A 72,089-nucleotide genomic window follows, 5' to 3' on the forward strand; every position below is an offset into this window, starting at 1 on the left:
GGAGTTAGAAAAGGGGGGGAGGGCTTAGAGCATCATTTCCATATGAAGATTCGAGAAGAATTTAGTGTTAAATACACTGCTAGCCCCGGCACCTCGCAAAACCACGTATTGATACGGGTGTTTTAGCTTTGGTCGATACGTGGTATTTAGAATAGCTCGTGCTATTGATTTGTAAATGTAATCTTTTTTGATGTGCTCTGTATGCACTGTTGTAACAATAACTCTTGAGGAATTAGAAACCTCTAAAAGGTGTACTAATTTTTTCTCGTCAGTGTAGAATGACATCGTAAACAAAATTGAACGAAAAATCAGATGGAATATTCTTAAGTATGATAGGAGGCGATTAGTGTTTAACGTTCCGTCGACAGCGGGGTCATTACAGACGGAGCACAAGCTCGGATTAGGGAACTATGAGGAAGGAAATCGGCCGTACCCTTTCAAAGGAACCATTCCGCATTTGCCTGAAGTGATCTAGGGAAATCACGGAAAACCTAAATCAGGATGGTCGGACGCGGGATTGAACCATCGTCCTTTCGAATGCGAGCCCAGTGTGCTAACCACTGCGCCACCTCTTTCGGCCTTAAGTGTTAGAGAAACTCCAACGAAGAGAAGCGCTTTTCGTCTTGATATCATTTGATAGGCGCGGAACTGTTACGACTAAGCTGAACAAACTTCAATGGCAGACGCTATAAAAGAGGCATTGTGTCTCATGGAAAGCCTTTTTATGGAAATTCCGAGAGAGTATGTTCCGGGTAGATTCGAGCAACATATTACTTTCTCCCACCCACGTCTCACAAAATGACTATAACGAGAAAATTAGAGGTATTACAGTTAATACGGAGATTTGGTAACATTCTTCCCATCCGCCATTCGCGAACGGAACATTGAGCAATTAGTAATACCAGAAGTACTCTCCGCCACACACCGTCAGTTGGCTTGCGAAGCACTGATGATGTATCCTCATACATAAGACGACTCATACTGGCTGAAGCTCTTGCGGAGTAACAGTGCAGAACAGCAGTAAGGTTATACTTTAATGGTTGGATTTTATCCAGTTCTTCGGATTCCTGTTGTTATTTTGACACAAGAATATTATACCATATGGTCAAAGACCAGACACATAATGAATAAGCCAACATGGTCGAGTAAACACAATCACTGGCTCCCTTAGTTTGGAAAGCAACCATAAACACTACTGCCGCCTTCTGGTAAGCACAAGAGGTCTGCAACTACTTAGTGCCGGCTGCTCGTATTACGCAATTCACTTATGTATAACAATTTTCCTCAAGCCACCTACAACTGATTTAAATAAGAAAACGCTGGACCAGTTAGGGCTTTTTTCTCGTGCATAGCACGACGCATTTCGAGAATTCGTTCCCATTGCCAAGTACAAATGTTACGTTTGTGTGCCTTTTGTTCTGCTTCTCTTGTCCTGCAGTCGTCTTTTTGTGGTTTTACTGGAATCGGAAGAATAAATCTTGTGACGTTTTGTGTGCTAATGTTAGTAAATTATGTATTTGGTCTGTCTGCTTACTAGCACTGTGCATCCTAAGTTGTGCAAAGAGCTACACATACGCAAACCATTACTCTCATTATTTGTTTATGTGAAGTTGAAATATGGCACAAAGTACTACGACAGGCCGGCCGGTCTAGGCGCTACAGTCTGGAACCGCGCGACCGCTTAGGTTAGATAGGTTTAAGTAGTTCTACGTTCTAGGGGACTGATGACCTTAGAAGTTAACTCCCATAGTGGTCAGAGCCATTTGAACCATTTTATTACGACAGTATGCCTTTCCAAAGAGTATGGGTATAGTCTACAGTGTTTCATACTTCGTGGATTACGTTATTTACATTAAGTTGTCATTATAACTATCCTAACACTACCGACTATTTAAAATGTCGCTTACGCTTTATATTTCTATTTCATACTGTTTTGTTGGAAATATAGAGTAGAACGTATAAAAGAATGAACAAACTTATGGATTTTCTATAGTTATTATATATAGCAGAAATTAATCCATTCACTATATTATTTGTCATTAAGAGTTTTTTTCTTCTTGCTTTTTATGGTGTACAAAAATTTGCATCTGCTCCATCAAATACATCGTATGTAATCGCTGGACGTGATGGAGTATCTTAAAATCTTCTATGTATGTGAATGAGTATCCAGTGTTATTTATAAGTGTTCCTATGCCTGAATTTGTGAATTGGTTATTAGTGTAGCATTCGTGGGGTTCGGTGTATCTGGTATTAATGATTCTGCCTGTCTGATCGATGTAGTAGCTTGAGCAAGTTTTTCGTGTGATTTTGTTTATTCGTGGGTCTCACAACGTATATTTTTATTGTTTAAGGTGTGAATTATTGCCTTTTGTAGTTTGCGCAGAAAGATCCTTTCATTTTATCTAAGTAGATTTGCTATTTTTTATTAGTATTCATACTAATAGCAGCTGGACAAACATAAATTCTGCTGATGTTGTACGGTTATAAAAAAAAATCTATACTTTCCACGTAGATGATCGGTCCCAGAGAACAGCGTTAGACATAATGTAACGTTGCAACCCACCCAGTGTTTACAATGTGCTTAACGCATTTCGCTTGACAAGCCATATTTCATCCGCTCAGTGAAACAAGAAACGCTTGCTACAGAAGAAGTAAATCTTTCACCGGTTAGCAGAGATTCAATTTCAATACATCTGAAAAAAAATCCAAACGCTTTCTACTGGTGCATCGTCACTATAATAGCATCGGTGCAGTAACTGTTCACGGTTCACTGAACTATCCTTTTAGGTGCAGGTCTCGTAGTCCACTGATTGATTCTGAAGTTGAGCCGTTCTACTTTTATCGGGTCGATCGGTCCCCACGCACCTTTAGAGCGGACATTCACTTTTCACATCAATGTGGGCTCCGCAGTTTCCACATCGGTTGATCACGGCAGTTCCACTTGTCCTCTCACGATACCCTTTCACCACAACAGCATGCGAACAGTTCTCAAACTGCGCTGCCTCAGACAAACATTGCTGTCCTTATCCAGCACCCAATAATCATCGGATTTTGCAACTCAGACATATTAACCCTTTTACAAGCGAGAGGATCAAATGATTCTGTGTTCACACTGTACCGTGTGGTGTTCCGTAATGTTCAATTTTAGAGCCTTCTCTTATCCTTGCATGAATTACAGACCTTTAACATTGTCGGATGCTAAGCCTGTTTTGTTTGCATATGATACAAGCACTGAAATAAGAGAAAAATCTTGTTTTATATGAGAAACATTTATTAATGAAATATTCATGAACATTAATAAATAGTCCCTAACCAAGTCTTTGTCACCATACTTTGAAAAGACGCATTATATGCAATTCAGAACGTGTAAAGGGTTCTCTCCAGTATATTTCCAAGAACAGACAGATCAGTTTGACAGTATTAAATTCCTGGAATTACGACTTGATAATTGCGAGGAGCATACGGCAGAACTGCCGAAGCGCTTAAGCAAATCCTTATATTGACAGACAGTGATATTAGAAGGAAAACGCTAGTGTACTTTATTTATGTTCGTTCCATATATGGGATCATATTTTCGGTTAATTCCTCAAGTCACCCTAAAGTACAAAAGCGTGTAATACGAACTGTTCGTGCTGTGAACTCAAGAACGTGTTGCAGACGCCTGTTCAAAGAATTCGGGATACCAATTGCTGCTCCCATCGTATTTTTTCCTTAATGAAATTTGTCGTAAGCAATGGCCAGCCATTGTGGCCGAGCGGTTCTAGGCGCTTCAGCCCGGAACTGTGCTACTGCTACGTCGCAGGTACGAATCCTGCCTCGGGCACGGATGTGTGTGATGTCCTTAGGTTAGTTAGGTTTAAGTGGTTCTACGTCTAGGGGACTGATGACCTCATATGTTAAGTCCCTTAGTGCTTAGAGCCATTTGAACAATTTTTCGTTAACAATATCCCTGTTCTTAAGACCAACAGCTCTGTTCATGGAATCAATACCATAAATAATAATAACCTCGACGAACACATTAACTCACTTAGTTTGATCCAGAAAGGTGTCCCTATTCAGGGACATACGTTTTCAACAATTTGGCAGAAAACATAAAAAGATTATAGCTGCTGAATAAAATTCAGTTTAAGATAAGATGTAATCGGTGGCCTTCATCTTCTATTCCGTTGACGAATTTCTAGGTAGAACCAACTGATGTGTATATTATTAATAATATCGAATAACGTGAATGTTCCGTAAAATATGACTTCTGCACATTTTCAGTGTAATAATATCTTCGACGTTAAGGAGTGTTATAAACTGATTTTCTCTTTGAAGACGTGTGGGTACAATACATAAAGAATTATCGTATACACTTCATTTACATGTTTTACGAGACGTTTAATGTAATATTTACAAGTTTAATATTATTTCGTAAATGAAAACAAATTTAGGATTTATTGACATATTCCACATTCATGAGTATCAGTGCACCGCGAATCACTTGAAGGGCCATTAGCATATCTCTTCTTTTTGTAAAGACTTGTTATGTGTTCTTGGTTTCTGATACGATTTACATTCTTTAAGTTCTTCTCCTAATAGATCAATGGAACAAAAAGCACATGTAATCAAATGTTACACTCTGTTTACACACCATCATAATCCAGCAGGCGACCCCTCATCACAATCTTGAAACGGGGATGCCTTGTTGCCACAACCACTGTCCCCTTCATTTCTTGATAATATTCACGTCCATTAGATGTACTGTTTCTTTCTTGGTCTCTACTTGACCGTCTTTCCCAAAATTTTTCATTGTAATATGTTTGTTAAGACTTATTGTGTCCAAATAAATACGCTAAAAGTTTTGTTTTCCTGTATGGGATGATTATGTAACTAATCTTTTTCGAAGCAACTTCATTGCTTGCTCTTTCTATTTGGCCGGTCCTTGTTAGCTTTCTCCTCTGCCACATTTGCACCGCGACTCATTTAATTCTGTTTCTTTCCTCAAAAATGCCGAGTTTACAGCTACACGGGAGGGCACTGCAGATGTCTATTACACAAAATATTTTTTTCTTTTCTTGTCTGTACAGAACTTCTTGTTTTTTATTAGCTGACATCTTCCACTGGAAACACGTTTTGGCGTTGCAATTCATTTCATGATTTCAGTGCAGCAGCTGTTGTCTTCGATAAGAAAGGAATCTAAATAACAAACTTTTTTTGTTTTTGTTATTTTTTCGTTTTAAGGTTGACGTCAGGTACACTCCACAATTCTGATTTGCTCGGTCACAATTTTCTTTATTCTTTCTATTAATTTTTAATTTAGTCTTTTTCATAAATGTTGCAAATTTAGATAGTGTGATATGAATACTATTTTCTTATCTGAAATCCAGTCAGCCTCATACAGTGAGAATTTCGTTCCTTTAACTTCAAACGTTATGTCTTTGAAGATGCTAATAGCTTTTTGATGAAAAGTTTAAACAAATGTTGTGATAACAAGCGTGCTTGTCTTACCCCTTTCCTAATTTTACTTTTATTCCTCTTCAACAATACCTATCCCCACACAGTAGTTGTTGTATTTATTTAATTTTCTTCATATTTCTTCGCACGCTACGTATTCATATGTCAAGAACTTTAAGAGTTCCTTCCAGCTGATTCCTTTTCTAGATCAAAAAGTCTACATATGTATACCAGTTTTATTTCAAACTCTTCTCTAACAAGCTTTTGAATGCTATGTTGACTTCCCTTGCCCATATATCTTGTCTAAGCAAACTGATACCCTTCCTTTCTAAATTTATCTTGGATTTTAGTTTATTTTATTTTATTTTTACTTATGGACGTAAATATTTCTGCTGCACTTGGAACTAGGCTCATTGGCGTACGCTATCTGACAAAGAATTTTTTGATCCGAAGCATTTATCTTTTTACATGCATCAGTTTCCAAATTACCAGCGTACTTTCATAGACTGATAAAGTAGCAGGTAAACTGTGGGCTTCGAATAAGACAAGGATGATTACAAGAAGGACGCTGTATAAGATGAGACAAAAAGAGAAAGGCCGTGCCCTAAAAAAAACAAAAAAACAAAAAAAAACAAAAAAAAACAACACAAATTGGCATCCCGAATTTATGTAGAAATCTGTGAAAGAAACAGCGTTCCTTCCCATTTAGACATTCATTAAGACATCGTCTGCAGACAACTGCTCACAGTCGTACATCCAAGTGAAATGCTGATGCACACTCCTATTTTACGTCGTGTAAATTATGAAGTTGTCGAAACTGTGATAGTGTTTCGCTATAACATATGTATCATTTGCATAACACACGTAAATTTCAATTTTTCATACCAATACTTCTCCTATTACATATTCCTCTGTGTCTCTCTGGTGTTCTGCTAAGGCTATGTACTAAGCGCTGATCTAAATAAATTACTGCTGTTACATGTAAACAACTCAATGTTATATTATTAAAATCACAGGCATCTGTAGGCAAGTTAGGAAAATGAGGGTGGTGCCAAGTTAACTTTGGTGTGACGGGAGGGGCGAGAGGGGGTATAGAGCCAGTAACAAACTGTAATTCAAATGTTCTTGTCTTCGAGTGTTGTTGTTCTGATCTTCAATCCGAAGAATGGTTTAATGCAGCTCATTCCGCTAGTGTATCTTTTGCATACCTCTTCACCTCTGCATAACTACCTCAGTCTACATACGTCTGAACTTGCTTGCTGTATTCAAGTCTTGGTCTTCGACTAAAATTTTTACCTTCGCCTCCACTTTCTTCCATTACCAAACAGAAAATTCCTTGATGCATCAGTATTTGTCCTATCTATCATCCCTTGTTTTAGTCAAGTTGTACCATAAATTTCTTGTTCCCCCTCGATGCAGTATCTCCTCATTTGTTATTCGACTTAACCATTTAATCTTCAGGATTCTTCTGCAGTACCACATTTCAAAAGCTTCTATTCCATTTTTGCCTGAACGGTTTATCGTCCACGTTTTGCTTCTGTACAAGGCTACACTGCAGAGCGATATCTTCAGGAAAGTCTTCCTAACACTTAAACTTATATTCGATGTTAACAAATTCCTCTTTCTCAGAAATGCTTTTCTTTGTGTAGCCAGTATACATCATATAGCCTCTATACTTCGGCCATCATCAGCTGTTTAGATGTCCAAATAGTACAACACGTCTACTACTTTTAGTGCCTCATTTCCTAGCAAAATTGCCTCAGCACTTCCAGGTTTAATTTGACTCCGTTCCATTACGCTCGTTCTACACTGATGTTCGTCTTTGCATTCTATCCACTCCACTCAGCAGCTCTTCCGAGTCCTTATCCGTCTCTGACAAAATTAAAATTTCTTTAGCAAACCGAAAACTTTTTATTTCTTCGCCCTGAACTTCAATTCCCTCTCCAAATTCCTACGGCTGGCGCCGCTTCGCTTCCCGTGTTCCAGTTCCTCCGATTACGCCAGTCTCCTCGCAGTCCTCGGGCATCCATTTGCGTCCCGGACATATCGACCGCAGCTGCTCCTAGTTCGCCCACGCTTTCTTCTTTCCGCTGCGGACCGCTGCCACACTTTAGTTATCCATCGACTGTCGTCTATGCTTTCTAGATATCCATACCATTTTAGACTCCTCGTATGTATGGTGTCTGTTATTGATTTACCGAGACCCATAGTTTTTCTTACGTTACGATATTGCAGTGCCTGCTTTTGTAAGAAATACGGTGCAATGTATTTTCGTCCATGCATGCATGTCCGAAGGAACAGACACTGCAGCGGCTACAGCCGCTATGAAACAGAAGAAATGTATTCGCAGTTGCGAATACGGGCAAGCTCCAGCTGGAATGGTTAAGGCGACCGCTCGCAATAAGCGGGAAATCCGGGTTCGAGGCCCGACCCGGCACAAATTTTCAGTGCTGCCATTCCATTCTATGGTTGGAGCTTGCCCGTATTCTTAACTGGAAATACGTTTCCTTTATCTCTTATGTTACCGTGTGGTACACGGTGATGCTAGGAGATGGCGCAACTTCGCCTCCAAAAGTTCATCTCTGTGCCAACTTGTTTCTATGACTCTTGTTTACTGATGTGGCGTTTTATTTGTGTCGGCTCGATGGTGATGGTTGTCCCAGTCTGGTTGACATGGAACAGTGTCCGTCGATAGCGACGCCTCCGATCTCTGTTAAAAACAAACTCCTCGCTTGGTTGATTAGTTTCAGACACTGCCTCATATCAGCGTATCGACGTAGCTGCACGCCGGAATGTGTAAGCAGCCCTTGTTTAAAATTTAAGCACTGGTGTGCGAAGTCTGTCTTCTTTACTTCGAACCCACAGCGACTGCACCACTCGCTACCGCAACAACACCCTTGACCTGAAACAATTAACCAAATATGCTTCGCGTGTTCGCGACAGGCTGATAAGCTTGCGCGAACTTGATAACTGTAGTTCTTATGCCCGGTTTGCGAATGATTTTTCTTGTGGTGTCACCGCCAGACACCACACTTGCTAGGTGGTAGCCTTTAAATCGGCCGCGGTCCGTTAGTATACGTCGGACCCGCGTGTCGCCACTATCAGTGATTGCAGACCGAGCGCCGCCACACGGCAGGTCTAGAGAGACGTCCTAGCACTCGCCCCAGTTGTACAGCCGACTTTGCTAGCGATGATTCACTGACAAATTACGCTCTCATTTGCCGAGACGATAGTTAGCATAGCCTTCAGCTACTCATTTGCTACGACCTAGCAAGGCGCCATTTTCAATTGCTATTTATCTTGTGATGCATGTACCGTCAGACCGACGTTCACCAGTTATGGATTAAAGTTAAGTATTTCAGAAGCTACGTACCTTCTTTTGCTAGTATAATTACTTTACCTGTTCCAGACCTCACGCCAGCCTGCGTGAGCTTAAACGCGTGCCTTTCGGCTTCCTCTCCTAGTGGCTTGGCTGTCTTGCCAAGTCACAACATTTCTAACACCGATAATAGGATATCTAGAATTATAAAGTCCACCATTCAAGCCGATGCCACATAATAGTTTTGCGAGGGTGTTGATTTATTAATTAATATTGCGTCGTCAAGTTGTTAATTCAACAACTAATACGACGTAATTCCAGAGATAAAATACTCTTCTGACAACGTACAGAAAGCGTCGTGTTTCGGTGTAAACTTGCTGTTCACTGTTAATAAAATTACTAAATCACCATTTAACTTCTGCGTTCTCTCAAGAAATAGTTACTTTCACAATTACACAGTAAATTTCCATTAAATGACGTAGCTGACACGAAGCATTACGGTTATATTGGAGTTTATTGAAATTCGTAATTATTTAAACCTGCACTGAAAACACACCGATCTGCCATTCAGGGTCTTGAATCTATTTGCGTCAGCGATTCTGACATTGACTACAGCTTCCGACAACACGGCGTACAGCTACATCTACATTTACATTTATACTCCGCAAGCCACCCAACGGTGTGTGGCGGAGGGCACTTTACGTGCCACTGTCATTACCTCCCTTTCCTGTTCCAGTCGCGTATGGTTCGCGGGAAGAACGACTGCCGGAAGGCCTCCGTGCGCTCTCGAATCTCTCTAATTTTACATTCGTGACCTCCTCGGGAGGTATAAGTAGGGGGAAGCAATATATTCAATACCTCATCCAGAAACGCATCCTCTCGAAACCTGGACAGCAAGCTACACCGCGATGCAGAGCGCCTCTCTTGCAGAGTCTGCCACTTGAGTTTGCTAAACATCTCCGTAACGCTATCACGATTACCAAATAAGCCTGTGACGAAACGCGCCGCTCTTCTTTGGATATTCTCTATCTCCTCTGTCAACCCGACCTGGTACGCATCCCACACTGATGAGCAATACTCAAGTATAGGTCGAACGAGTGTTTTGTAAGCCATCTCCTTTGTTGGTGGACTACATTTTCTAAGGACTCTCCCAATGAATCTCATCCTGGCACCCGCCTTACCAACAATTAATTTTATATGATCATTCCACTTCAAATCGTTCCGCACGCATACTTCCAGATATTTTACAGAAGTAACTGCTACCAGTGTTTGTTCTGCTATCATATAATCATACAATAAAGGATCCTTCTTCCTATGTATTCGCAATACATTACATTTGTCTATGTTAAGGGTCAGTTGTGTAACTGTAAGTTCTTCGTGATCGCGTGTAGCTGTTTCCTACTCAAAGCTAATAATAGGGTTTATGTCGGCGGTTAGTATATTGCTGTGTCCTTTGATGCTCGTGACAATCACAGATCACGAAGGCTAAGTCACAGCGTTAATCAGGTATCACACGAAATACTTTTCTTTCACATATAATAACTGCTCTGTTGTCTGGCTAAACCGTAAATGTTATTTTACTTCAGTTCGAAATTCTGACTAGTACGTCAAGTCGATACTGACAAACTTTTAAAACTTCAGATCGGCTTGAAACAATCTAGTAGCGTTCAACAGGCTTACTACTATTTCGTCGTCTACAAGAGATACTGAATAAACATCTGCATTGCAGTGTTACATTGTAGTCGCAGCGACCTTACAGCTCTATGCTGCTACAACTCTCTTCTTGGATAAATGTTATCTCTGATCTATTTATGGTCTGGGCTTTAACCTTCGTAAAGAATATATTTTGAATTATTTATTTGAAGTTTGAGACTTCGTATCATCTGATAGTATTTCATTTAGTCCTGTCTTTATAATAAACGTTATTAGTTACATAGTATTCCTGTTAGTCAAACTTGAAATAGTGTTAATTTTGTTGTCGGCAGCTCCCGTCAATGTCAGGATAACTAACTTTGCTATTTCTTTTACTACCAAAGGGCTTTCATTAGGGGTTCCATATCTGGGGTGTTGCACTACCCATGTTTCTGCTCCGTACCTAGCGATGTTTTCAACAACTGAACGATGTATCATTTGTTTGGTCCTTTCTGTTGTCGTATTTGTCGTATGGCGCTCCTGCCTTCCCCTATTTTATTATTTATGGTTTTTCGTTTGGTAATAGACTAACCCCCAGATGCTTAAAATACTTACATCCTGTTGAATCCTGCCTTGACGTCGAATATGTGAGGTCTAGGAAACCTGCGTTGTCGGATTGCTAGACAATGTTCAAGCAAATCGTATTAATGAGTTTTATCACGAAATGAACAATGGCAATACTGAACTCTGACAATAACACAGAAGTGTCGTGAGCAAAGGGTGACATACAAATAAGGATTGTTCTTCAGTACATACAATTTCTAAGTCGCTGGTCTTGGAGTGACTAATCTTGTTGCTGCTGTAGAAGTGGGCCGCGACCAGTAGTCGCGGCGCCTATGTCCTCTTCACATAGAGGCCGCTGCCGTTGCGTTGTCGTCCTGGAGAGGGGTCGGTCATCGTACAATTTGCTGACGTCTTCATCGCAGCCCTCTCTGCTCCCTCGTTTCCGACTGGCGTGCCGACGCTTGATTTTATACCGTAACACATCCCCTCATCTTACCGGCTCCAACTTCAATATCCTCAATGACACTGTCGCCAACTTTCAGAAATTCGGTTTTGTCAAGTTAATCATGAGACCCTATTTTTCGTATTCCTGTGTTATCTTCTGAAGCATGTACTCAGTGTCATTGGGTTTGCTACTACAATGACCTGGTCATCAGCGAAGATGAGTGTGTGCAAGCTTTCGTCCCCCACAGGGACTCCCTTGCCTTCACGTTTGTTCCACCACATAGATTTTCAACAGCGTCGGTGCTGTTACACACCCGCCGCGTAGCCTTTCTGTAACATGAATCTTCGAGAACACTGAATTTCCTACTTTGAAAGCAGTCACACAGTCCGTATAGAACTGCTCTGATGTAAATAATTGACACGTGACTATTCTGCATACCTGTCTGCAGATAGTTTTTAGTATCACATCATAAGCCTTCTGCAAACCCACGAAGAATAAAGGGGTCTCTATCCCTCTGACAATGCTCTTCCCTATTAGTTTCCATAATCAGTATATTCCATCAACACATGAGCGCGCTGTTCTATACCATTCTGTTCTTCTGATGTTAACCGCACGACCGCTACGGTCGCAGGTTCGAGTCCTGCCTCGGGCATGGATGTGTGTGATGTCCTTAGGTTAGTCAGGTTTAAGTAGTTCTAAGTTCTAGGGTACTGATGACCTCAGAAGTTAAGTCCCATAGTGCTCAGAGCCATTTGAACCACTTCTTCTGATGTTATAGGCTCTATCTCTATTATTTCTCTTACGGTTTTCCCGTATAATCGTGCTAGTGATGGCACTACACTTCTGCCACGGTAATTTTCTTCTTATAGACTGAGGTAACAACAGACTTTTTCCACTCCTTGGGTACCCGATCCCCTTCCAAACACTTGTAATGCAAATGGGCCACGGTATCGTTCAGAACCATAGGGGCTGCCTTCATTAATTCCGTATTTATTGTACCTGGGCCCCGTTACTTCCCATTTTTGCTATGCTCCGCAGCTTTAAAAATTTCTTGCGAGGTTATCTGTCGTGTACATGAATGTTCATCTTCTTCCGTCAAATTTAACATTCCTCGTATGAATTCTTTTCCCTTCTCCGTCAGCAAGGATTGCTAATACTTTACCCAGTCCTCCATGTTTACTGGAGTATTCCCAGCACTATTCTTTTTTTGAACTCTCATCATCCTCAGTATCTTCCAAGCTTTGCTTAATAATGAAATTTGATCTTAGTTGTTGGTTATCTTGGTGATTATCACACATAATGTATGAACCTAATGTATGTTTTCTCATAAACATTCCTTTTTGTATAAAAAATAAAAATAAAGTTTTATTGTAAAAGAAAATCGTTTAGGGGACAAATAAATTGAAAACAAAAAATAAAAGTCTCTCGCTGTTCTGCAGTCGCCAATTTTGGTTATTTTTCTTCTGGTGGGCGTTATGTTTCATCCTAAAGTTTGTTATTTTCGTCATGATCACACTTAACGTATGAACCTATCTTATTTTCCCCATGTTACAAAAAATAGTGGCTAAGGCAACCGCTCATCAGAAGAGGTAAAAAATTAAAAAAAAGACTGTCGGGCCTCATATTACTACAGGCTACTTATTTTTCAGTGTTAACACATTCAGGGACTTTCTTATGAATATAATAAAGTATGTTCTACAATATTATATGTGATTTGCATTTCCGTCTGATTAGCGAACGAAGGATGAAGTAAATATTTTGCTGTTTACTTCTAAACATGTGTGCTGATAAAAAAATTGCTGCTGGTACTTTTTTTCGCTTTCCCACGTTATCCTAACAAGATTTATAATCGCCATAATCCTTATCCTGAAAAAAAGACAAAAATGTGTTTGTTAAGGAGATTGGAAATAAAAAGACGATACACAACAACATTCAATCAAATCAGTACAGTCATGTTGTTTATGTTATTGTATATACATTTGTAACAACTATAACGAGTGACCTATAGCCCACTACACGAATCAGGATGATTCTGATCAGAGAAACATGGAAAACCATAATTACTTCGACATACATCACATGTAATGAAGCCTGAATTTTTGTATGTGCATGGTTTGAATGTGTCTACCTCAAAACTAACTTGGTTTACATTCATAAACGGCTCTCGGTCATCACAATTTCGTGGCGTATCACATATATCTACATCTACATCTACGTGGATACTCTGCAAATCACACTTAAATGCCTGGCAGAGATTTCATCGGACCACCTTCACAATAATTCTCTGTTATTCCAATTTCGAACAGCGTGCGGAAAAAACGAACACCTACACCTTTCCGTGCGTGCTCTGATTTCCCTTATTTCACTCTGATGATCGTTTCTCTGTATGTAGGTCGGCGTCAGCAAAATGTTTTCACATTCGGAGGGGAAAGATGATGATTTAAATTTCGTGAGAAGGTTCATCTGCAACGAAAAACGTCTTTGTTTTAATGTCCATCCCAAATCCTGTATGTCAATGATACTCTCCCCCCTACTTCTCGATAGTACAAAAAGTGCTGCTCTTCTTTGAATTTGCTCGATATACTCCGTTAATCATATCTGATAAGGATCCCACACCGCACAACAATACTTCAAAAGAGGACAGACAAGCTTAGTGTAGGTTCTCTTTATTAGATCTGTTGCATCTTCTAAGTATTCTGCCAATAAAACGCGCTATTTGGGTTGCCTTCCCTACAACATTTTCTATGTGATCTTTCCAGTTTAAGTTCTTCGTAATTGTAATTCCCAGGCATTTAGTTGAATTTACGACCCTTAGGTTTGACTGATTTATCGTGTAACCGAAGTTTAACGGATTCCTTTTAGCACCCATGTGGATGACTTCACACTTTCCATTATTTAAGGTAAATCTGATGTCAGAATTACATTTGAATAGAAAAAAAGGGAAGTACTGGTAACAAGATATGATCCAGAGGCTTCGCGCTTATAAAACTGAACAGATACTCGTTTGGCCGCGGACTACTTGAATACTAGCGACCACACAAAATATACAAGCACACCAAAAATTTCAAATTCTGTTTTGTTCAAAACGGATTGGAGATACGTCTTTCTCTTGACATATACTTCCAGAAACAAATAGCGACACCAAATGTACGGTAATTAAATTTCGGTGTCTAGGTAACATATGCATGTGATTAACATATCAAGTTCAAGGGTCAAGCGCGAGATAAACCATTTCAAATGTGAAATGCTGCTGCATTAATAGTCGGTGTAACCGCCAGGAAGTGGAACGAAAGTATTGAAACGTGCATGGATTGTGTTGTACAAGTGCCAGACGTCACTTTGTTGGATGGAGTTCTATGCCTGTTGCACTTGGACGGTCAATACAGGGACGGTTAATTCTGGTTGTGGATGACGCTGGATTTGTCATCCTATGGTGTGGCACGTGTGCTAGATTGGAGACATATTTCACGACCGAACGGCTCAAGGCAATATGTCGACACTCTGTAGAGCAAGTTTTGTTACAACAGCGGTACGTGGGCGAACAGTATTTTGCTGGAAAACACCTCCTGGAATGCTGTTCATGAATGATAGCGAGACAGGTCGAATCACCAGACGGACGCACAAATTTGCCGTCAGGATGCATGGGATAACCACCGAGGGTTCCTGCTGTCATATGAAATCACACCGCAGACCATAACTCCAGGTGTAGGTCCAATGTGTCTAGCACGGAGAGAGGTTGGTTACGCATCCTCAGCTGGTCTCCTGCTATCCAACACATGACCATGATTGGCCCAAGGCAGAACCAGCTTTCATCATAAACATAACAGACCTCCATTTCGCCCTCCCAATGAACTCTCGCTTGACACCACTGAAGTCGCAAATGGAGGTGGTTTGGGTTTAGTAGAGTGCACGTGTGCCACTAGGGTGCCAACTGCTGCTCAAATTGCTGATGAAGATGCAGTACGATGCCCCAGAGCCATGCACCGAACATGGTGGTCTTGCTTTTCGGTAGTGCCACGTGAGCATCCAGAGCCCGTTGTTCTTGCGACCGTACATTCTGGAGACCACTGCTGGAAGCATCCACGTGCAATGGCTACATTCCTGCGAAGCTACATTCCTGCTGAGCTACATACCTGCCAAGCCTTTCTGCAGCATCGCAGGAGGGACATCCAGCTTCTCGTAGGACTATTTCATGGTCTCGTTCAAACTTAGTGGAGTGTTGATAATTGTGTCTTTGTGTGTTAAAGGCATTCTTGACTGGAGAGGTTCCATGCCCTCTTTTGCATGTCTCCTTTTATCTTTATCAGTTTTATTAATGTTCTATGTCATTGCACGCGGTAGTAACAGACCGAATACGGTTATTGTAATGAGAGTATTTGTACTGAGAGCTCAAAAAAATATTTTTCACTTGATTGCTAAACATGTTGTTTTATTTCCGTGGGTGGCCTGGGCGAGGCGAGCATCGTAGGACGCGGCACACTGCGTTTCCGGTTGGGAGCTGCACTTCCCTGAAGTCTGAGGGGTTCGTACAACAGGCTTAAGCACCTGGCGGAACGACTGACGTCGGTCAAGTTTCGCCTATTGTACGCGGGGCGAAACGACGTGTGAGACGTCTGAGTGTCGCCGCAGTTTATGTGTTTACCGTTCCGGCGCGCCTGGAACGACGATTCCTGGCACCGACTGACTGCATTGTCCTCATGATTCTGAGAATACTTGTGGACTGTGCCCTGCTGGGTGCGACTGTGTGGCACCGGGTGGCCGGTGGTCTAGGCAGGTTGTTTTCGTAGCTGGTCAAATGGAAAGTTCAGTGCCCTCAGCTGAATGGCAGAGGCATGATTGGTCAACTTAAACTGAGGCTAGTTGACGTCATAAAGCCCTGCTCGACATTGGAGGGAACAGTCGCTATTGGCGCGAACGATGTTCTGAGACAGTGTGGGGGAATTTTGGAATCAGAACTGAATGCTGATACGCGGTTTTCGAGGAGAGTAGGGAGTTGAGCAATGCTGGCTTCGTTCTTGCATCGCATCACAGAAGGGTTTCGGGATCTGATCTTCCTCGGAGTCGGACGGTCTTGCGACTTGGTCGCTCGTTTTCGGAAGAACTTAGAATTCTCTGCCAGCCTTTGGGGCCAGGGGTTGACACAGAGTTGCTGCACAGCAGACGTCGGCGCCTACATCATCAGGACGGTGCCTACCGACGACGTGCTGCAGATTTCAGTACTGGTACAGTATTTTGCGGCTCCGGCATTGTAGGACCTTGTCAATTTTATACTGAATTCCTCAGCAGCACGCGCGTTCGCTTTGCTACAAATCCACCTTGCTTGTTGCTCCATGTGATCCCATTTTTGTGTTGCTTTTTGTCACTTTTGCTAAACAGAAAAATCTTCCTACCTTTTTTAATATTTCTATTTGTGGCTGAAATCATCGAACAGGTGTGCAGAACCATAGACCTATATCTCTAACGTCTATCAATTCTAGAATTTCGGAACACGTATTATGTTAGAGTATAATGACTTTTCTGGAGACTAGAAATCTTCTCTGTGGGAATTAGCATGGGTTTCGAAAAAGACGATCGTGTGAAACCTAGCTCGCGCTATTCGTCCACGAGACTCAGAGGGCTATAGACGCTGGTTCCCAGGTAGATGCCGTGTTTCTTGACTTCCGCAAGGCGTTCGATACAGTTCCCCACAGTCGTTTAATGAACAATGTAAGAGCATATGGACTATCATACCAATTGTGTGATTGGATTGAAGAGTTAGTAGATAACAGAAGGCATATCATTCTCAATGGAGAGAAGTCTTCCGAAGTAAGAGTGATTTCAGGTGTGCCGCAGGGGAGTGTCGTAGGATCGTTGCTATTCACAATATACATAAATGACCTTGTGGATGACATCGGAAGTTCACTGAGGCTTTTTGCGGATGATGCTGTGGTATATCGAGAGGTTGTAACATTGGAAAATTGTACTGAAATGCAGGAGGATCTGCAGCGAATTGACGCATGGTGCAGGGAATCGCAATACAATCTCAATGTAGACAAGTGTAATGTGCTGCGAATACATACAAAGAAAGATCCCTTATCATTTAGCTACAATATCGCAGGTCAGCAACTGGAAGCAGTTAATTCCATAAATTATCTGGGAGTAGGCATTAGGAGTGATTTAAAATGGAATCATCATATAAAGTTGATCGTCGGTAAAGCAGATGCCAGACTGAGAATCATTGGCAGAATCCTAAGGAAATGCAATCCGAAAACAATGGAAGTAGGTTACAGTACGCTTGTTCGCCCACTGCTTGAATACTGTTTAGCAGTGTGGGATCCGTACCAGATAGGATTCATAGAAGGGATAGAGAAGATCCAACGGAGAGCAGCGCGCTTCGTTACAGTATCATTTAGTAATCGCGAAAGCGTTACGGAGATGATAGATAAACTCCAATGGAAGACTCTGCAAGAGAGACGCTCAGTAGCTCGTTACGGGCTTTTGTTGAAGTTTCGAGAACAAACCTTCGCCAAAGAGTCAAGCAGTGTATTGCTCCCTCCTACGTATATCTCACGAAGAGACCATGAGGATAAAATCAGAGAGATTAGAGCCCACACAGAGGCATACCGACAATCCTTCTTTCCACGAACAATACGAGACTGGAATAGAAGGGAGAACCGATAGAGGTACTCAAGGTACCCTCCGCCACACACCGTCAGGTGGCTTGCGGAGTATGGATGTAGATGTAGATTTGAGCTCTCACTACTAATTGCGAAACTGCTATATAGTCGGCAGATTAATATTCGATTCATTAGGACCTCCAGTCACTATCGTCAATCTATTGCATCACAGAGAGTAGGAGACCCTTGTTCTCGAGCCAACTCTTACTCTCATAATAGTTCAATATACCGTATCCTTTAACCTACTGTTTGTGTCGACAATCATGTGCCTTTATGTTATGAGGTATAATAAATCTCATTGTAATATTTAATTTCCATATCATTTCCTAGATATATTGTTTACTGTGATAAAGTTCTTTTTTTTTTAAGTAGATCACGATTTTTATGAAATTATTGCGAGTGTGCACTTGTTATTTTACCAACTAGTAGGGTCCACCATCATTTCCTTCCGTTACCGTTGTGCGCATAATTGATTAGCTGGTATATAAGGAGGGGGTCGAGTGCATGTCTCATGCAATATTCGTGCGAATTAAAGAGTTACAAACTCTTCTGCACCCTGGCACCTCGCAGACTAACATTAACTAGCGCTACTGGCGCCACTCTTATGCGACTGGCGTCGCTTATGTCCTAGTCGTACCCTAAACACCCTGTCAATATGAAGCAAATCTGGGACGGCGAGAGAAAATTCGTGCGATCCACTTGGTAGAACTGTTTGTTGCGTTCGGTAACCACATACCAGTACTTCCTTTTCGTCCTTCCCGTGACAGACACACGCAGTCCCAAGTGGGAAAGTACAGAGCGCTGCATTGGCAGACTCGTAAGGTTGTAAGTGGGAAAGCACACAGAGGCGGCGACAGTAATCGCTAGTGATAGACGCCGGCAGGCTATCAGTCAGAGGTAATTGGCGACGGCGCTGACCCCTGGCGGCGCGGCAGGTGAAAGGCTCGCCGTCCGTTGCGCCACCGCGCGGCCCGGACTGGGCCGCTATTGATTCTGCGGGAGGTGCTTTCGCCACCTAACGAACCCGCGACGGCCTGGGGCGACCTCTCGCGGTGCGGTACCTTCTCTCCGTTTTCGAAACGCGGCTTTACGACGGGGCGGCCGTTGCCTGCCGGACGTTGGCGGTGAGTGGGGGCGGCGCCGGGCAGGTGCTCGTTTGCGAACCCTCCGCGCTGTTCAATTAACACTAATGACAAAGGGTCCGGCTGCCACCCTCCCGGCGGTCACTCGCGCAACTACGGTCGCTGACGTTATCAGACAGGCATGCTGCACCGATTTCCTGATACAGTAACTTTGATCTGAAAGTTCAGTTCCTACGCTTTTCTGCATTTCAGCAGGAGATACAACGATACAATTGCGTCTAACATCACCAGTATTCAGTTGACATCCACTACTAGATTAAGGCATCCAGTAAACTTTGCGATGTATTACAATCGTCAACTACACTACACAGGTTTATTCACGTGAACCTACATATGGATTTTATACAACAAGCAACGTCTTCATAAACTACATGCAAGGAGCAAACTATTAGTCCAACAGAAAAAATGAACAGAACGTTTTTGTAGTAAATTTAACGTAAACTTCCTGGCAGATTAAAACTTCACAGAAGCTCTCCTGCGAACCTTGCAGAACTAGCACTCCTGGAAGAAATGATATTGCGTAGACATGGCTTAGCCACAGCCTGGGGGATGTTTCTAGAATGAAATTTTCACTCTACAGCGGAGTGTGCGCTGATATGAAACTTCCTGGCAGATTAAAACTGTGTGCCGGACCGAGACTCGAACTCGGGAACTTTGCCTTTCGCGGGCAAGTTTGGAAGGTGGGAGACGAGGTACTGGCGGAATTAAAGCTGTGAGGAGGGGGTGTGAGTCGTGTTTGGATAGCTCAGTTGGTAGAGCACTTCCCCGCGAATGGCAAAGGTCCCGAGTTCGAGTCTCGGTCCGGCACACAGTTTTAATCTGCCAGGAAGTTTCATATCAGCGCACACTCCGCTGTAAAGTGGGAATTTCATTGTAGAAATTTAATGTAGTTAAATTCTGAACTGAGAAATGTTTTCGCTGGATGTCATCCTTTTCGAATTATTCAAAAAAATGCATTTGAACGGAAATTTTTGTACGTTTATCTTGAATGATTCTAATATTATGGTCTCTAGCAAAAACTTATCCCAGTACAAAATCTAACTACATGAAATTTCCTACAAAAAGGTCCTGTAATTTTTTGCTGTGGGACTGGTACACTGAAGAGCCAAAGAAACTGGTACACCTGTCTAATATCGCTTAGCGCCCCTGCGAGCACGCAGAAGTGCCGCAACACGACGTGGCATGGACTCGATTGGCGTCTGAAGTAATAATGCTGCAGGGAATTGATACCATGAATGCTGCAGGGCTGTCCATAAATCGGTAGGAGTACGAGGGGGTGGAGATCTCTTCTGAACAGCACGTTGCAAAGCATCACCGATATGCTCAATAATGTTCATGTCTGGGGAGTTTGGTGGCCAGCAGAAGTGTTTAAACTCAGAAAAGTGTTCCTGGAGCCACTCTGCAGAAATTCTGTACGTGTGGGTTGTAGCGTTGTTCTGCTGGAATTTGAAACACCCCCGTTATGGTCCTTTATTGGGTTTTGCGTGATTTACCGAAGCCGACAAACATTTAGTTATGATTATACAGGGTGAGTCACCTAACATTACCGCTGGATATATTTCGTAAACCACATCAAATACTGACGAATCGATTACACAGACCGAACGTGAGGAGAGGGGCTAGTGTAATTGGTTAATGCAAACCATAAAAAAATGCACGGAAGTATGTTTTTTAACACAAACCTACGTTTTTTTTAAATGGAACCCCGTTAGTTTTGTTAGCACATCTGAACATATAAACGAATACGTAATCAGTGCCGTTTGTTGCATTGTAAAATGTTAATTACATCCGAAGATATTGTAACCTAAAGTTGACGCTTGAGTACCACTCCTCCGCTGTTCAATCATGTGTATTGGAGAGCACCGAATTACGTAGGGATCCAAAGGGAACGGTGATGGACCTTAGGTACAGAAGAGACTGGAACAGCACATTACGTCCACATGCTAACACCTTTTTATTGGTCTTTTTCACTGACGCACATGTACATTACCATGAGGGGTGAGGTACACGTACACACGTGGTTTCCGTTTTCAATTACGGAGTGGAGTAGAGTATGTCCCGACATGTCAGGCCAATAGATGTTCAATGTGGTGGCCATCATTTGCTGCACACAATTGCAATCACTGGCGTAATGAATGTCGTACACGCCGCAGTACATCTGGTGTACTGTCGCCGCAGGCTGCCACAATACGTTGTTTCATATCCTCTGGGGTTGTAGGCACATCACGGTACGCATTCTTCTTTAACGTACCCCACAGAAAGGAGTCCAAAGGTGTAAGATCAGGAGAACGGGTTGGCCAATTTATGCGTCCTCCACGTCCTATGAAACGCCCGTCAAACATCCTGTCAAGGGTCAGCCTAGTGTTAATTGCGGAATGTGCAGGTGCACTATCATGGTGATACCACATACGTCGACGCGTTTCCAGTGGGACGCACTCTATTCCACTTCGTAATTGAAAACGGAAACCACGTGTGTACGTTTAACTCACCCCTCATGGTAATGTACATGTGCGTCAGTGAAAAAGACCAATAAAAAGGTGTTAGCATGTGGACGTAATGTGCTGTTCCAGTTTCTTCTGTACCTAAGGTCCATCACCGTTCCCTTTGGATCCCTACGTAATTCGGTGCTCTCCAATACACATGATTGAACAGCGGAGGAGTGGTACTCAAGCGTCAACTTTAGGTTACAATATCTTCGGATGTAATTAACATTTTACAATGCAACAAACGGCACTGATTACATATTTGTTTATATGTTCAGATATGCTAACAAAACTAACGGGGTTCCATTTAAAAAAACGTACGTTTGTGTTAAAAAACATACTTCCGTGCATTTTTTTATGGTTTGTATTAACCAATTACACTAGCCCCTCTCCTCACGTTCGGTCTGTGTAATCGATTCATCAGTATTTGATGTGGTTTACGAAATATATCCAGCGGTAACGTTAGGTGACTCACCCTGTATATGACCGTGTGCTTAATGGATGAAAGGCTATCGGTTTTTCTGCTGTGGTTTCGGGGGTATTTCAACCGCGTACGGCTGTTCTGAGACAGAATAGTTAATGATTGGAGATTTGTCTATTATTAAAGACCATAAAGGTTGCGATGTACAAACTGATACGTATTTCCACGACACACAAATTCTGACGCAGTTGCTACCTTTGCCTTACACGTCTAATTACGGTTATATCTTTTATTGGTTGCCAATTTTAACTACTTCGTCGCACGCAATGATTATGGTTAACACTCACAACAATCCTCACTGCAATCCATGGTTGTTGCTGGCCGACGCGGTTGACGCGTAACACGTAATTCAGCACTAGTCACTTTTGGTTTCATTATCACTCGCGAATCGGTATCGATGAGGGTCCACCCCACGATGATCAGGGGGACGTGCTCCTTTGTCATACTCCGGTGAATTTACCGTTTACCATTCACTCGACCACCATTCTTGCCCGTCTCTCCAGTACTACTTCTCACTCGACACTAGTCTCTCTGCCCCCTACAGCGCTCGACAATCGACTCCTGTCTGCTATCGACCTGGGTGTCGGATACTAGCATCTGTGTTTGTGGGATCACGGACCCCTTACAAATTGCCCAAGTCCGTCGGAATGCACAGTGGACATGAATGGATGCAGGTGACCAGACAGGATGCTTACGTAAGTGTCACCTGTCAGAGTCGCATCCAGACGTCTCAGGGGTCCCATATCACTCCAACCGCCACACCCCAGACCATTAGAGAACCTCCACCAGCTTGAACAGTCCCCTGCTGACATGCAGGCCCCATGGATTCGGTAGGTTGTCTCCATACCTGTACACGTCCATCCGCTCGATACAATTTGAAACGAGGCTCGTCCGACCAGGCAGCATGTTTCCAGTCATCACCAGTCCAATTTCGGTGCTGACGGGTCCAAGCGAAGCGTAGAGCTTTGTGTCGTGCAGTCATCAAGGGTGCAAGAGTGGGCCTTCGGCTCCGAAAGCCCATATCGACGATGTTCCGTTGAATGATTCGCACGCTGACATTCGTTGATGGCCCAGCACTGAAATCTGCAGTAATCTACGGAAGGGTTGCACTTCTGTCTGGTTGAACGGTCCCGTTCTTGCAGTATCTTTTTCTCGCCGCAGCATTTCGGAGATTTGATGTTTTACCCGATTCCTTATATTCACTGTACACTCGTGAAATGACCGTACCGGAAAGTCCCCACTTCATCACTACCTCGGAAATGCTGTGTCCCATCTCTCGAGTGCCGGCTATAACACCGCGTTCAAACTCACTTCTGTCTTGATAATCTGCCACTGTAGCAGCAGTAACAGATCTAACAACTGCTCCAGACGCCTTTTATCTTATATAGGCGTTGCTGACCGCAGTGCCGTATTCTGCCTGTTTACGTATTTCTGTATTTGAATACGCGCGCCTAGACCGGTTTCTTTACAGACGAATGGAAAAACTGGTAGAAGCGGAACTCGGGGAAGATCAGTTTGGATTCCGTAGAAATGTTGGAACACATGAGGCAAAACTAACCTTACGACTTATCTTAGAAGAAAGATTAAGAAAAGGCAAACCTACGTTTCTAGCATTTGTAGACTTAGAGAAAGTTTTTGACAACGTTAACTGGAATACTCTCTTTCAAATTCTGAAGGTGGCAGGGGTAAAATACAAGGAGCGAAAGGTTATTTACAATTTGTACAGAAACCAGACGACAGTTATAAGAGTCGAGGGACATGAAAGGGAAGCAGTGGTTGGGAAAGGAGTGAGACAGGGTTGTAGCCTCTTCCCGATGTTATTTAATCTGTATATTGAGCAAGCAGTAAAGGAAACAAAAGAAAAATTCGGAGTAGGTATTAAAATTCATGGAGAAGAAGTAAAAAGTTTGAGGTTCGCCGATGACATTGTAATTCTGTCAGAGACAGCAAAGGACTTGGAAGAGCAGTTGAACGGAATGGACAGTGTCTTGAAAGGAGGATATAAGATGAACATCAACAAAAGCAAAACGAGGATAATGGAATGTAGTCAAATTAAATCGGGTGATGCTGAGGGGATTAGATTAGGAAATGAGACACTTAAAGTAGTAAAGGAGTTTTGCTATTTAGGAAGCAAAATAACTGATGATGGTCGAAGTAGAGAGGATATATAATGTAGACTAGCAATGGGGAGGAAATCGTTTCTGAAGAAGAGAAATCTGTTAACATCGAGTATAGATTTAAGTGTCAGGAAGTCGTTTCTGAAAGTATTTGTGTGGAGTGTAGCCATGTATGGAAGTGAAACATGGACGATAAATAGTTTCGACAAGAAGAGAATAGAAGCTTTCGAAATGTGGTGCTACAGAATAATGCTGAAGATTAGGTGGGTAGATCACGTAACTAATGAGGAGGTATTGAATAGGATTGGGGAGAAGAGAAGTTTGTGGCACAACTTGATTAGAAGAAGGGATCGGTTGGTAGGACATGTTTTGAGGCATCAAGGGATCACAAATTTAGCATTGGAGGGCAGCGTGGAGGGTAAAAATCGTAGAGGGAGACCAAGAGATGAATACACTAAGCAGATTCAGAAGGATGTAGGTTGCAGTAGGTACTGGGAGATGAAGGAGCTTGCACAGGATAGATTAGCGTGGAGAGCTGCATCAAACCAGTCTCAGGACTGAAGACCACAACAACAACAACATACCGGTTTCTTTGTCGCGTCATTGTAGTTTACGTACAGCGAGTGAGCGAATATCAAGAACTGTGTGTGTGGTGTTTGAGGACGTTGCAGGTTGAAGTAATCTATAGGTAGAGGCAGCTGAATCACCTTGTATTATCAAAGGTATCTGGACAATTGTATGTAATGCTGAATAGGCCACTGGTTCTCAAGAGAAGCGCATCTGCCAGAGTAAAAGGAAGTGGGGGTACTGAGTTGTCAGCAACAGCAGAATGGTCAATCAGGACAGTTCAGTGACTTCGAATATACACTAGTCATTGGATGTAACCTGACTAAGGAATATGTCAGGGACATTTTAGATCCGCCCAAGCTGACTGTTGGTGACGTGACTGCGAAGTCAAAACACGAAGCAACAACTGCAGCTAAACTAAGCAAAGGGAGACCTCATGCAGTGACGGGTATGGACCATCGAGCATGGCGGAGGGTGACCGTCACAAAAAAAGAAAATAATCGCTTGAGTTAGTTAGTTACACGTTCCATACATGATTTAAATGATACTTGTATCGAATTGATACAGAAAGAGTCAGTTCACAAGACAAGAGTGCATGATTAGTGTTAACTTTAATGAACAAATTTTTTGTCCTACTCATTCAAGTCTCGTGGGCCCCTACCACCACGCCACAGCGCGTCCCCAGGTTGCGGATAGGGGATACGGCCTTCAGATATGAAGGGTAGCTGCGAACACAAAAAATAAGCAGTCGCGGACAGCCGGTGGGGGAACAGGCGATGGCGTGATGACCCATCCCTGTTTCTTCTTCTTCTTCTACTACCAAATCTAGTAATCAAGAATCAACAACATTAATGGGCATGGGTCCCTTCGAAGTAAAATATTCCGGAGGTAAACTAGGTTCCCATTCGGATCTCCGGGCGGAACCTACTTCGAAGAGATTCAGGCCAAAAGGAACTTTCAGGTTGGGAACATGGAACGTTAAAAGTTTGAACAGGCCAGGTACATTCCAGACATTATTAGACGAATTAGATAGATACGATGTAGACATTACAGCTATTCAAGAAACTCGGTGGCAGGGGGATGGTAGCATAAAGAGGGGTAACTATACATTTTTCTATGGAGGTTCGGAAGCTCACAGTTTCGGAACAGGTTTCGCAGTACAGGGAAAAGTGCTTCACGCAATCAGAGATATAAGGTTCATTAGTGACCGACTATCAGTTATAGTGTTGTCTGGCAGGTGGAATAGACTAGTTGTAATTAATGTACACGCACCAACTGAGGACACTGAAGAGGTTGTTAAAGACGGCTTTTATGAAGAACTAGATCAACTATGGGATGAGTTCTCCTCATATGATACAAAATTAATCATAGGTGATTTTAATGCGAATATAGGGAAGGAGGAGGCATTCCGGCCTACAATTGGGAAAGAAATTTAGCATAACATTTCGAATGATAATGGCACAAGGGTGGTTAATTTTGCTGTTTCAAAAGACATGATTGTTCAGAGCACATATTTCGAAAGGAAGGACATTCATAAAGCAACCTGGGTCTCTCCGGATGGACACACCCGAAACCAAATTGATCATGTTCTTGTAGATCGGAGATGGCACACTAGTATAGAAAATGTTAGGACTTTCAGGGGAGCAGACTGCGATTCTGATCATTTTCTTGTAGTTGCCAAAGTTCACCAACGGCTATCTACAGCAACATCAAGTTGTCACAGTGCAGAACTTGTTAGGTTCGACACTGACAAGCTAAATGATGAAAGCTATAGAAGAAGGTACATGATAGAAATCTCAAATAGGTTTGATGCTCTCAGGACACACGAAGATAAAGAAGAGGATGTAAATAAACAATGGATCACTTTGAGTAATAATATCAAAGAGGCGGCGAAGGTCACAATAGGTACAATTAAGAAGAACAGGAGGAAACCGTGGTTTGATGAGGAATGCAAGAAATTGGTTGAGGAAAGAAGAAAAGCGCGATTAGATTGGGATAGAATGGGAGACAGAAAAAGAGAGGGGTTCTTGAACTTGAGAAAAGTTGGTCGTAGGCTACGAGCAAAGAAGAGGGATTATTTGAACAATCAAATTACAAAAATGGAAACAAACAGTAAAATAAAAAACATTAGGGAACTTTACCTAGACATAAATGGGTATAGGAAGGGCTTCAAGGCTAGGACAAATGCACTTCGAGGGGATGCTGGGGGAATACTGACAGACCCCAGTCCTATATTAAGTAAATGGAGGGCGTATTATGAGCACCTATTAAATGTGCACCAGGGAGCAGGAAATGAGCAGGCGTACGAAATACATACAGCAGAACCCCAGATACCTGAGCCAACGTTAAAGGAAGTAAGAGATGCAATCAACAAATTGAAAAACCATAAAGCACCAGGATCAGATTGCATAACTGCAGAATTAGTTAAAAATGGGGGACAGAAATTGGTGGAAGGAGTTCACAAAGTGATAACTAAAGTATGGAATTCGGAGATGATACCTGAAGAGTGGCAGGAGTCGATTCTGATCCCAATTTTTAAGAAAGGTGACAAAATGGATTGTAGTAATTATAGAGGGATATCGCTGTTACCAGTACGTTCCAAAATTTTCTCGAATATTCTGCTAAGCAGGCTTACACCATATGCAGAGGAAATTATGGGGGATTACCAAGCTGGCTTTCGGAGGAACAGGTCAACTATAGACCAAATATTCACCATGCGTCAAATTTTGGAGAAGAAATGGGAATACAATAAACCAGTTCATAATCTTTTCATAGATTTTACAAAAGCATATGATTCAGTATTGCAGTCAATATTGTACAGAATTCTTTTGGAACTTGGAATACCAAAGAAGTATGTTAGACTTATAGAAGCGAGTTTGAATAACACAAAAGGTAGAGTACGTTTTGGGAAATTGGGGTCAGAAGAATTTGTAATAAAGAACGGTCTTAAGCAGGGAGATGCCCTGTCTCCGCTACTTTTTAATTTAGTCCTAGAATATATTGTACGAATGGCAGCAGATAATTCAGAGGGTGTGGAGTTAAATGGATATATTAAGATATTAGGGTATGCAGATGATCTAAACATCGTTAGCGATAGGAAAGAATCTGTAACAGCAAATGCGAATGCGTTAATCAAGGCTAGTGAAGATGTAGGTCTAAGGATAAGTGAAAACAAAACTAAATACCTGGTTACTACTAAAATACCAACAGCAGCAGATCAGGAAATGTTAAGAGTTGGAGACATGCAGTTTGAAAAAGTGAACACATTTAAGTATCTAGGCGTGGACATCACTTCCAGAAATGAGATTGAATCCGAAGTGAAGAAGAGATTACGGGCGGGAAATGCGTGCTACTTCTAACTGAATAGATTACTTTCATCACTGATATCGTATAGGAATTTAAAGATTATTATATACAAAACTATTATTCTACCAGTTAAGCTGTATGGGTGTGAGACTTGGTCTCTCACTGTGCAAAATGAAAAGCCGTTTCGAGTATTTGAAAACAAAATTTTGTGGAAAATTTTCGTAGCAAAAAGGGATGAAATTAGCGGAGAGTGGCGAAAACTGCATAACGAAGAAGTTTAAGAACACTATTCAAGCCCTGACATAATCAGTATTATTAAATCACGTAGGCAGCGATGGGCGGGTCACGTAGCTCGAATGTAGGAGAGCAGGACAGCGCGCAGAGTACTGGTAGGGCACTTAGAGGGAAAACGTCCTGTGGGGAGACCGAGGCGTAGATGGGAGGACAATGTGAAGGCTGATTTGAGGGGCCTAGGTATTGAAGGTGAATGGAAGGAAATAGCCCAAGACAGGACAGATGGCGAAAATACGTTGCTGCGGTAATGGACTCTCGAAGCCGGTATGACCGGTGAGTAAGTATGTAAGTACTCATTCAAGTACACTTAAAATCATTTTTTTATACATTTATATATCTTTTACAGGCAACCAGTTCCTAAACAGAAATTTTTAAACAGAAAATCAGCGGAAGCAACCACTCGTGAGTTCCAAAGTGCGACCCGCAATGCAGCTAGTTCCATGATTGCGCATTGGGAGTTAAAAATGATGGGGTGCAATGGCTGAGCAACTCCTCATGTGGCGTCACACATTTCTGTAGTCAGTTCTAAGCTGAGCTTGAAGTGGTGTGAAGAGAGACACCACTCGGCAGTGGATGACTGCAAACGAATGATTTGCAGTAATGGGTCACGCTATGCCCAGTGGCAATCCGATGGAAGGGTTTGGATTTCGCGAATGCCCAGAGCACATCGTCTGTCATCATGTATAGCGCGAAAAGTGAGCTATAGAGGAACTGGAATTAAAGTATACAGTTATTTTTAGGGGTTAGGGTTTGGGCCTCCTAGTGCGTTTAAGAAAACGCTAATTGGGAAAAGATATCAACATATTTCACAGCACTGTGTACTGTGTACAGTAGAGGAACAGTTCGGATACTATGGCTCTTCGTATCCACATGACAATGCACCCTGTTACAATCTATCATATGTGAGGCAGTGGTTTGTGGACAATAATATGACAGAAAAGGACTGGCCTGCCAAGAGCCCTGACCAAAATCCAGCAGCAACCCTTCGGGATAAATTAGAATGTTGACTGTTGAGGAAGAATGTGGTGCCATTGCTCCACAGACATTCAGATATCCATTAGAATTCAAGTCATACCTTTTTTTTGAGTCATCAGTCGTCTGATGGTTTGATGCGGCCCGCCACAAATTCCTCTCCAGTGCCAGAGCGGCACTTTCAACCTACATCCTCAATTACTTGCTGGATGTATTCCTCTCCCTGTCTTCCTCTACGGTTTTTGCCCTCTACAGCTCCCTCTAGTACCACGGAAGTCATTTCCTGACGTCTTAATGGATGTTCTATCATCCTGTCCCTTCTCCCAGCCAGTGTTTTCCACATATTCCTTTGCTCTCCGATTCTGCTCAGAACCTCCTCATTCCTTACCGTATCAGTCAACCAAATTTTTAACACTAGCCTGTACCAAAACTTTTCAAAATCTTCGATTCTTCTGGTTTTCCCACAGTCCATGTTTTATTCCCAATAATGCTGTGCTCCAAACGTACATTCACAAAAATTTCTTCCTCAAATTAAGGCCAATATTTGATACTACTAAGTCTGCAAATTTGCTTCCCCCGTTTTTTCTTGAAGTTCGGCACTTCATTGTGAAAAAATTACAAAAAAATTATGATTCATAGTATTGCCCATCGCTGGCCACTACATTCTCCCATCTTTCGGATAGCATACGAATCCCGTGGCGGAAGAACTGGGCGTCTTTTGTGGGGATCCGTGAATCGATTCGATTTTGCACTTGTTCATATGATGGGAAGTGCTGGTCAACCAGACTGTATGCAACTGATCGAAAAAGGTGGTAGTCAGAGAGGGCAACGTATGGAGAATACGGCGGGAGGGATAGGACTTCTCATTTCAACGTTTCCATGTGTATTTTGATGGGTTATGCGACATGAGGTCGAGTACTGACCTGCTGCAAAATGTCTATCGCTGTATTGTGGCCGTTTGTGTTTCAGTGCTGGGCTGGAACGCATCAGTTGCTTTCGATAATGATGTCCTGTGACTGTCTTCGTGTGTTTCAGTAGCTTCGGAAACGTTCTGTCTTCCACCGCCATGCCGGTCTTCGACATCAAAATCATCGTTCTTAAGGCGTTGGAAACATTCTCTGCGCGTTCTTCCACTAACAGTTCCCTCACCATTGGTCTTACCCAGCATTTTAAGAGCCACAGCCGCAGATTTCTTCATGTTAAAGCAGAAAATTGAAACTTCCCGCAAATGGCGAGAAATGGGTACGTAAGTTGACGTACTTAATCGAGAATAACCTAATGATGCAATCACAAATCGACTAATATTTTTATGGCATTATGTTTAAAGATGCCTAAGCTTATTGTATTACATCTATGACTAACCACCTGAACGCCACTTGCCGCTACTGCCGTCTATTGCAAAACGGCGGAAACAAAGTTGTAGGCGTAATAGTTGACTTCTCTTGCCCAGGAACGCCCGTTTTGCCAGCGCTAGTCCGCTCTTGTTCCGTCCAGCATGGGTTATCTTCCCGCCTAGGCAGCAGAACTCCGTAACTACATCTACGAGTACTTCGCGTGACCACCAATCCTGATTTCAAGTTTCTCGCAGTTTTCACTTCTTCTACTTCTCATGACTTACTTCTTTCTTCGATTTACTGTCAGTCCGTGTTCAGTGTTCATTAGACCATTCCATTCAACAGATACCTTAATTTTTCTTCTCTATCACTGAGGATAGCAATGACATCAGCGAATCGTATCATTGATATCCTTTCACCTTGAATTTTAATTCCGCTCTTGAACCTTTCCTTTATTTCAACCATCGCTTCTTCGATGTATAGATTGAACAGTAGAGGCGAAAGACTACATCCCTGTCTTATACCCTTTTTAATCCAAGTTATTCGTTCTTGGTCGTCCACTCTTACTATTCACTCTTGGCTCTTGTACATATTGTATACTACCCATCTCTCCCTTTAGCTTACCCGTATTCTCTTCAGAATTTCGAACAACTTGGACCATTTGACATTGTCGGACGCTTTTCCAGGTAGGCAAATCCTATGAGCGTGACTTGATTTTTCTTTACTCTTGCTTCCATCATCAACCGCTTCAGAACCCTTTGGTGCCTTTACCTTTCCTAAAGCCAAAATGATCGTCATCTAACACATCCTCAGTTTTCTTTTCCATTCTTCTGTACATTATTTTTGTTGGCAACTTGGATGTTAAGCTGATTGTGCGATCAATCTCGCTCTTGTCAGTTCTTGCATTCTTCGGAATTGCGTGGATAATACTCGCATTTTTCCGTAAGTCAGATGCTATATCGCCAGACTCATACAATCTACACACCAACGTGAATAGTCGTTTTCTTTCCACTTACCTCCAATGCTTTTAGAAATTCTGATGGGATGTTACCTGTTCTCTAATTCTTCTAAGGCTCTTTTAAATTCTGATTCTGATACTGCATCTCCTATGTCTTCTAAATCGACTCCTGTTTCTTCTTTAGCCGGCCGGTGTGGCCGAGCGGTTCTAGGCGCTACAGTCTGGAACCGCGCGACCGCTGCGGTCGCAGGTTCGAATCCTGCCTCGGGCATGGATGTGTGTGATGTTCTTAGGTTAGTTAGGTTTAAGTAGTTCTAAGTTCAAGGGGACTGATGACCTCAGCTGTTAAGTCCCATAGTGCTCAGAGCCATTTGAACCAATTTTTTGTTTCTTCTTCAATCATATCAGATAGATCTCCCCCCTATAGAGGCATTCCTTGTACCCTTTCGACCTACCCCGTCTCTCCTCTGAATTTAACATTGGAATTCCCGTTGCATTCTTAATGTTACCACCCTTGCTGTTAATTTCACTGAAGGTTGTTTTCACTTTCCTGTTCGCTGAGTCAGTCCTTCCGACAACTACATCTTTATCGATTTCTTCACATTTTTCATGCAGCCAATTCGTCGTAGCTTCCCTGCACTTCGTATTTATTTCATTCCTCAGCAACTTGTATTTCTGCATTCCTGAATTTCGCTGAACATCGTGTGTACCATATTAATGTCCACCAACAGGTGTCGGATACTTTTGATCAAATAGCGTATACGCATCCATATCACTTCCGCATGAATTCGCAAATAACTTTCTTGGGCCATCTACTATTCTCTTCGTTGCAAGTCCAGTCATCGGCTGCAACTCGATTCCGATTATGCACAGCTTCTTCCTGCATATTATGAGCATTTATGCTGAACTTAGGGATGTTTCCGGTGGCTGAAAAGACTAACCCTGGCATAAAATATGCTTCCACATACAATACATTGAGTGGCTGGAGGAGGGCGGCGTTGTATTTGAGACGCTTTCTTGCTTGTCGCTTGGCCTGTTCGTGTCTGCAGCGCTCTCCTTCAAAGAAGCTGACAGTGATGGATGTAGTGTTCCTTCACAGTAAGCGATCCACACCACATTCTTCCCATGTTTGTATGTTTCTATCAGTCGTTTTCATTATATGTTTTAGCTGGTCTTGAAAGCGCTTAATGGGAACTCCAAGCGGTTTATTGACACAGCAGAGTTCACAATAAAGGGTTTGGCGGGGAAGCCTTGTATCACTCATGCGATGAAAATGGCCTAACCATATCAGCTGATGCGCGATGTAGGTTGCCTCGGTGTTGCTTAGATACACTTTCTCGAGAACCACAGTGTGGGTCCCACTTATGGATCAAGGTGCATCTGACTTTTGTTGGTGGAAGCGTTCAAGTTTCTTGATATCACTGCGATAGAGTGCTCAGTTTTGACAGTCATCGAGAAGCGCAGAAATGGCAACAGCTCTGTACACCAAGAGTTTGGTGTGCAGATTTAGGTCTTTATACATGAAGACTGTGTGTATTAACCGTCCAAATGCTGCATGGGGTGTCCCAATTCTTTCATCAACATCTTGTTCACAAGATGCTTCCGAGATATGAAAAGTGCTCACCCTGCGCCAGTACTGCGTCTAGGATAGAGATATTGAACTCAGAGTCAATCCTGGGGCAGGTTGTGTGAGTACCTTCGTTTTTCCCGCATAAGTGGTAAGTTCAAGGCCATCACATGCAGCTTCAAACCAGTTCACTGACAGTTATAACTCTGCCGGTGTTAGAGCAGGAGATCATCGGCATACCGTAGTGCTGTCATCTGGGTAACCAGGATACGTCTTTGTGAACAAAGTCTTGCCAGATTGAAGAGACCTCCATCAAAACTAAATTTAATCTCCATGACTTGGTTGTTCGCGGATGATTCAAACAGCATGGCAGCCATGTAAAGAACAAAGAGAGTTGCAGCAAGCACGCGGAGCTGTTTCAAACCCTGAGTGACTGGAAACATACCCGATGCAGCGTTACCATGACGAACCTGCCCAGACATACCATCAGGTAGAGCTTGAACCAGATCAATATAGTGCTCAGGACATCAAAAGTACCTTCCACGTGGCAAATCGAGGCACTGAATTAAAGGCTTCTTCCAGGCCATAGAAAAATGAATATAGAGGCTCTTTTTGCTCACTGCATTTTTCCTGGAATTGTCTAGCACAAAAGATCATATCTGTCGTACATCTGGAGGTTCGGAAACCGCATTCAGATTCAGGCAGAATCTTCTCCGCAACAATCTGGAGCCTATTTGATAGAATTCTTGTTAGAATTTTACCTGGAATATACCTCGGTTGTCCCCACTTACACTACGGTCACATTTCTTGAAGACAGTGACAATGGCAGCATTCTTCAAGTCATCAGGTACTTCTCGAGTTGCCCAAATTAAGAGAGTCAGTGTAAAAAGTCTAGTCTTCAAGATGTAAGTAGGCTGTTTAGGTTTTCTTATTGGTAACGCCACGTAGCGCTCTGTATGAAAATCACTGGCTGCGCTGTGTGCAGTCTGTGGCTAGTTTGCATTGTTGTCTGCCATTGTAGTGTTGGGCAGCGGCAGCTGGATGTGAATAGCGCGTAGCGTTGCGCAGTTGGAGGTGAGCCGCCAGCAGAGGTGGATGTGGGGAGAGAGATGGCGGAGTTGTGAGAGCGGATGATCTGGATGTCATGAACTGATATATATATAATATGACTCTTGAACAATATTAAGGTAAATAAATTGTTTTTTCTCTATCAAAATCTTTCATTTGCTAACTATGCCTATCGGTAGTTAGTGCCTTCAGTAGTGTGAATCTTTTATTTAGCTGGCAGTACTGGTGCTCGCTGTATTGCAGTAGTTTGAGTAACGAAGATTTTTGTGAGGTAAGTGATTTGTGAAACGTATAGGTTAATGTTAGTCAGGGTCATTCTTCGGTAGGGATTTTTGAAAGTCAGATTGCGTTGCGCTAAAAATATTGTGTCTCAGTTTAAGCACAGTCATGTATAATTGTTGTAAGGGGACGTTTCAAAGAGTGTCAAGTGCGCCTACATTTTGTACCAGTTCCAAGGAATGTTATCAGGACCAGGAGCCTTCCTTGGTCTTAATTGATTGAGTACTTTGGCAAAACCTCTGTATGTGAGTGGAAGTGCCATCCATTGCTGTTGGGTTTGCCGAGGGACATTATATAGAAAGTCCTCAGCAACACTGGATTTAGAAGCACAGAGAAAACCCGTTCCAACGCTCTAAGATTTTTTCTTTCTCAGTTAAATTGAAGGAATTATCAGCTGTCTTCAGTGTTCCTGATGTGGATCGAACTGAGCCGTATATCTCCTTTATGCCTGCATAGAAGTTTTGCGGGTCACGGGCAACAGATAATTTTTGCAGTTCTTCAGCTTTTTGTTGCCACCAGTTATTCTTGATTTCCCTAATATGTATCTGACATTTCCCCTTAAGTTCCATGAAATATGATTTCTGTACAGTGGAAGACAAATCTTGAAGAAAGGATAGATGGGCTCCACGTTTGGAGTTGATCAGGCCCTTCATTTCTTCATTATTTTCGTCAAACTAGTCTTGCCTTTTTTTCACAAAACCAATTGTTTCTTTAGCTGACTCAGTAATGTCTAGATGACTAGCCAGATTCCTTGAGATTGCGTTTCCATAATCTGTAGCAATGGATTTAATTTCAAGTTCAGAATTGTCGAATTTACGTCTGGGCGGGTTGTGGACAGGTCTTTTTTGTTTGCAACAGACTGAGGTACTCAATCGACAGAAAAGGAGCAGTCACAGACATTTCTTGAGGTCCTGGTGACGAGAAAATTCCTTTAATTGACAAGAACATCCTTTTTATCGCATTGCCTGGTGATGATATAATCAAGGATGTGACAGTGCTTCGAGTAAGGATGCATCCAAGTGGTCTTGTAGCGATTAGGCAGGCGGAAATGGTTGTTTGTAATAAAGACTTCATGCTCAGCAGATAAACCAAGTAGCTGTAGACCATTACCATTCGTGCTGTCAATTCCTTGTTTCCCCATCATATTCCTCCATAGTTGATCTTCACCAACTCTGGTGCTGAAATCGGCAAGTAATAAGTGTTGCGAATTAGCAGGAGCCAATTCACGGAGTTTGGGAGGAAGCCGAAAGGCACGCGTTTAAGCTCACGCAGGCTGGCGTGAGGTCTGGAAAATGACAAGGAATTATAGTAGCCAAAAATAGTACATAGCTTCTGGAATACTTAACTTTAATCCAAAATTGGAGAACATCGCTCTTGATGATACAATATTACAATCTCAATATAAACTGGTAATGGCGCCTTGCTAGGTCGTAGCAAATGACGTAGCTGAAGGCTATGCTAACTATCGTCTCGGCAAATGAGAGCGTATTTGTCAGTGTAGCATCGCTAGCAAAGTCGGCTGTACAACTGGGGAGAGTGCTAGGACGTCTGTCTAGACCTGCCGTGTGGTGGCGCTCGGTCTGCAATCACTGACAGTGGCGACACGCGGGTCCGACGTATACTAATGGACTGCGGCCGATTTAAAGGCTACCACCTAGCAAGTGTGGTGTCTGGCGGTGACACCACAATAAGAGCTTGTCTTGAGGAGGTACTTTCGTTATGGTGCTGCTCAGCAGATTATAGAACTGATCTTTAGCATCAGCATCCAAGGTGGAGCATAAGCAGAGACGAGAGTCATAAATCTACCTCTAGACAGCGGCATTTGGAGAGAAATAATTCTTTCGCTAGCAGCAGTTAGAGTTTGCCGATAATCGTTCACCAAGGTGGTCTTCACAGCGAATCCAACACCATGAATGCGGCGTTCTCCCTGATCTTTTCCTTTCCAGAAGATCGCATAACCTGAAATGAAGGCTGTAATTTTGCCTTCGGCGAGATTCTCTGTTGCGGGGAATGCTCATGATTGATCCTCAGTGGTTCGGAATTCCGTAATTGGCGACTGGCATCATTTTGGCGGTAAGGAATACAAAGCGCGTAAGTGAGCGCCGCGTGAGAGTACCGGCCAACAGGATACGAAGGTGTCCGCATCGGATAAGTACTTGTGGGCAGGACGCGAAAGTGTCCGAATCGACTTGGCGGTGCACAGAGATAGAGGGTGCCACATCTTGTAGTCCTGCTCAGTTGCTGACGATTCCGTCTTCGTGAAGGGGCCCGCACGTTTGCACCGCGGTGATCGTAATTGGCAGCATCAACAGAGTAAATTGATGTCACACTTGTGGAATCCAGGTCGATCGCCTGTCTCATCTCGTTTGCAATGGTAATGATTGTGTGGTCTTCTGGAATTTTAATCACCAACTTCCATTCACTGTTCCGATCAAACATTATGGGATTTAATGCTTGTCAGTAAATTCTTAGGAGGCCAAGCAGTAGTAACTGAGGGGGCGAGGGGTGACACTGCTTTCTATTTAATCTTTATGTAAGTTTGTGTAGAGCTAGTTATCACTGGTCCTGATTATTCATTAATACGTTGATCTCATAAAGGTATTTATGAATAAATGTGAGTACTGAGTTAATCATTGTTTCTGTTCGACCCTTTCACATACATTAAGCTGTAGGCTTCTAATTTAATATCTTCGAAGATGAAACTGCTTTGCTGTTTAAGACTGTGTGCCGGACCGAGACTCGAACTCAGGACCTCTTCCTTTCGAGGGCAAGTGCTCTACCGACTGAGCTACCCAAGCACGACTCACGACCCGCACTCACAGCACTAATTCTGCCGGTACCTCGTCTCCTATCTTCCAAACTTCATAACAGCTCTCCTGCAGCCTCCAGGCTGTGGCTGTGTCTCCGCAATATCCTTTCTTCCAGGAGTGCCAGTTCTGCAAGGTCTGCAGGAGACCTTCTGTGAAGGCTGGAAGGTAGGAGACGAGGTACTGGCGGAATTACAGCTGTGAAGACGGGTCGTGAGTCGTACTTGGGTAGCTCAGATGGTAGATCACTTTCGTGCGAAAGGCAAAGATCCTGAGTTCGTGTCTCGGTCCGGTACACAGTTTTAATCTGTTAGGAAGTTTCATTTCAGCGCATACTCCGCTGCAGAGTGAAAATTTCGTTCCGGAATCCTCGAACATATTAATAATCAGCTCAAAGATCATAACAACATATGACACTAGTCAGACAGCGTTAGTCAGAGTGAGACATTTGTTTTGCAAATTCACCACTTTAAGAGCTAGGGTCGTAATTTTCGCGTTGTCCATTTAACTTTGCGCACTAGCGTTTTGAGGTTACTTCTTAAAGACGTGGCCGGACCACAATTAGTTTTGGAGGGTTCAGGGAAATTCGTCACCTCAGAGACTTGCAAAGAAGCAGATGGTGATTTATTTCACGCATGTCACGAGAATAAAACCAGAACCAATAAAATTGCCTAATAGGCAATAGCACCATATGAAGGAGTCAAACTAGGTGAGGGTGGAAATTTGAATACTCACTCTGTAGGTGTAAATGATGAAAGATGTTGACACACTGCTGTTTTTCTGTGATAAATGCTTTTTAAAGACAGAACTAGAATTCTTATCAAATACCCTGATAGGAATGGAGGGTATTACATCATGAACACCGTGACCAAACACTACTAAACTGATAACCCAATATGCATGGCTGTGGGACGTAATGATTAAATTTTAATCCTCAGGAGAGATTATTTTCTGTCATTTCGATAAAGAAAAAGGCCATTCCTACAGACGTATGCGCGAAGAATACAACTACCATCGTCACAACTTAGCAAAACATCTGGCAGAGAAACCGAGCCGCGCGGGATTAGCCGAGCGGTTAGAGGCGCTGCAGTCATGGACTGTGCGGCTGGTCCCGGCGGAGGTTCGAGTCCTCCCTCGGGCATGGGTGTGCGTTTGTCCTTAGGATAACTTAGGTTAAGTAGTGTGTAAGCTTAGGGACTGATGACCTTAGTAGTCCCAAAGATTTCACACACATTTGAACATTTTTAGAGAACCCGAGAAAATTCTGGTTGTATCTAAAATCGATAAGCGGGTCTAAGGCTTCCATTCAGTCCCTTGTTAACCAGTCTGGAGTGTCAGTTGAAGACAGCAAAACGAAAGCGGAAGTTTTAAATTTCATGCTCAAGAACTCATTCACGCAGGAGAACCGTAGAAACATACCGTCATTTGACCGTCGGATAGACTCCCGTATGGACAACATACAAATAATCATACCTCGCATAGAGAAGCAACTTAAAGGTTTGAAAACAAATAAATCACCAGGATGGAATCCCAGATCGATTTTACAAAGCGTACTCTACGGCATTGGCCCCTTACCAACACTACTGGCCATTAAATCTGCTACACCAAGAAGAAATGCAGATGGTAAACGGGTATTCATTGGACAAATATATTATACTAGACCTGACATGTGGTTACATTTTCGCGCAATTTGGGTGCATAGATCCTGAGAAATCAGTACCCAGAATAACCAACTCTCGCCGTAATAACGGCCTTGATATGCCTGGGCATTGAGTCAAACAGAACTTGGATGGCGTGTACAGGTACAGCTGCCCATGCAGCTTCAACACGGTACCACAGTTCATCAAGAGTAGTGACTGGCGTATTGTGACGAGCCAGTTGCTCGGCCACCATTGACCAGACGTTGTCAATTGGTGAGAGATCTGGAGAATGTGCTGGCCAGGGCAGCAGTCTAACATTTTCTGTATCCAGAAAAGCCCGTACTGGACCGGCAACATGCGGTTGTGCATTATTCTGCTGAAACGTAGGGTTTCGCAGGGATCGAATGAAGGGTAGAGCCACGGGTCGTAACACATCTGAAATGTAACGTCCACTGTTCAAAGTGTCGTCAAGTGACCGAGACGTGTAACCAATGGCACCCCATACCATCACGCCGGGTGATAAGTCAGTATGGCGATGACGAATACACGCTTCCAATGTGCGATGTCGCCAAACACGGATGCGACCATCATGATGCTATAAACAGAACCTGGATTCATCCGAAAAAATGACGTTTTGCCATTCGTGCACCCAGGTTCGTTCTTGAGTACACCATCGCAGACGCTCCTGTCTGTGATGCAGCGTCAAGGGTAACCGCAGCCATGGTCTCCGAGCTGATAGTCCATGCTGCTGCAAACGTCGTCGAACTGTTCGTGCAGATGGTTGTTGTCTTGCAAACGTCCCTATCTGTTGACTCCAGGATCGAGACGTGTCTGCACGATGCGTCACATCCAATGCGAATAAGATGCCTGTCATCTTGATTGCTAGTGACACGAGGCCGTTGGGATCCAGCACGGCGTTCCGTGTTACCCTCCTGAACCCACCGATTCCATATTCTGCTAACAGTCATTGGATCTCGACCAACGCAAGCAGCAATGTCACGATACGATAAACCGTAATCGCCATAGGGTATAATCCGACCTTCATCAAAGTCGGAAACGTGATGGTACGCATTTCTACTCCTTACACGAGGCATCACAACAACGTTTCACCAGGCAACGCCGGTCAACTGCTGTTTGTGTATGAGAAATCGGTTGGAAACTTTCCTCATGTCAGTACGTTGTATGTGTCGCCACCGGCGCCGACCTTGTGTGAATGCTCTGAAAAGCTAATCACTTGCATATCACAGCATCTCTTCCTGTCGGTTAAATTTCGTGTCTGTAGAACGTCATCTTCGTGGTGTTGCAATTTTAATGGCCAGTAGTGTAGCTTGCATTTATCGTGAATCTCTCGCCCAGCACTAAGTCCCAAGCGCCTGGAAAAAAGCGGAGGTGACTCCAGTATATAAGAAAGGTAAAAGAACGGATCGGCAAAATTACAGACCAGTATCCCTAACCTCTTTTTCCTGCAGAAACATTAAACACATTCTCAGTTTGAATACAATAAACTTTCTTGAGGCTAAGCAGCTTATGTCCACGAAGCGTTCATTGAATTCGAAAGTAAAATTCTATGTACCGACTTGACAGAAAATCCTAGGAAGTTCTGGTCTTACGTTAAATCAGTAAGTGGCTCGAAACAGCATATCCAGACACTACGGGATGATGATGGCATTGAAACAGAGGATGACACGCGTAAAGCTGAAATACTAAACACCTTTTTCCAAAGCTGTTTCACAGAGGAAGACCGCACTGCAGTTCCTTCTCTAAATCCTCGCACAAACGAAAAAATGGCTGACATCGAAATAAGTGTCCAAGGAATAGAAAAGCAACTGGAATCACTCAATAGAGGAAAGTCCACTGGACCTGACGGGATACCAATTCGATTCTACACAGAGTACGCGAAAGAACTTGCCCCCCTTCTAACAGCCGTGTACCGCAAGTCTCTAGAGGAACGGAGGGTTCCAAATGATTGGAAAAGAGCACAGATAGTCCCAGTCTTCAAGAAGGGTCCTCGAGCAGATGCGCAAAACTATAGACCTATATCTCTTACGTCGATCTCTTGTAGAATTTTAGAACATGTTTTTTTGCTCGCGTATCATGTCATTTCTGGAAACCCAGAATCTACTATGTAGGAATCAACATGGATTCCGGAAACAGCGATCGTGTGAGACCCAACTCGCCTTATTTGTTCATGAGACCCAGAAAATATTAAATACAGGTTCCCAGGTAGATGCTATTTTTCTTGACTTCCGGAAGGCGTTCGATGCAGTTCCGCACTGTCGCCTGATAAACAAAGTAAGAGCCTACGCAATATCAGACCAGCTGTGTGGCTGGATTGAAGAGTTTTTAGCAAACAGAACACAGCATGTTGTTATCAATGGAGAGACGTCTACAGACGTTAAAGTAACCTCTGGCGTGCCACAGGGGAGTGTTATGGGACCATTGCTTTTCACAATATATATAAATGACTTAGTAGATAGTGTCGTAAGTTCCATGCGGCTTTTCGCGGATGATGCTGTAGTATACAGAGAAGTTGCTGCATTAGAAAATTGTAGCGAAATACAGGAAGATCTGCAGCGGATAGGCACTTCGTGCAGGGAGTGGCAACTGACCCTTAACATAGACAAATGTAATGTATTGCGAATACATAGAAAGAAGGATCCTTTATTGTATGATTATATGATAGCGGAACAAACACTGGTAGCAGTTACTTCTGTAAAATATCTGGGAGTATGCGTACGGAACGATTTGAAGTGGAATGATCATATAAAATTAATTGTTGGTAAGGCGGGTACCAGGTTGAGATTCATTGGGAGAGTGCTTAGAAAATGTAGTCCATCAACAAAGGAGGTGGCTTACAAAACACTCGTTCGACCTATACTTAAGTATTGCTCATCAGTGTGGGATCCGTACCAGGTCGGGTTGACGGAGGAGATAGAGAAGATCCAAAGAAGAGCGGCGCGTTTCGTCACCGGGTTATTTGGTAACCGTGATAGCGTTACGGAGATGTTTAATAAACTCAAGTGGCAGACTCTGCAAGAGAGGCGCTCTGCATCGCGGTGTAGCTTGCTCGCCAGGTTTCGAGAGGGTGCGTTTCTGGATGAGGTATCGAATATATTGCTTCCCCCTACTTACACCTCCCGAGGAGATCACGAATGTAAAATTAGAGAGATTAGAGCGCGCACGGAGGCTTTCAGACAGTCGTTCTTCCCGCGAACCATACGCGACTGGAACAGGAAAGGGAGGTAATGACAGTGGCACGTAAAGTGCCCTCCGCCACACACCGTTGGGTGGCTTGCGGAGTATCAATGTAGATGTAGATGTAGACATGGTTTTAGAAAGCATCGCTCGTGCGAAACTCAGCTTGCCCTTTTCCCACGTGATGTACTGAGAACTATGAATGAAGGGTAACAGGCAGGTTGCATATTTCTAGATTTCCGCAAAGCATTTGACACAATACCCCACTGCGGGCTATTAACGAAGGTACGAGCATATGGAATAAGTTCACAGATATGTGAGTGGCTCGAAAACTTCTTAAATAATAGAACCCAGTATGTTGTCCTCGATGGCGAGTGTCCATCAGACACAAGGGTATCTTCAGGAGTGCCCCGTAGAAGTGTGATAGGACCGCTGTTGTTCTCTCTCTCTCTCTCTCTCTTATATATATATATATATATATATATATATATATATATATATATATATGATTTGGCGGACAGAGTGGGTAGCAGTCTGTGGTTGTTTGCTGATAGTGCTGTGGTGTACGATAAGGCGTCGAAGTTGAGTGACAGTAGGAGGAGGCAAGACGACTTAAAGAATTTCCAGTGGGTGTAATAAATGGCAGCTAGCCCTAAATGTGGAAAAATACACACTACTGGCCATTAAAAATTGCTACACCACGAAGATGACGTGCTACAGACGCGAAATTTAACCGACAGGAAGAAGATGCTGTGATATGCAAAAGATTAGCTATTCAGAGCATTCACACAAGGCTGGCGCCGGTGGCGACACCTACAACGTGCTGACATGAGGAAAGTTTCCAACCGATTTCTCATATACAAACAGCAGTTGACCGGCGTTGCCTGGTGAAACGTTGTTGTGATGCCTCGTGTAAGGAGGAGGAATGCGTACCATCACGTTTCCGACTTTGATAAATGTCGGATTATAGCCTATGGCGATTACGGTTTATCGTATCGCGACATTGCTGCTCGCGTTGGTCGAGATCCAATGACTGTTAGCAGAAAATGGAATCGGTGGGTTCAGGAGGGTGATAGGGAACGCCGTGCTGGATCCCAACGGCCTCGTATCACTATCAGTCGAGATGACGGGCATCTTATCCGCATGACTGTAACGGATCGTGCAGCCACATCTGGATCCCTGAGTCAACAGATGGAGACGTTTGCAAGACAACAACCATCTTCACTAACAGTTCGACGACGTTTGCAGCAGCATGGACTATCAGCTCGGAGACCATGGCTGCGGTTACCCTTGACGCTGCATCACAGACAGGAGCACCTGCGATGGTTTACTTAACGACGAACCTCGGTGCACGAATGGCAAAACATTTTTTCGAATGAATCCAACTTCTGTTTACATCATCATGATGGTCGCATCCGTGTTGCCGACATCGCGGTGAACGCACATTGGAAGCGCGTATTCGTCATCGGCATACTGGCGTATCACCCGGCGTGGTGGTATGGGGTGCCATTGGTTACACGTCTCGGCCACCTCTTGTTCGCATTGACGGTACTTTGAACAGTGGACGTTACATTTCACATGTATTACGACCCGTGGCTCTACCCTTCATTCGATCCCTGCGGAACCCTACATATCAGCAGGATAATGCACGACCGCATGTTGCAGGTCCTGTACGGGCCTTTCTGGATACAGAAAATGTTCGAGTGCTGCCCTGGCCAGCACATTCTCCAGATCTCAGTCACTACTATTGATGAACTGTGGTATCGTGTTGAAGGCGCATGGGCAGCTGTACCTGTACACGCCATCCAAGTTCTGTTTGACTCAATGCCCAGGCGTATCAAGGCCGTTATTACGGCCAGAAGTGGTTGTTCTCGGTACTGATTTCTGAGGATCTATGCACCCAAATTGCGTGAAGATGTAATCACATGTCAGTTCTAGTATAATATAGTTGTCCAATGAATACCCGTTTATCATCTGCATTTCTTCTTTGTGTAGGAATTTTAATGGCCAGTAGTGTAAGTTAATGCGGATGAGCAGGAGGAACAAATCTGTGAGTTTCGGATACAGTATTACTAGTGTCCAGCTTGACACAGTCAAGTCGTTTACGTACTGAGGGTAACGTAGCAAAGGGATATGATGTGGAACGAATATATGAAAACTGTGGTAGGGAACGCAGATGGTCCACTTCGGTTTATTGGGAGAATTTTAGGAAAAAGTGGTTCATCTGTAAAGGAGGCCGCATATAAGACGCTGGTGCGACCTATTCTTGAGTACTGTTCGAGTGTTTGGAATCCGTACCAGGTCGGATTGAGGGAAGCCGTCGAAGCAGTTCAGAAGCGGGCTGCTTGAATTGTTACCAGTAGGTTCGAACGAAATGTGTTAGGGAGATGCTTCGGGAACTCAAATGGGAATCCCTGGAGGGAAGGCGGCGTTCTTTTCAGGAAACACTATTGAGAAAATTTAGTGAACCGGTATCTGAAGCTGACTGCCGGACGATTCTGCTCCCGGCAACATGGATTGCGCACAAGGACCACGAAGATAAGCTACGAGAAATTAGTTCCCCTCGCTCTATTTGCGAGTGGAACAGCAGGGGAAATGACAAATAGTGGTACAGGGTATCCTCTGTCACGCCTCTGGCTTGCGGAGTATCTACGTACGTAGCTGTAGGTGAAGAATGGTTATGAGTTTTCGATGTTTATTGTGTGTGTGTGTGTGTGTGTGTGTGTGTGTGTGTGTGTGTGTGTGTGTGTGTGTGTGTGACGTCACTGGAACCTTCAATGACTGCATAACGCGTGGTGGCGAGATGGACTAGGACAACAGTGTAGCAAGGAGAATAGGTACGGATCCATCCAAGCAGACTGCAACGTGAGAGGAACGTTATTTTTGATTTATTTACTCGCCAAGTTCCGTAGGACCAAAATGAGGAGCAAATCTCCAAGGTCATGGAACGTGTCAGTACATGAAATTACAACATAAACGTAATAACAGATTAAAATAAATGTTCGTTAACCTTAAAAAAGTCAGTCCATAAGTTTAAGTAAACGCTATCAGCAATACAATAAAAATCAGCTTAATTTTTCAAAGAACCCCTCTATAGAATAGAAGGAGTGACCCATGAGGAAACTCTTCAGTTTCGATCTGAAAGCGCGTGGATTACTGCTAAGATTTTTGAATTCGAGTGGCAGCTTATTGAAAATGGATGCAGCAGTATACTGCACCCCTTTTTGCACAAGAGTTAAAGAAGTCCGATCCAAATGCAGGTTTGACTTCTTCCGAGTATTAACCGAGTGAAAGCTGCTTATTCTTGGGAATAAACTGATATTGGTAACAAGAAACGACAATAAGGAATATACGTATTGAGAGGCCAATGTCAAAATACCCAGACTCGCGGACAGAGGTCGACAAGAAGTTCGTGAACTCACACCACTTATTGCCTGAACCGCCCGTTTCTGAGCCAAAAATATCCTTTTAGAATGAGGAAAGTTACCCCAAAATATAATACCATACGACAATAGTGAATTAAAATAAGCAAAGTAGACTAATTTTCATGTCGAACGATCACTCACTTCTGATACCGTTCGAATAGTAAAAATGGCATAATTAAGTCTTTGAAGAAGATCCTGAACGTGGGCTTTCCAGGACAGCTTACTATCTATCTGAACACCTAGAAATTTGAACTGTTCAGTTTCACTAATCATATGCCCATTCTACGAAATTAAAATGTCAGATTTTGTTGAATTGTATGTTAGAAACTGTAAAAATTGAGTCTTACTGTTATTTAGCGTTATTTTATTTTCTAGAACTGAGGTCATGTACTGCACTATTTGAAACCGAGCCAATGTTGCACACAACATCCTTTACTACCAAGATAGTGTCATCAGCAAACAGAAATATTTTAGAGTTACCCGTAATACTAGAGGGCATATCATTTATATAAATAAGGAACAGGAGTGGTCCCAACACTGATCCCTGGGGCACCCCCCACTTGACAGAACCACACTCACACCCCACATCACAGTCGTAATCAACATTGTGAATAATGACCTTTTGCTGCTTGTTGCTGAAGTAAGAGGTGAATCATGTGAGCTACTCCCCGTATTCCGTAATGGTCCAACTTCTGGAGCAATATTTTGTGATCAACACAATCAAATGACTTAGTTAAATCAAAAATTAAGCCAAGCTTTCGAAACCTTTTGTTTAACCCATCCAGTACCTCACAGAGAAAAGAGAATATAGCATTTTCAGTTGTTAAACGACTTCTAAAGCCGAACTGACATTGGATAGCATATCGTGTGATATAAACTGATCAATTATCCTTACATACATAGCCTTTTCAATAACTTTTGCAAACACTCATGGCATAGGAATAGGTCTAAAATTATCTACATTATCCCTTTCTCCCTTTTTATAAAGCGACTTTACTGCTGAGTACTTTAATCGCTTAGGAAACTTATCATTCCTAAAGGAAAAATTACAAATATGGCTAAATACAGGGCTAACATGTGCAGCACAATACTTTAATACTCTGCTAGACACTCCATCGTTGTTCGACAGCCTCTGGCAATAAGAATAGGCACCGCATCTTGAGAAGAACGTAGTGTTCTTTGAGCCTCAGACGAGTAGACGGATAATAACAGCTGAAACCCGGGCAAAGGCTGAAAGGCCACAAGAAGCATACCTCGAGACGCTTGACAACAGAGCTTATTTGATGTGTTGAAGGGAGGCTGAATGGGTGCCAGTATGTGGCAAGATTGATAAACCATCTTCTCATTCTCCTCGTCATCATGGTACTGAATGGCACACTCCAGCAGGATAATGCAACATCCCACACTGCAGTTTGTACTACAAATGCCTTGAGGTGCATAAACATTCTTGACTGACTTGGCCTGGTCCCCTGATTTATCATCCATAAATCACATCGCATTAGTGAGACCTATACGTTCACACCCGCCAGCAACCTTCATGAACTGGCTCAGCAAGTGTTTCAGTCACAACAAGAAATTTCTCAAGATGATCAGAGTGGACAGATACGTTCTTTAATATGCCATTTCCAGAATTCGCGAACGCGCGCCGCCTCCAGATCGAATCCATCTAACGGATTCACGACGAAACGCTGTGTGCCGAGCAGTCTGGACGTGGCTTTTAGGTGGTTCCCCACATGGGACTAAATGAAAACTGGGCTGGTAGCCAAGTGTCGCACCAGCTACAAGATTTCGAAATATTTCGGGGTTACTTTAAATGCGAACGTTTTAGGTTATGCTTTACTGTTTATTTGTCTCCATGACTCGTTTCAAAGATTTAAATCTTCCTCATCACCTGGATTTACATTTGTCAGCATGACATGTGTGTGCTTGTGTTACGATGTTTGGAGGAACGACAGTAAAAAGGACCCGTGACCTCTGTAGACATTGAGACAAAAAAATCGTAACACAACACACACGTATGTCATGCTAACAAATGTAAATCCACCTGATGATGGAGGTTTATACCTTTGAAACGCGTTGTGGAGACCGACAGTGACTGGTAAAAGTAAACGTGTTGGTTTATTCGATTTCGGGGTAGCGCTAGACTTAGACTTTTACACAGTGGTATACACAATTCCGTCCTCGGTGGGGGTGGGGGGTGGGGGGGGGGAAGATGGGAGGGGGGTTAGTATGCCACACTCAATACAAGAGAGCATCGTTTCCCGTGGGAGGCATACTTCATACTGGTGATAACGGACATCGGTTGCGTTCTGTGATTAGCTTCTCCACTAAATTTGATAAATATCGGACTGGTTCTTCATTGTGTAACACTATTCATTTCCGCCAGTATAAATACAATTTAAATAAAAAGCCAGAATGTTGATTCTGGTGATTAAAAAGCTACGTAAAAATACACACGTAGGTTTCCACTGCCATTGTCACAAAGAATAAAATTAGTCTGGGTATGTGATCGCGTCGACAATGTGTAAAACATCCGACCTTTCGGCCGTAATGAAATCACCAATAGGGGACGTCAAACACCCCTCTTCCTCATCTCAGTAACATGTCACAGTTCGATAACCGCCTCTTCCGCCGTTATATCAGAACCAAAAGTTTTCCCACTCAGCAGTTAGCAAAAACGCCATGAGAAAGGACATTTTTAGCACTGGCCGTAACGTCGGAAGTTTTGGACATCGATAATGCAATCACATACTCAGAAGAATTTTAGTGACTGTATGTAAAAATAACTTGAAAAACTACAGATGTAGTGACAATATGGGATAAGGCACCAGAATTTTAAGTGATAAATCGTAACACATGCAAGTGAATCCCAAAAAAATACCACAGCCATAAGTACAACGACACTGCGTATAAAGGGGTGAAATTATAGATCTAGTTTTAACAAAGTTCTTATCCATCCAAAAATACACTCGTGACCGGCGAGTCGTCATATGTAAGATTTTTCTGTGAATTACAGCGAGGTTGAGATATTGCAACATGTTGGAAGAATCAGCGCGTAAGCGCTATTCACGTGACGCATTTACATGTTTAGTTTCGGTAGTAGTAAGTACAATAAATGCATATTTGTCAGCATTCCAATGGCGGATTGACGACTACAACTACTGAAATAGGAAGTTGACGTTGTGTCACAGGGGATAGGTGCTAACTTGTTTTATTACTGTGCGAACAAAACTGTACGTCTTTATTTAACTATTGTTACGGTTTCTGCCGAATTGTGACATTTGCAGATTTGAAATCGAAATATCTAGGACAACTGCTACCACCAGCATATTTTAGTTTTGTATCTGAAGATGGCATAATCCGGCTGATACCGGTAATAACAAAAAGAAACGAGATCTAGACTCGGCTATATTAGTTTGAGTCAATCTGACGTAATCTGTGAACGAGTTAGGATCTATGATAGAGTGCGGTTCGCCCCGTCGGAGGTTCTAGTTCTCCCTCGGGCTTGGGTGTGCGTGTTGTTCATAGCGTAAGTTTAAGTTAGAGTAAGTAGTGTGTAGGCTTAGGGACCGATGACCTCAGCAGTTTGGTCCCATAAGACCTCAACACAAATTTCCGAATTTGCGAATGTGCGGCATATCAGTCGACTCTACAAGTGTTTAAAACTTTTTGTGTGCCAGGTGCAGGGACTCACATCAAGTGCTCGCTACACAGTACATTCGGGAGACTAACTCTGAACTGTCGCGTGGTATTCAGGACTTAATAAATTCTTGAACATTTTCGGGACGCGTAATAATTTCCGTCAGTGAGTTTAATGGACTTGCGAATACTTCATACCTGTAGAACGACACTGGTGGACAAAAGCATAATAATCTTCGCAAAGTATCATACAACTAGAGCGCTGAACTGTGGACAAAAGGAAAACATCAAAATGTGCTTGCAGTTACAACACAAAAATTTATGAAATCAGCAGTTAATTTAGTAAACTGTAGTCACACTGCGTAGATTGTAGAGGAAGACTATCTCTCGTCGCCAAATCTTGCGTGCAGTTTTATGCAACTTGCTTGAAATATCCGAAAGGCCTTAGGTTGATGAACCTAACCTAAACTGGGTGTGCGGCAGCCTTTAAAGCCAGCCACATTTTTTTTTATTAAGTCCTTATAAACAAGGAAAAATATTATTACACTGACGAAAAAAAATCACAACGGCAAAAAATAATTAATGCAGATAATGACATTTCGGGAATACAGCAGTCTAGATAACATATTTAAGTAATTAACAAAAATGGTTCAAATGGGTCTTAGCACTATGGGACTTAACATCTGAGGTCATCAGTCCCCAGTCCCACCAAACTTAACTAACCCAAGGACATCACACACATCCACGCCCGAGGCAGGATTCGAACCTGCGACCGTAGCGGTCGCGCGGTTCCAGACTGAGGCGCCTAGAACCGCTCGGCCACAACGGCCGGCAGGAATTAACACTGCAAGATGAAAAGTTGATGTAAGCGCGAAATACGCCGGTGCAAATGTGAAATGCTGGTAATTAATAACCGGGATAACCGCCAGAATGTTGAATGCAAGCATTCAAACGTGCATGGATTGTGTCGTACAGGTGCGGGGTGTCAGTATATGGGATAGAGTTCCATGCGTGTTCCACTCGGTCGGTTAATGCTGTTTGTGGATAACGCTGGTGTTGTCCGATGGTGTCCCATACGTGCTCGGTTGGAGACACATCTAGCGATCGAGCAGACCAACGCAACATGTCGACACTCTGTAGGGTATATTGGACTACAACAGCAGTATGTGGGCGAATGGTATCTTATTGGAAAACACCCCCTGGAATGTTCCTGATGAATGGCAGCATAGCGGCTCGGAACACCAGACTGACGTGCCGGCCTCGGTGGCCGTGCGGTTCTGACGCTGCAGTCCGGAACCGTGGGACTGCTACTGTCGCAGGTTCGAATCCTGCCTCGGGCATGGGTGTGTGTGATGTCCTTAGGTTAGTTAGGTTTAAGTAGTTCTAAGTTCTAGGGGACTTATGACCTACGATGTTGAGTCCCATAGTGCTCAGAGCCATTTGAACCATTTTGAACCAGACTGACGTACAAGTTTGCAGTCAGGGTGCGTGGGACAATGACGAGAGCGCTCCAGTTGTCATATGAAATTTTACACCAGACGGTAGCTCGAAGTGTGTGTCCAATGTGTCTAGCACGCAAAGAGGGTAGTTGCAGGCCCTCAACTGGGCTGCTGCTATCCAACACACAGCCATCACTGGCACCGATGGAGAGCCAGCTTTCATCAGACAACACAACAGGCCTCCATTTTGTCCTCCAGTGAGTTCTCGCTTGACACCACTAAAGCCGCAAATGGCGGTTGTTTAGGGTCAGTGGAATGCACACCACAGGGCTTAACCGGTTTGTAGCAGTTCGTTGTGACCCTGTGATACCATCTGCTGCTCAGATTGCTGCAGCAGGTGCAGTACAATGCGCCAGTACCATGCGCCGAACACGATGGTCTTCACTCCCAGCATTCCCACGTGGCCGTCGGGAGCCCAGTTATATTGCGACCGACATGCTTGACAGTTATGACGTGTCTTTAAAGCAACCTGATTTGCGTGCTCATAGCACCGCGAAATTTGAATAGGCGTCATCTTTCAGATGTAGAAACACTCCTTCCAACTTTCGTTTACGTTGCACAATTCCTTTCACAATCTGCAGATGTGAACGTGCAAAAGTTGATACTCTCCAGCTGATGTGTTTCATAATGACAGGAATTTCCCATCACGTGAAAAGGCAGTCTTTGCTCTGCACTGAACATACGAGACTGTGTTGCAAAATCTTGAGGAGATTATTCGCCTATCTTATCTGCGGCTCCATCAGCTGCGTGGGACAAACAATAGCGTGACGACACACAGCGACGGACGCGCCTGCAGTTCTGAGACACGCCTTGTCGCTTTGTTTAGGTTCCAAAGAATTCGTCAGGTTCCGCTAATCTAGCATCTTCCACGCAATCATGTTAAATCGTTTTCTCATTACACTGGGATTTGTCTCTCAAAAGTCTATCGATCAAGTACTGACTGGAAAGCAATGATATTATGAATGTGTCATTTGGATAGTTACAGCGAAATAGAGCTAGGGGACTGAATGGAAAGTTTTGTAGGTAATTTTAAAATTACACTGCTCGCCACCGTAAATGCAACAACCTGAAGGAAGCATCCGAATCAAGTGAAATTTACACCATGAGTTTGCAGCGATGAGATATGCAACTGATTAGAATTTCAGCGCAGACGCACATCACGCGCGCCTGTGGCGCCACCTCATAGCGCCATTTAAGGCTTGGCGATTTCGACGACTGTACGTTCGGCACGTGTGTTTACCTTGTGGTTGTTTCACAAGACGATCAGTTATGCCTCGTAGACAACAGCGAACATCGTTTGATCGAGTATCCGAGTTCGGCAGAGGAAGGATAGTGGCTTACCGAGATTGTGGATTATCATACAGAGAAATCGCTAGTCGTGTTGGACGAAACCAAACAACTGTAATGCGGATATGTGACCGTTGGATGCAGGAGGGTACGACGGACCGACGTGGTCGATCGCATTCACCTCGGTGCACCACTGCACGTGCTGATAGGCAAATTGTGCGCATGGCAGCGACGGATCGCTCAGTGACATCCCGAACCATAGCACAGCACATTGCGTCTGTAACGCATCATCCAGTGTCTGCGCGTACCATTCGACGCCGTTTACAGCAGAGTGGTCTGTCCGCAAGACGTCCATTGCTTCGTCTACCATTGACGCAGAACCATAGACGTCTCCGTCGCCAATGGTGTGATGACAGACGGATGTGGACGGCAGAGTGAAATGACGCTGTCTTTACTGACGAGGCACGCTTCTGTCTGTAGCACCACGATGGTCGGATTCGAGTGTGGAGACACCGTGGAGAGAGGATGCAGGACAGATGCATTATGCACCGCCACACTGGTCTTGCACCGGGTATTATGGTATGGGGCGGTATTGGATATTACTCTTGCACGCCTCTAGTACGCATTGCCGGTACTTTAAGTAGCCGGCGCTACATATCCGAGGTGCTGGAGCCAGTTGTCCTTCCTTAACTTCAGGGCTCGGCTACAGCCATATTTCAACAGGAAAATGCGCGACCACACGTGGCACGCATTGTCCAAAGGTTCTTCGTCAATAACGAGATTGAAGTGCTTCCCTGGCCGGCTCGCTCTCCGGATCTTTCGCCGATAGAAAACATGTGGTCCATGGTTGCTCAACGAGTGACCCAGATTACATCCCCAGCTGCCACACCAGATGATCTTTGGCAACGTGTGGAAGCTGCTTGGGCTGCTGTACCCCAGGAACCCATCCAACGTCTCTTTGACTCAATGCCGAGACGTGTGGCAGCGGTGATCTCCAACAATGGCGGCTACTCTGGCTACTGATTCTGGCAGGAACCACATGTCACAGACGTCTGTAAACGTAATCATTTGATACTTGGTCAACATGTTATCTACAAAATAAATTTTGTTGTGCTACCTCTTGTCTTTCTTGGTGTTGCATTTACGGTGGCCAGCAGTGTATTTTTACATGTAGGGATAAGAATATGCAAGGATGTCCAGCAGTGTAATTTCTACTTCCATTTAACCCGTCTCGGAAAAGACGATTTTGAAATTTAGTCCCTCTGTACGTGAAACATGCAACGTTAACACAATGACTGTAACTGCAGTGAAGCTGAGAGATGGCTTCAAATTATGCATTACAGCCGCTTCAGTAATTTGTAATGCACTTACTCTTCAGCTCTTTGTTACAATGTCAGTTACTGTTGTAATATTTTTGGCTTAGTCAGCCATCATATTAGGCTCCAAGGAGCTGCTCCCAGAGCAGTGGAGATGCAAGAAGTATGTAGATGACGAAATGTGGTGTGAGGTACCTGTGACAGATGTTAGATTCGGTACCATTCCCGTGAGAAAGACCGCCTGCATAATGCTACTGCTCTGTGATTGGCTGCTGTGTTCGGAGCAAGGGCGCCAAAACGTTTAAGTATAGTTATTATTATTAGTTAAACTACTCATTGGAATGACTTCATTTTTTAATATAAATACCTCTCAACAGCTGACTATCAATCAGTCGTTTTAGAATTATTAAAAACAATTTAAATCAAAAACAAAAGACTGACGAAATTGCAGACGAAGCACTTCGGAAGCGTTCGGGTCACGCCTTTTCTGGTATGCCGCGCGAAGTGTTTCGGGCTGTTCGCCACTCTGGATTAGGCAGTCGAGAAGAACAGACATGTTGTCTGTCGTAGGATGTGTTTCCAATTTTTATTTAAGTTCCTGTTCGTCACTCTGGATTAGGCAGTCGAGATGTGCAGTCATGTTGTCTGTGGCAGGATGTGTTTGCCAGTATTCAGTATTAAAAGATTCACTCCGGTAGTCATGAGGCACAGACACGTGCCACAAATAGTGTAAAGATACATTTTCGTAAACATTGTGTTTGATCATGTACTTTGCTGTATCAGAAGGTGTTGTATTAAGATCATGTAATCTTCTCGTGTGGCTATATTAAAATAGGTGAGTGGCATCCCAAAGAAGTGATGCATTATTTCAGAACAGAACCTCGCTAAAAGTCAGTTTCAGCCTCAAGATACAGAACCTACGACCTGCATGCTGTTTTCTGCGCTGGGGACATCAACTTGAAGGCAGCAGGTTAGTGAACTATAACAGAACCTTCGTATTCCTCACAGTGCAGTGGAAACAACTAGGTGCCTCACGTGTACTGCATGCGCAGAACAAATGCGCTCAGTGACACGTCATCTGCGGTAATGCAGAGGAGGTAAAGGAGGATGATCGTTATTGACACCAACAGTCAATTCATTCTACCTTCCTTGCCGTACTGTACGTGCTTTGGTCTTTGTAGGACGGTAGCACTGTTTCGCCGCCCTTTCGAAATAATAAATGCATTACAAAAAGACACACCGCCTTTCTAGCAGATTTTCTTTCTTAATATCCGCGCGCAGTGGAGTTGGGGTTAGAGGAGCCATGTTACGAATTGCGCGGTACCTCCGGCCGAACGTTCGAGTCTCCCTCGGGCATGGGTGTGTGTGAGAGTTGTTCTTACAAGGGAACATACCCATCGCACCCCCCTCAGATTTAGTTATAAGTTGGCACAGTGGATAGGCCTTGAAAAACTGAACACAGATCAATCGAGAAAACAGGAAGAAGTTGTGTGGAACTATGAAAAAATAAGCAAAATATACAAACTGGGTCGTCCATGCGTAGAATAGGCAACATTAAGGGCACTATGAGGCGAGGAGCGCAGTGGTCCCGTGGTTAGCGTCAACAGTTGCGGATCGAGAGGTCCCTGGTACAAATCTGCCCTCGACTGAAGATTTTAACTTTTTATTTTCAGTTTATGTGAAAAACTCTTATGTTTTCATCACTTTTTTTGGAGTGATTATTACATCCACAAGAAAACCTAAATCGGGCAAGGTAGAAGAATCTTTTCACCCATTCGCCAAGTGTACTAGTTAGGTGGGTCGACAACATATTCCTGTCTGTCATGTGACGCACATGCTGTCACCAGTGTCGTATACAAAATATCACACGTGTTTTCCTGTGGAGGAATCGGTTGACCTATGACCTTGCGATCAAATGTTTTCGGTTCCCATTGGAGAGGCACGTCCTTTCGTCAACTAATCACACGGTTTTGCGGTGCGGTCGCAAAACACAGACACTAAACTTATTACAGTGAACAGAGACGTCAATGAACGAACGGACAGATCATAACTTTGCGAAAATAAAGAAAGCAAAATTTTCAGTCGAGGGCAGATTTGAACCAAGGACCTCTCGTTCCGCAGATGTTTTTTTTGTTTTTCTTTTTTTATTTTTTTCTTCTGTTTTTTTTTGTTCTTTTATTTTTATCTTATTTTTTATTTCCTTTTTTTGTTGTTTTTTCTTTGTTTTTTCTTTTTTGTACTTTTTTATTTTTTTAATTTTTTTCTTTTTTTTTAATTTTCAGGCACTTTTAAGAAATCTTCCTTGGCACATTCTTCTTCGAGCTGAGGCCATTAATATCGTATCTTATGTTTATTACAGTCGTTTATTTTCAATTTTTTTTGTTGGAATTTTGCACTGCTACGAAACAGTAGGACGACTTGCTTATTTCAGATCACATCTATCGATTCGTAGTGTTTCGTTATTTTCAAGGATTTCTTGGCACGTTTAAATTGCTGAAGGAAGCATCTTTGTCACAACAGAAAGGTAGTATGAAAAGAGGGCTGGCAGGGGTAGCGATGAAAAAAGGAGAAAATGAAAGGGAGCCAACAGCACCCGGTGTTCCCAGGCGGTCACCCATCCAAGTACTAACCGGGCCCGATGTTGCTTAACTTCGGTGATCGGACGAGAACCGGTGTATTTTTTTTATTTGTTTTTTTTTTTTTTTTGTTTTTGGTTTTATTGTTCACGCTAACCACGGGACCACGGCACTCCTCGCCTGACAGTGCCCTTAATGTTGCCTGTCTCACGCATGGACGACCCAGTTTGTATATTTTGCTTATTTTTTCATAGTTCCACACAACTTCTTCCTGTTTTCTCGATTGATCTGTGTTCAGTTTTTCAAGGCCTATCCACTGTGCCAACTTATAACTAAATCTGAGGGGGGTGCGATGGGGATGTTCCCTTGTTAGCGTAAGTTAGATTAAGTAGTGTGTAAGTCTAGGGACCGATGACCTCAGCAGTTTCGTCCCTTAGTAATTCACACACATTTGAACATTTTTCCTTAATAGCTACCATCTCCAATGGGCTTTTGTTTATTTGGAAAGAGCAGCGTATGACCTAAGCGGTGCCTAAGAGAGGCGTCGTACCGGGAAGCCACTGCAGTGTATGCATGAACTTGCGCATCATTTACGTTATTTTTATGTAATAATTGACTCCAAGTTAAATCACAACTTCTAAAATTTCGTGAACGTGGATTCTCGGTGAAATTGGAGAGTGTCATTTGCTCAAAACACATGCATTTTATGGCGAATACCTGCTGCACGCGGAGTGAGTGATTCTGCCCCACGATAACTCACGTCCACACGTCTCTAATGTCACACAAAGCGTAACGGCCACGTTCAACTGGGAATAGCCTGAGCATCCGCCCTACAACCTAGATATGTCGCTCTGCGACTTCCACATGTCTGGTCCGCTAGACAAACATCTCAGAGGGAACCACTTCAACTGGGACGACGAACTGAAGAACATAGTGGAGGGCTGCCTCCTGTCTCAGCCATAGCAATCCTGGGAACAGGCAATCCTATGGCTCGTGAAACAGTGCGGTAGTAGTGCTCACGCCTCTGGTGGTTATTGAATAAGGACTTCAGTTATACCCACAGTGTTCTTTCGTACCTTTTCTTTTGAACACCTCTCATGTCAATTGGAGGTAAGGTACCCAGGTCCGGAAATGCCCGAATCGAAAGTTGTAAGGGAGGATGGTTCTGATACCTCTGACAGTGCACCTCTTTTACGACAAGCTCTTTGCTTTCTATATTTTGAATGGTAGTAGTATGGACCAAAACAAGAAAAAAATATCCAGTAAACGTGGTGCATTCCTTCAGAACTATGGGCACTTGTTCATCTTTGCTACTGTGAAATACGTCTCTCTTACTGAGCAAGTGCCTGTACTTCCTAACGTATGCGTTTTTTACAGTAAAAATCCGCTTCAGTTCCAGTAATTTTTCTAAGCTTAAAGCTTCATCCTCAGGTGCCACCAAATAACTGTGGGAACATAAATGTGTGGCGGTCGGGGTAGTCAGTCATGGGAGATCACACCCACGTTAAACAAACTAATGGGAGCATAGGACCAGCAAACACTGAAATCTTGTTTCGTAGGACAGAGCGGATCAGGTTGAGGAAAGGGGCAAAGGTCAATTACTGTTAGTTATACAAGAACAAACACAACTTTATTGCTCAAACCAATGCACAGTTTTCTCTTTAAAACAACAAAGATCAATTCACGTCTGAGGGCCCAAGTAACTTCTCCAGAGTAAGTTTGAATGATTGCTTTTAAAACACCAGGATTTAGAGTAACAGCTGAAGGCCTTACTTAAGCAAAATTACAATATCTTCTCGGCTGAAGGCCGAAATAATATTTCAGATCAGATAAGGAAATTCTTTAAAAGCCAAGCATTCTCAAATATTAAGGAAAATTCAAGTTAATTCTTTGGCTGAAAACCCAATAAAAATTTTTTCTTTACATAATAAATGGTTCAAATGGCTGTGAGCACTATGGGAATTAACATCTGAGGTCGTCAGTCCCCTAGAACCTACAACTACTTAAACCTAACTAACCTAAGGACATTACACACGTCCATGCCCGAGGCAGGATTCGAACCTGCAACCGTAGCGGTCGCGCGGTTCCAGACTGAAGCGCCTAGAACCGCTCGGCCACACCAGCCGGGGTGACCCCTCAGAAGGAAGCGAGTACCGGTGTCTGTCTTTTCTAGTGAGTTGCGCTGATGGCAGTTCTCATTTGTAGACGTTGCATTCAACCAGGCAAATGCAATGCGACATGTTAATGCAATGCAAGTTGGAAGAGCGTTCTGTTTGATTCGCCACAAAGATGGACTTCCAGCCGTGTTGCTGCAGATGCCAATGCCTCTCCATGTGTTATTCGTGGGTATTGGACGGGCTACAGGAAGAAAGACCAGTATTCGAGGCGAATTGGACATCGTCACCGAAGCACTACAACCAGACGTGAAGACAAATATCTGGCCATCTCTGCGTTGCAGCGTCATACGGTTACTGCCAGACCACTGGAAGACGGTCTCAGAAGGGCCACTGAAGTCACCGTGTCCGATCAGACTGTATTGGACAGGTCACGAGAAAGGAACTTACGATCCAGACGTCCTGTTCGAGTCGCCTGTTCGACACGACAACATCTTGCAGGTGTCCTTCAGCACTGCCGTTCCCATGTCACTGAAAACTTCATCACTGGCGAAACGTGTTATTTACATACGAGTCTAGATATCCCCTGACACAAGGTGCCGACCGTGTTCGTGCATGGAGACCTGTGGTGAGCGGTACCTGCCAACTGCTGTCCAGTAATCGACAGATTTTCAAGATTCTGTGATGTTGTGGCGAGGTTTCAGTGTTGTTGCTATACGGATCTTGTCGTTGTCCATAGTCGCCTGACCGCCAGCCAGTACATCTAACAGATCCTGTTGGACCATGCGGTGGCTACTGCATAGGGTGGTGGTCCTGAATTCCTTCTGTTGCCAGAACCCATGTGGCAGGCGTCAGCACGTGTGTCTTGCGAAGCCTGGGGGATAAAGTAAAGTAATGGAATGGTCGTCGGTGAGTCCCGACCCAAACCCCATCGTTCATAATACGAACATGCTTGACAGATGTTTTCTCATGGGCTCTCATTTAAGAATCAAAATGGATACCACATTTATGAGTGACCGCCGTAGACGTATACGGAACATAGCAAGTAGGTGTCATGAAGTGGTACACGCTCACGGAGGGCATACCTGTTATTGAAGCTCTCAAACTCCAATGAAAAGCACCCGGAATGGCGGGATGAATGATTGTTTCCACTTTTTTTCGGTACCTGCTGCACATTTCAATTCTTTCTATGTAAACGATCGAAGATGTTATGCTATTTTGTTGCGTACTTATTTCGGTAAGATAACCGTCGTCAGTTAATGCTCAGTGGATTGCGACAGACGCCCAAAGTCATGTTCCCCTAATTCTTTTGAGCAGTGTATATCATAATGGTAGTAATGATCAGCTCAGGTAAATGAACACCGTCAGACGTATAATCGCTGTCCCCACTATTAGTCAGCCAGTGGACCACAAACGCGACTTACGAAATGGTAACTTTACGAAATTATTTTGGAATAACGGTGGTGCACCGACAGTGAACGCGCGAACAATAATTACTTTCTTCCTATGTTTATCAGATGCTGTGGGCATCGACGGGTTGTTTTAAGTTACAGTTTGAGCATCTACAGACTGAAATACAACCTTCATGCTGCACAAATCCCGCGCAGGTTCACTGTTGTTTATACAGAATAGCAGAAATCGTGCGCACAATCGCCTAAACCGACTCTTCAAATTAATCAGGCATGCTGTGGACTTCTACAGCAATTTTCACATTGCCAATGTGAGATTTACTCACCGGCATCGTATAGTACGATACAACTGCATCTTAAAGCATACTTAGTAACTAAGAGACAACATGGTGGCCGCGGTATACGAGCTGAGACCGATCTCGATATCCTTGGAATATGCTCTGTTACGTCATAGCGAGGAATCTGTCAACATGCCATTGGCTACTGCGAGATAGTCGCAAGCTAGATAAGCCGAAACAGATTACAAGTTCTAAAATAAGTAAAATCTTCGAAACTGTGGACTGAGTGATTGGGAATTATATTTGTACGTGGCGGTGTGTTTATAGACATTTAAAAATCAGAAATAATAAAACTGATATCTGCTTTTATGCAGTTTTCACGCAAAAGAAAGTTCAGTGACTGAGACTTGCACAGGGGAAAATGGTTTTCATCTCGGAACACCAAGACCTGGTTCAGTGATGACGACGACGATGATGTTTGGATTGTGGGGCGCTCAACTATGCGGTTATCAGCGCTCATACAAAGTCCCAATCTTTCTTTCAATCCAGTCTTACCATTGCACGAATGACGATGAAATGATGAGGACAACACAAACACCCAGTCATCTCGAGGCAGGTACCTGGTTCAGTAGGCATTAATGGCTGGGGGACCTCGTCTGTGGTTGTTTGGCCATAGTACAAATCTTTCTAGACTGCCGTAAAAAATGGGTATACCTGGAAAAACCACGTTGACTTTGATCCTACGACGACATGTGCCACCAGGGTGATAGAAGATGTACTGATAATGGTTTTACGTCGTCCGCAAACAGATAGCTTAGGACTTAACTAACAGAGCTCCATTGTGTCTACCCTTTAATAGGGAATGCTCGCAGCCAGAAGGCTCAGTGTGGTGCAAAAGTGTGAACCAAGCAGGCAACCACGCCACGGATACGAACTTGAGCTCCCTACAGCCAACTGAGCAAGTGTGAAAGGAATCAAATTGTGGCCTTCCGAGAGGCAGGATAGTCCTTCCGGAGAACTGCCACAAATATTGGACGTGTTGCTCAGTTGTACAACGATGCTAGTGTGGTGTCACCGCCAGACACCACACTTGCTAGGTGGTAGCCTTTAAATCGGCCGCGGTCCATTAGTATACGTCGGACCTGCGTGTCGCCACTGTCAGTGATTGCAGACCGAGCGCCACCACACGGCAGGTCTAGAGAGACTTCCTAGCACTCGCCTCAGTTGTACAGCAACTTTGCTAGGAAAGGTTCACTGACAAATACGCTCTCATTTGCCGAGACGATAGTTAGCATAGCCTTCAGCTACGTCATTTGCTACGACTTAGCAAGGCGCCATTACCAGTTTATATTGAGATTATTATTGATGTATCAACAAGAGCGATGTTCTCCAATTATGGATTAAAGTTAAGTATTACATCAACTACGTATTTTATTTGCTACTATTAATTCCCTTAACTGTTCCAGACCTCACGCCAGTCTGCGTGAGCTAAACGCGTGGCTTTCGGCTACCTCCGAGTGACTTGGCTGTCTTGCCAAGTCACCACAGCTAGTATAGTGGTCATGTGAACATTTTCACATCCTAGACGAGGTTCTGTACGTCCACGCCGCATAGGCGCCCGCTAGAATCGTCGTGTTCTAAGAGCAGCAGTGTGTAACGTCGGAAATGCATATCCTCCTATTTCCATCTATTGTACTATAAATTTTTTTCCTTATTTTGTTACCTGAAGATATGACATTTCTGTGTATTTATATATTGTAATTGTTTTACTATATATATATATATATATATATATATATATATATATATATATATATATATATGCATTTATGTCGATGTATAATTGGTTTGTTTTCTAAATATTATTTGTATTTTTACGCTGGGTCTGGCCTAGGGAAAACTGTGCTATCGAACGATTACATCGATAGGTCGTGTGGAGTACCAAAGTGTTTAGGATCTTTGGTAGTGTCAACTCGGCCGCGTGGAGCGCGGGCAGAGGGAGTCTGGCTGGAGTAGGGCAGTGGAGCAGGTGTGTTGTGTGACACTCCCGCGAGTTGCCGCGCTTTCGGGGTTTGGCAGCTTGTAATTGCGCTCGACTTGCTCTGATAGTTTCTGACACGGTGTTGCGGACTGGAAGCATTAGCTGCCGCACATCAAGAGCCCGTTTCGCCTGGTGACCGTGTCGAGAAGAAGGCGCGCCAACATACAACTTCTGCAACAGCGACGGCCGACAATGAGTGACTGTCGCCACCTCCCCGATCGACGACTGCAAACCTTCAATCAACCAACAAGGAAGACTGGTAGCACGTAAAGTTTTAGAACTGTATGGCAGACCTCAGCTTTTCAAACTGTTGCATCACAAAAATACAGCAACTTAGCATGAACCTTTGTCGCTCATTGTCCCAATTCCATTACCAAGCAGGGTCTCTTCCTCTTCCAAAATGAACCCGAGTGTCGTTGAAATTCATACACCAGCATTAAAGTAATATCATTCCATTTCACTGCTTTAATTTCAAAGTTCAGTTAAAGTATTCATAGCTGGCTACAATATTTAGATTACACGAGCAGGAATTACGAATGTGAGTTTTGTTACCATATTTTAGCTTACCTGTGACTGCAGCTCAGCTTGGTACGTACTAAATTTTACTATTGTTAATCGTTCAGAATCATTTAATTCAAGTTCAAAGTTAAATCTCTTATTTCTAAATTGCGTAGATTCAAGTAGCTTTTGAAATGATTGTTGAGGTAGCCCAAGACTAATCTTATTTTATTGAATTTCGTAGTGCTTCAGAAACAAAGTTCACTATTAATTTCAGTCACGAAATTAACTTTCAATTTTCCGGTTTTATTAATTCTTTTGCTAAATTAAGTTGGAGTGTAGCGAAATTAATTACTTCTGACAAACATTCAGTTTTCACACAACATGTGTCAACCTTCAGTTGCCACGCTTTTAGTGCTAATTATATATGCAATAACCTTTCTTTTTCAGTTATTATAGTAGTTGTCCGTAGGACTGGCGACCGTAATTTTCCCCAAATCTCAAATATCTAATTACCGCTAGTTAATTGTTAACGTAACGGCCGCACATTTACTTTCTTTATTAACTTTACCCCTTTTAAAAATTAATTTCCACCAGTTTCATTTGCAATTTTCCTTTCATGTAGGTGTAACCCTTCCTCCCCCTTTACCGACAGATTAACTTCGGTGACGATTGCTTTTCCCAAATTTCCATTAGATATACGTGGTTTCATTTTTCACTGTCATTAAGGTCGATAAGGAGGGGGAGGTTAAACAATGCATTCGCCCAAGACACACTACCCCCACCACAGGCGTTATAGTCTGTGGAGTGGTAGGCTATTCTCATTCACCCTTGGTGCTGGAGGGGATGATAAGCAGCAGTCGGTACGTGCAGAATGTTATTAGCCCGTTCTTTTGACTATCATGCAACAAGAAGATGATGTGTTGTTCCAACTGCATAATGCTCCCCCACGTATGCTCGTGAAACTCGATGTGTTCGGCGAGACGTGCAGCAACTTCCCTGGCCAGCACGATCTCCGGGCTGGTCTTCAATCGAGCGTGTGTGGGATATGATGGAACGAGAAGTGACTCGTGCCGTTTGTCAACTAAGAACTCTTCCAGAACTACGTTGACAGGTCGAGCAGGCGTGGCGTTACGTATCCCAGGACAGTATTCGCCCTCTGTACTATCGACTGGATGCCAGAGTCAGTGCCTGCTGCATTGCCACCCGTGGTGGCTACGCCACGTACTCACGTGGGTGTTTCAGCATGGTTAGGTTTCTGGTTTTTCTGAACAGGTTGTGCTTTTCGTCTGTAAATGTAATCATCTCAAATACTTCATATGCACTGTTGCAACAATAAATCTATAGTGAAATTGAAAGCTCAGCCGGTCGGAGTGGCCGAGCGTTTCTAGGCGCTACAGTCTGGAACCGCGCGACCGCTACGGTTGGAGGTTCGAATCCTGCCTCGGGCATGGATGTGTGTGATGTCCTTAGGTTAGTTAGGTTTAAGTAGTTCTAAGTTCTATGGGACTGATGACCTCAGAAGTTAAGTCCCATAGTGCTCAGAGCCATTTGAACCATTTGGAAGGCTCTAAAAGGGTATATCATTGCGTGTCGATGAGAATGAGATGAGGTGACAACATAAACACCCAGTCCCCCAGCGAATAAAACCTTCGATCGGGCCGGGAATCGAACCCGGTAGCCTGCTGTCTAGAGGCGGTGACCCTAACCACTACATCACGAGCTGTAGACAACCCTGCAACAATTGACTTATACAGGAACGATTTGAATTGTTATATAGAGGTTGAAAAGGAGCGTTATAGCTGTAAACTTGAGTAAGGTAAGTGTGTGAGTGATGGTAGTAATGTCACTGACAGCTGCTGGTATAGTGAAAATGTGGAAGTGTTGTGGTCACTTCATAAACATACCGTGTTGTACTGGGAAAAAATCGTAAAACGGCAATGAACACAACAGTACATTAATTATTTATTATCCCTGTAAATATGGCAAAGTGTATAGTCCGCAAGAACCTGAGGTGTTCAGTAATTGCTTGGACGTTGCACTCGAATACTGAAATGTGGGGTAGTTGCTTGGCGATAATTGTCTAATTCCAGCTCGGCTTCTGACATTCGCTCATCAGGAGTAACAGAACTTAACGACCCATCGACAACGAGATCACGGAGGTCAGCTTGTAAATAGATCACTAAGTATGCTAGAGATTTCTCTGTGTGTATTTACTTATTTATGATTTTACTCAAATGTGAGGTTCGGTTAGAATTTCGTTTAACGTTGTTAATTGCGATTTTGTGTTTCATTGCTTAAATCCGAGGTGGCTGAAGTAATCAATGCCCAGAACAATACAAGTAAATTGATGATTGTTACTGGAGAAACAAGTTACATAGTATTCTTGCTAGTTTTTTTTTTGTTCTACAATATTACTTTTATTGTTAACCGGTTTTCGGCTTAAAAGTCCATCTTCAGACATTTACTAAGTGGAAGTGTTGTGGCAGTAAACGTCTGAAGATGGGCTTGTAAGCCGAAAACCGGTTGATAATAAAAGTAATATTGTAGAACAACAGCAAACTGGTGCTTTTCATTTATTATAATGTTGTTCTACCAAGAACCGACGGAAGATTCCGTTAATATGTTTGTTTTTCGTCAAGCTGGCTTTCAAGCAACAGCAGGATCGTCATTTACAGAGTATTAAAGCGTGAACATCGCCAAGGTTATGGTGCTCCTGAAAGTGGGTGCATTTAGATGGCACTTACTATTACAATAAGAATAAAAAAATTTAACGATAGCGTTAATATTGCTCGCATGCCGTAGAGAAAACGAAGTTCGTGTTAAACTGAAGATTTATAGCCACACATCACGTTAAATTATATTTTCATTCATCTGGCCATCAGGTTGAAGAAGATCCTGCGGTGCTGTATAAGATAGCTTTTATCGAGGCACTATGTGACGTACTTTCATTAAAAAGACTCTGCCTCGTCAGAGATCAGAAGATAGCACGTGTCTTGTCGTTGACCTTGAACTTATTTGTATTAAGCCTGATGCCACTGTGAGACTTGAGTAAACAAGCTTCTTGAAGCAGATTGTATAGTCATGTTGGAGTCTCAACGAGTATTACCATACCATGTAACTGATGTAACGACGTAATAATATGTCATCAAATATAAATACTAACAAGAATACAGCTTCAAACTTTTTTGTTGTTTTAGTAGCAGACTTCATCTAATGTACTGTATGCGTTGACCATTAGTACAAGATCCACAATGATATGTAACGTGCTTAAACTGTAATCCACTGTCAATGCAACGTCTGATGTCAAGCCTAGAGGGACGCAAAGGGTAGCGTGCGATCAAATAAGAATTTTAAAAGAACATTCAAGACTGATTGTTGTTTCTTCTAGAGCTATCGTTTTACGCAGCAATAACAGGGTATGACATTTTTTCTACGAATAAAATGAAAAATATAAGTAGAAGTAAGGATAGTAAGTATCTTCATTGCTACAGTTGTAGTATATTTCAGAGCTGCTACACGGGGAAAACTGATCATTTTAAGTTTTCAACCAAATTTGGAAGACATCTACTATCGAGCACACCCATACTTCGAATTTTCGTTGTTCACGTTTCTCACTTTCCTATTGCGCAATGAGTTTCTAGGAGATGAAGGGTAAGTACGAACTTATCCCGGGTATTAGCAAGGGAAGTAATGCAGCTCTAACGATTAAAACTGAACGAAAATTATTTTAAAACATGGAGATACGTCAGTTCACCAACCATCAAGGTCATTTATCTCTGCATTTGTGTAAAACTGTAGTCGTTAAATTTTTTTACCTTCACGCATCGATTTTACACATGTACACATATTCCCAGATAAATGACCTTGATGAGCGGTGAACTAACACATCCCCCTATCTTTTAATCAGTTCTGTTCGGTCATAAACGTTCGAGCTGCGGTCTTCCGATGTTAGTACTAAAAAATACTTGCGATTACTTACGAATTGTTACAACTGGCCTTGTACGTGGTGACTACAGACTTCAGTACTTTAATTTTACATTAATATTTTTTGGTATAATCCAAAATGAAGCTAGTGAGCTATCTGTTCAAAGGGTTCAAATGGCTCTGAGCACTATGGGAGTGAACATCTGAGATCATCAGTCCCCTAGAACTTAGAACTACTTAAACCTAGCGAACCTAAGGACATCACACACATCCATGCCCGAGACAGGATTCGAACCTGCGACCGTAGCGGTCGCGCGGTTGCAGACTGTAGCGCCCAGAACCGCTCGGTCACATCGGCCGGCCCTGCATTATCCTGCTGAAATGTAGGGTTTCGCAGGGATGGAATGAAGGGTAGAGCCACGAGTCGTAACGCATCTGAAATGTAACGTCCACTATTCAAAGTGCCGTCAATCCGTACAAGAGGTGAGTGAGACGTGCAACCAACGGCACCCCATACCATCACGCTGGGTGATGGCGATGACGAATACACGCTTCCAATGTGCGTTCACCGCGATGTCGCCAAACTCGGATGCGACCATCATGATGCTGTAAACAGAGCCCGGTTTCATCCGAAAAAAATGTTTCGCCATTCGTGCACCCAGGTTCGTCGTTGAGTACGCCATCGTAGGCGCTCCTGTCTGTGATGCAGCGTCAAGGGTAACGGCAGCCACGGTCTCCGAGCTTATAGTCCATGCAGCTGCAAACGTCGTCGAACTGTTCGTGCAGATGGTTGTTGTCTTGCAAACGTCCCCATCTGTTGACTCAGGGATCGAGTCATACCTGCACGATCCGTTACAGCCATGCGGATAAGATGCCTGTCATCTCGACTGCTAGTGATACGAGGCTGTTGGGATCCAGCACGGCGTTCCGTATTACCTTCCTGAATCTACCGATTCCATATTCTGCTAACAGCCATTGGATCTCGACCAACGGGAGCAGCAGTGTCGCGATACGATAAACTGCAATCGCGATAGGCTACAATCCGACGTTTATCAAAGTGGGAAACGTGATGGTGCGCATTTCTCCTCCTTACAAGAGTCATCACAACAACGTTTCACCAGGCAACGCCGGTCAACTGCTGTTTGTATATGAGAAGTCGCTTGGAAACTTTCCTCATGTCAGCACGTTGTAGGTGTCACCACCGGCGCCAACCTTGTGTGAATGGTCTGAAAAGCTAATCATTTGGATATCACAGCATCTTCTAACCCTCGGTTAAATTTCGCGTCTTTAGCAAATCGTCTTCGTGGCGTAGCAATCTAGACAAACGTATTCCCGAAAATTGAATACTCTACATTCATTATTTTTTGGTCTTGAGATTTTGTTTCCGCCCATGTAGAAGAAAAGATAAGACTGTGTTTTGCTCAAGGCAGAACCCATCCAAAAACTAACCTATTTATAAGGAAATACGGACAGAAGAAAAAAATGGTTCAAATGGCTCTGAGCACTATGGGACTTAACATCTATGGTCATCAGTCCCCTAGAACTTAGAACTACTCAGACCTAACTAACCTAAGGACAGCACACAACACCCAGCCATCACGAGGCAGAGAAAATGCCTGACCCCGCAGGGAATCGAACCCGGGAACCCGGTCGTGGGAAGCGTGAACGCTACCGCACGACCACGAGATGCGGGCGGACAGAAGAGCCTCAACCTCAAGATGGTTTAACTTTAAATTCTCAGACGGCATCTCATTTGCTCGAGCATCGATCGAAGTTGTTCTGATCTGTTTTGTACCTTGCTTTTGGATGAAACATTTCCCAAAGTATTTGACCTTTTTTTACCAAATTTTTGGTCCGCTTTGAACTGCCGTGTACGGGCTGGTGGGAGCGCGCCCGCTTCTGCGGCTGGCTTCTGCGCTGGTGACGCGTGAGAGGCCGGCGGGCAAAGCGCTGCCTGGTGCAGATAAGGCGGCGGCCACGTTGCACAACGCCACGGGTTGGCGCCTCGCGCTTATCTGCCCCGCCTACGCCGCTCCGCACCGAGCTACCTGTCTGCGCTGCGCAGGTTGGCGGCTGCCGGGGGGGCGCGGCACGGGGGGTTCTCACTGTCCGGCTGGTCAGGCGCTCCCGCCAGCTGTTGGCCAGCTCTACACGTCGTGAAGCCATCCTCACACGGGTAGGTAGAGGCGGCCAACGTGAACGTGGACGCGGATGGGAAATCCAACCTCACGAGACACAGCGCCCGCGTCGCAGGGAACGTACTCGTACTACATTGCTTGACAGCTTGGTTCGGACGAACAGGTGCACGCAGTTGTGCAATCATGATTCCATAGGCCAGGGCTTCCCAACGTGTGGTCCGCGGACCCCTTAGGGGTCCACCGGCTCTTTCTAGGGGGCCCGCGTCCACCTTCCACCAAATCGTGTAAAATATTGAGTAAAATAGAAACTTCCTGGCAGATTAAAACTGTGTGCCCGACCGAGACTCGGACTCGGGACCTACATCTACATCTACATCTATACTCCGCGAGCCACCTTACGGTGTGTGGCGGAGGGTACCTATTGTACCACTATCTGATCCCCCCTTCCCTGTTCCATTCACGAATTGTGCGTGGGAAGAACGACTGCTTGTAAGTCTCCGTATTTGCTCTAATTTCTCGGATCTTCTCGTTGTGATCATTACGCGAGATATATGTGGGCGGTAGTAATATGTTGCCCATCTCTTCCCGGAATGTGCTCTCTCGTAATTTCGATAATAAACCTCTCCGTATTGCGTAACGCCTTTCTTGAAGTGTCCGCCACTGGAGCTTGTTCAGCATCTCCGTAACGCTCTCGCGCTGACTAAATGTCCCCATGACGAATCGCGCTGCTTTCCGCTGGATCATGTCTATCTCTTCTATTAATCCAACCTGGTAAGGGTCCCATACTGATGAGCAATACTCAAGAATCGGACGAACAAGCGTTTTGTAAGCTACTTCTTTCGTCGATGAGTCACATTTTCTTAGAATTCTTCCTATGAATCTCAACCTGGCGCCTGCTTTTCCCACTATTTGTTTTATGTGATCATTCCACTTCAGATCGCTCCGGATAGTAACTCCTAAGTATTTTACGGTCGTTACCGCTTCCAATGATTTACCACCTATGGCATAATCGTACTGGAATGGATTTCTGCCCCTATGTATGCGCATTATATTACATTTATCTACGTTTAGGGAAAGCTGCCAGCTGTCGCACCATGCATTAATCCTCTGCAGGTCCTCCTGGAGTACGTACGAGTCTTCTGATGTTGCTACTTTCTTGTAGACAACCGTGTCATCTGCAAATAGCCTCACGGAGCTACCGATGTTGTCAACTAAGTCATTTATGTATATTGTAAACAATAAAGGTCCTATCACGCTTCCCTGCGGTACTCCCGAAATTACCTCTACATCTGCAGATTTTGAACCGTTAAGAATGACATGTTGTGTTCTTTCTTCTAGGAAATCCTGAATCCGATCACAAACCTGGTCCGATATTCCGTAAGCTCGTATTTTTTTCACTAAACGTAAGTGCGGAACCGTATCAAATGCCTTCCTGAAGTCCAGGAATACGGCGTCAATCTGCTCGCCAGTGTCTACGGCACTGTGAATTTCTTGGGCAAATAGGGCGAGCTGAGTTTCACATGATCTCTGTTTGCGGAATCCATGTTGGTTATGATGAAGGAGATTTGTATTATCTAAGAACGTCATAATACGAGAACACAAAACATGTTCCATTATTCTACAACAGATTGACGTAAGCGAAATAGGCCTATAATTATTCGCATCTGATTTATGACCCTTCTTGAAAATGGGAACGACCTGCGCTTTCTTCCAGTCGCTAGGTACTTTACGTTCTTCCAGCGATCTACGATAAATTGCTGATAGAAAGGGGGCAAGTTCTTTAGCATAATCACTGTAGAATCTTAAGGGACCTTTGCCTTTCGCGGGCAAGTGCTCTACCATCTGAGCAACCAAAGCACGACTCACGCCCGGTACCCACAGCTTTACTTCTGCCAGTATCTCGTCTCCTACCTTCCAAACTTTACAGAAGCTCTCCTGCGAACCTTGCAGAAAGTTTGGAAGGTAGGAGACGAGATACTGGCAGAAGTAAAGCTGTGAGTACCGTGCGTGAGTCGTGCTTCGGTAGCTCAGATGGTAGAGCACTTGCCCCTGAAAGGCAAAGTTCCCGAGTTCGAGTCTCGGTCGGGCACACAGTTTTAATCTGCCAGGAAGTTTCATATCAGCGCACATTCCGCTGCAGAGTGAAAATCTCTTTCTGGAATGAGTAAAATTATTGAGTAAAAATGTGAAAATCGAATTCATCACTACTTTTTTCGTGTGAAAAACATGTGTACTCTTACTTCAGGTCGTATCCCCAAGCAGCCTTTGCGGTTCCTAAGTGAGAACGTATACACAGTTTAGTGCCGGAGAATGCGGCTTCTCTGATCGACTGTTTAGCAACAATACGGGGGTCGTTTGTGCGCCGGCTCACGGCGCTAGATGCTCTGAAACCTTTCACGCATGCGCGGAGCGAGATTTGTCGACCAATCACAGCGTGTGCGGTCCCAGGCATCATTAAGTGTTAAACTTGCTTTGTCAGTCCACTACCAGTTTCATAAGTCGACTTTTGACAAGTTTATTTCTTGTGACATGGATCAGTGGCTGAAGTCAGGATCATTGAAGAAGGGTGCAATTTCTCCATCACCTTCACAACAAGGGAAGATTCCAGTCGAAATGAATGAGGAGGGAGGACGACCAAAGGAAGACTTTACATACATTTGAACATTTTTCTTCGGATTTCACGAAAAACCACACACACACACACACACACACACACACACACACACACACACGACTGTTACGAAATATGGATGCTCCTTATACAACAGTAGCCAAACAGTGGAAGTGAACAGACCATAAGCGGCAGCTTGTCAACAGCGAACAGTTTGGACGTGACAGTGATTGCTCTTGGAGGAAGACAGCTACATCGTGTGAAATTTCAATTACCAATTAACTTTAATCAGGCTATAGTGTATTGAACAAAGGGAGTAAGTCCACTAGTAAGTGTCTGGATACAGTGGGAATTCAAATTGGATCATTAATTTCAAGTTGTTTTCATTCATCTCTAAACCAATGACTATTGATACTTCGGAGGGGGAGGGGGGAGGGGGGTCATTGGGAACATGGCACTTGCATTACGAAGCTTTCAGTTCCCATGGGTTTCGCTCTGAAATTTAAAGTTACTGTGCTCTTGACTGACAAGGGGCCCGCCATGGATTTTCGACTGAAGAAGGGGTCCGCCAGCTGAAAAGATTGGGAAGCCCTGCCATAGGCAATCGCAATTTTTTTTTTTTTCATGAAGCCAATGACCATCTTATCTCACATTGGGATAAATCTATTAAAAGTTAAGCCGATTGCTTTTGAAGTAATAGACAGGTTATTCATTGTTTTCCTCAATCTCGCTTTTATCTCACTGCCCCTTACCAAACACAAGAAATATAGGCTTCAACTGAAAAGACAAATACGATATGACGTCTCGCAAGTTTTTCTTGTGACGTGCAGAGCGTCCTTGCCTCTCATTGGTTGAACCTCCCGTAGTACGTCGCCGAAATATCACAGAACTTCGGTGTTCCATGCGAGGCAATGGCTCCTCATCGTGAAGTAACAGGAACTGACGTCACAAAACTCATACATCTCCACATCAATGTCACCTGACGCACCCCTGTGAGAACGGCTTAGGAAATGTGACGCGTGATAATGAGAACTCGGGGTAATACCACCCGATTGTCACAATAGTAATG

The 72,089-nt window shown here is 43.5% G+C and overlaps 1 non-coding gene across 1 annotated transcript; it reads right to left on the minus strand.

The window, feature by feature from the left end:
* Positions 1–37,344: 37,344 nt before the first annotated feature.
* Positions 37,345–37,419, minus strand: Trnas-cga. The gene has a single exon. It is a non-coding gene; the product is annotated as a tRNA-Ser (tRNA).
* Positions 37,420–72,089: the final 34,670 nt, after the last annotated feature.

This window comes from Schistocerca americana, chromosome 2 (genome assembly GCF_021461395.2).
Source record: "Schistocerca americana isolate TAMUIC-IGC-003095 chromosome 2, iqSchAmer2.1, whole genome shotgun sequence".
Taxonomy (NCBI): Eukaryota; Metazoa; Arthropoda; class Insecta; order Orthoptera; family Acrididae; genus Schistocerca; species Schistocerca americana.